At 44.5% G+C, this 56,395-nt stretch overlaps 1 protein-coding gene across 1 annotated transcript; it reads right to left on the reverse strand.

Annotated features, from left to right (window-relative positions):
* Positions 1–1,527: 1,527 nt before the first annotated feature.
* Positions 1,528–45,098, reverse strand: SVOPL (SVOP like; the record flags this gene model as incomplete). The annotated part of the gene is made up of 14 exons (XM_084230657.1): positions 44,981–45,098; positions 44,731–44,822; positions 43,377–43,475; positions 38,416–38,487; positions 34,277–34,401; positions 31,427–31,490; positions 30,758–30,883; positions 29,032–29,160; positions 22,154–22,227; positions 19,492–19,697; positions 18,276–18,387; positions 17,568–17,649; positions 15,696–15,785; positions 1,528–1,770 (listed from the first exon to the last, which is right to left on the reverse strand). The coding sequence occupies exons 1-14, from the start codon at positions 45,060–45,062 to the stop codon at positions 1,528–1,530; spliced, it is 1,596 nt and encodes a 531-aa protein (XP_084086783.1). The 5' UTR covers positions 45,063–45,098.
* Positions 45,099–56,395: the final 11,297 nt, after the last annotated feature.

Here is a 56,395-nt window from a genome sequence, read left to right on the forward strand (position 1 = left end):
AAGAAAGTCATCTCTGATAATACACTTTTTATAAAAAAGTCTTCAGCTGACTGGCTCTAGAAACTGGTAAAAGGTTTTTAATAAGCATTTACCTCTGTATATCTGAACACACAATGGTAACCTAATGTAATACATCATTCAGAAAAATTCTTATTATAAATAACACCTTTCAAGATCTTAAAAATTGTTTCTCTGGCTAGAGTTCATTTAAGTGATCCTGTAGTGGAGTTACTACTTTTTAAACTATTGAGCAGTCAGATAATCAGGATTCTGTCTTTGTTGTTGGAAGAAAATTAGTTTTGAGATATGTTCTTTTAAATAGTTCTCTAGAAGCTCTGTTGTGTTCATCACTAGGTCGTTTCTTATGGCAAGTTCCCAGCACTGCAAGGTAACACACACCCTTTAAGAGTTGCCCACAGAAATGCAGGAGCCCACTGAGGAGCCTGTCGTCAAAGGCTGTGTGCCCATGCAGCTGCACGCACGCGGAAGGAGACAGTGAAGAGCTTGTAAGCAGGATTCTCACCAGCAGAGGGAATGGTCCTTTACAAGAGGGTGTGACTTGAGTCAGAAACCCATCAGATGGTGACCCAGGCTTGCTTCTGTACGAATCATTACTATTCTGATTTTTTTTTAATTAGCGTAAGATTGTCATTTAATGTTGCAATCTGGATTAAATTCCAGATTCTAGTGTGTTCCTTTTTATAAGTTATCAGACTTCTTTGTCTTAGTTTCTTCATTTGTGTGAAGTGTGTAATGATAATCCTATCATTTGTGAATTAAAGGAATTAAGAATCATTTAGATTCTGGCTTTGAGCATTCAATAAATAGGACACCTTTCCAAGGAGAGAAACTAACAAAGCCCTAAGTTTAATCTTTGTATTACCTCAAGGATAAACAAGCTACGGTAGCAAAAATTGAGACTGGTGTAAGCATTTTGTGTTTTTCCTTTACCTAACAGTGCCTTCCTTACATCTGCTCCCAGAGACAACATACACCTGTGCAAATACTTAAATTCCTATGGGGCTCACGAGTCACAGTTAGAAGGACCCCAGCAGCTGCGCTCGCCATACCTAGCCCCACCTGTGCCCGCAGCGCCCACTCATTCCAGCCGGAAGCTTTGTTCCTGAGGCTGGAGAACATTAGCAGCGCTGCCTATCTACTGCATCCGACCACAGCTGTAAAGAGATAGGGATAAAGTGGTAGAACAAAGGGCCTCTTTTTTAATCTACTTTGTTCATATTATCAGGCAGCAACTGGTACAACACACAGCTTTTGACCCTGCTCCTATGAGCTAGTAGTGCTGGGGGAAGGGAAGCTGGGCCCATGTTGGAGCCCTGGGGTCCTAGGGACAACCGCAAGTGTCACCACCTCCAGCTCAGCAGCACTGAGTCTAGATAAGACGCCTCCACAGCCATCATTCACCTGCTCAGCCAACAACTCTCAGAGTAAGCAGATGTTTGGAGTAACTGGTTACTTACCTTCAGTGCTACTCAAGTGTCAGGCAGGAAAACTGGGTGTCCAGTTTTTTTACTGGCACCCACTAAATACTGGCAGCTCACACTTGGATTTCAACGTCTGTACCAGAAGGATTTCCATACAGCACTCTTGTTTCATGGGTACGTGTGAAGAGCATGTCAAGATTCCCTCATCACCTACCTGCAGAGCCCGTCCTTTGGTCTCAATGGGGAGAGTAAATGCAGAAATGGCGCAGACAACACAGACCGATGCGAAAAGACACAGGGCGCCCAGGAAGGATGTGCTCATCAGAACCTGTAGGGCACAGGGAGTGGCTCGTTTATTGCGCCCCAGTCATTTATTTTTTTAATTTTATAGAGGCATGTTTATTTATTTATTTATTTGTTTGTTTGTTTTGTTTTTACATGCACTGGGTACAGTCAGAAGCGCGGGAGGGCGAGAGAATTCACCAGAGCCAGAGCGGGGAGCAGAGCAGGCAGAAGGACCGAAGTGCACTGCTGAGGGGAGCAGCGGGCGGCAGGAGAGGTCTGCGCGCCATGTGGGACCCTCCTCCGGTGGCCGGGGAGCAGCCGGGGATCGAACCGGCGCTGCAGAGGCTGCGGGCAGCTTCGAAACCCAGCGCTCAACCGCTGCGCCACCATTTCTAACCTGACCTTTATGTCGAGCGGAAATAAGGGATTGCGTCTGACCAACAATACATGAAGGGCTTTGCAGTCGTTCTGTCAGGTGTGGATTCCCGACACCTTAGTGTTTGCTTGGGCCAAGCCATTGTAGGCATTTTTGTGGCTCCTCCAATGAAGAGGGACTGACCAGTAATTCACGGGGCAGCAAAGATTTCTCTGCACTCACCCATCAGAACTCTCCAGAGCAAACTAGACTTGGAGTGAGGTAACGTCTACCTTTTTCCCACCCCTCCCCCTCATTCAGCTTGCTTTGCTTCTAGCCCGCACATTTCCTGCAGTCTTCCCTCTGCCAAACTTTCGTTTTCCCTCTTCAGCTCTCACAGGAGGAACCAGGAAATCAATTTTTTGAAAGAGACGTAATCTTAGGGTCTCTGTTCATAATATTTCATGTGTGACAACCAAAACTGCCAGGCATCCGTTTTCCAACAGTAAGAATTTCCACATGTATGTACATATATGGAGAGCACGTGCTGGATCTGCCTGGGCCTTCTCATTCTGATACGCACTAGTTCAGACACTGCACCACCCAGGTCAGTCCCCCCAGGAAAATACCCCAGGTTTGCTAAACATCAAGCACTTGGTAGTTGTCAGCAACCTCCAAGGATGGTTTTACTAAAGTGATTTCATAACAGCAAGACAAGTCACAGAATATTGGCAATTTGAAGTCTGGTGAGCCCACCCTCCTCACTTTATAGAGGAGTTCAGTGCAAAGGCTGAGCAACTACTGTCCAAAGTCACTAATGGGTCCCTGATACAGCCTAGAGCTGTTCGCACCACTGAGGTTCACCTGCAAGATGCAGCCCAAGAACCATCCAGAGCCTTAACTAATTCCACTCATCACAGTACTAACCAAATTAATTGTTCTGACGTTATCTAGCAAGTAATGGGTTTTTTCCTGGTTTCATCTACAAAAATCAGAATTAGTTAAAATTCTACCCAAATAGGAGTGTATCACCATATGCAGAAGCCTGGGAAACCAAGTTCAGAGAAGGAAAAAGGAGCAAAACCCGAAAGAGACCTGGCAGGTGAACCATGTCAGTACACGCCCTACCCTGCCAGGTGTCTAGATGCAGTCACTTCTGTTACCGGCCCCCAGAATTTTTGCCACCACCTGAATGAATTTAAACCAGCCCTTATTCAGATCCTTTGCACCAGATTCAAAGTCCTGGGTGGTGCAGGACCCCAATGGGGCCGGTGTAGGTCACGTCCCTTTGCCACCAGCTAGGATCACAGAGCACCTGCTTCTCCCTGCTGACTTCTCCAAGGGACACTGGGCACTGCTGCTGAGCAGAGCTCTGACAACCCAGCAAATTCCTCCTGCAAAGTCAATTTCTGCTCTTTGCAAAAAAAGAACCTTGAGCAATAGTTAATTTTTATAATCATGGGGGGGGTTAATATGCAGATTTTCAGGCACCACTCCAGATTCACTCTGAAAAAATCATGTCATCAGCCCTACCTGGGACATTACATAATAAGGTACATATCAACAATAAGACAATTCTGAAAGTTTCCATGCCAGAAAAAGGAGCTTCAAGATATCTTCAGTAAAATTTGAAAGAAAGAAAAATACCAGATTGTCTTACTCATAGCAGAAATTTAGAAAACCTAAATAAGGGACCAGGGAAAAGACTAATTATAATAAAGTAAAAATCAAAATCAACAAGCAACTATAAACCAGAGACGCACTACTGGGGGCGAGGGGGAGGGAGTAGGACTGAAACAAGGGAGGTGGGAATTGAATGGGGGCTATAACCAAGATGAAAATGCACAAACTGGGCCTCCCCGGAGGCGCAGCGGTTGAGCGCTGGGCTGCGAAGCTGCCCGCAGCCTCTGCAGTGTCGGTTTGATTCCCTGGCTGCTCCCCGGCCACAGGAGGGTCCCACATGGTGCGCAGACCTCTCCTGCCGCCCGCTGCATCCCTCAGCAGTGTACCTCGGTCCTTCTGCCTGCTCTGCTCCCCACTCTGGTGAATTCTCTCACCCTCCTGCGCTTCTGACTGTACCCAGTGCTTGTATAAATAAATAAGCAAATCTTAAAAAAAAAAAAAAAAGGCACACGTGCAAAAAAGAAAAATGATGTAAAAAAAATATTTAAAAAATGGAAAAAATAATAAACCCTTACAAGTATTCATGTGAAAAAAAAAGTGAAAGGGAAGTCTGCTTATCTCTGGCACCTTGACTTGTACAGTATCTGGAACATAAAGAGCTAAGTGACTATTGGATTACAGACGCCGTCGCTGCTGTACATATATGTGTTCAGGTCCCCTTGTTTGTAAAAGCAGGAAAATTAGAAACATTAGTAAGACAGTTATATGGTATGGCACAGTCATACAACAGATCTATACACTGGGAAGTGAGGTGGAGCTATACTGACAGCACTAAGTCAATACATAGATACATACGGCGATGAAACAGCTGAAGACTTCAGTTTCCCTCACTCAACAATGGATAGAACCACACAGTCATCAGGGGTGTAGGGCACGCCCATCGACCAAAAGGATCTACTTGATACCACAGAAAGTTAAGTACACGTTCTTTTGCCCGTAGAACAGTCACCAAGATGGGCCATGTTCTGAGCCACAAAGTGAACCTCAAAAGATTGAATCAGAATGAGGTTTGTAACAAAAGTGGTATTAAGTTTGAAACTATAGATAACAGCAAAATCTCCACATATTACTAAATTTATAGGCTCAAAGAAGTCTCAAGAAAGCTAGGAATACATTGAGTAGAATGAAAATACCACATTAAATTGGGGGGGCACAGCAAATATAACCAAAAATAAAAGGAGTAAGCACAAGGAATATGTTAAGGCTTATGAACTACTAAGACATGAGAAATTAAGTAAATTCTTAGAAAAAGTATTACAAGAACATAGTTCTCACCAAAATAGCCTAAATTCTAACAGATTCTCAGTCAAAATCCCAGCAGGATTTTTAAAAATCAATTCAGGGGGTAAAACTGATTTTAAAGTTAAAGGAGTTAACGCAAGAAAAGTTAGGAAGCCTGAAAATGTGTGGCGCTCGGGCAGAAGGAGGCCCCTCACAGGATGACATTCTAGTCATTAGCACTGATGTTGGTGCCAGGATGGAGCTAAGCAAGACAGCCACAAAGTAGATGTGTGGAAATGTATTATACAGGAGCTGGTAAATCACTTGAGAGGAGCCACACAAATGGAAGTTTAATGGCCTGATAACAACCAGCGAGACATTGATTTGTTGCTTTTTAAAGCTGAATTCTTACCTCAGGCCTTAAGCATAAATAGTGAATAATCAAAGAATTTAATGTTTCAGATCAAACATGGAAAACCTTTTGAGTTTTCAGTGAGATTAAGGCCATTAAGCTTGACACAAAACACTAATTTCTTACGTGCAGATTATTGATAAATTGACCACATAGAAACTTAATATTTGATAGCTGAATTTTGACGGTAAAATCAAAAGACAAACCACCAAAAAAAAAAAAAAAACTACAGCACAGTAATAACCAATGGCCTGTAGAAAAATTGTGAGTCACATAATTAAGCAACTTACAAAAGAAATACAAATGAATAATGAGATGCTCAACCACACTAACAGTGAACAGAGCACAAAGATCGCTCACTGCCTACCACACCAAAGGAGGTTTTTAAAGTTACCGTCCCTTTGTGTTTCTTGTTTTGTTGATGAAACAAAAACGAGGATGCTCGTTTAATAATGGGTGAGTAATAACGCTGCAAGGGGAATGTAAGATCTTTTTTAAACTAGAGAGGATGACAAGATCCCCCAGAGTTAAGCATGTTCACCCTTTGACCTAGAAATTCCTCAATAGACTTTGAAATCCTGCTTTTCCTTCAGAGTCCATCCTCGCTCCCACATCTCTGCTCTGCCCGATTTTAGAGGCCCTTCCTAGCCACCCTCTGTAGCAGACCACCCCCTTCACTATCTCCTTTCCTGTTGTGTTTTCAGAGCATTGATCATGACATTAGCCCTGGGACTTGTACAGTAACGGTGACTGCTGAACTACTGACGGTGTCCGGTATACAAAGGTTTTCGGTGTGTGTGTTCACGTGCCCCTGCTTGTAAAAGCAGGAAAACCACATTCATCAACAGGAAGAAGGCTAGCTAGTGTGGCACGTCCATACAATGGAAATCTGAACTGAAAAGAAGGAGGTTGATCTGCACCCACTGACGTAGAAAGTACTAAGTAAAGGCAGCTGCGATATGGAGATACATGCAGAGGTGAATGGACAGCTGTACAGGCAGGGGTGCACGCTCCGATCATGCAGACTCTCACGCCATTTGATGACTGCTGACAGCCTTTAAGCTCATCTCCCCTTTCCTTCTTCCTTTGCCCCAGCTTCTGGACAAGCGGATAAGAAAGCCTGGGTAGCTCCTTCGGTTGGCAGAAACAGGAGGTTCACACCACACAAACCCCTGCCCTAGTGCAAGAACCCTTACCAACCACAGCAAAAACCCCAGTCATTCTTTGCTCTTTGAGGCCATTTTGGATCTGCTTGAGAGTCCTGTCCTGCTCTCTGCTCAACTATAATTAAGAATGAAACCTTTCCTATGCTCTTGGTGTGTGTGTGCATCATCAGTTGTGACATCCAGTCCAAATTTGGGGTGGGGGCAGGGTCCATATGTCTCTACAGGCAACTATAGCAGATACATCTGTGAGAAAGATGCAGATTTCATGGACGTTACATGTATATATATACATGCACCTATTTGTAATGCATGTAAGAATGTAACGTGCAGGCATATATACAGGCAGTGCTGGTATGCACACACAGATGCACCCCAAGAGACAAATACAGGCAGAGAAAAGCATCTGGAAAAATATAACCCAAACCATTGGAAGATAGATTGGTTATCTCTGGTAATAGGATTATTGGGGGGAGGGGTCCTTTTTTATAAAGTTTTATAGATAGCAATCATTTTAATATTCAGGGGAAAAATGTAAACAATCATAAACCTAGTTAATAAAAACTTTAAATACTGAACTATTGAGTTAAATTTCTTAAAGAGGTGGAAAAGTTTGAAAAGAAAGTAATGCCAAAGAACACAAAAAGCCTAAATGAATAAATTAAAAACAAGCAAGTGGGTTTGATAAATTCATCCAAGAACTCAGTTATTTTAGAAAAATGTAAAAGTTGTAAACCAGAGTGAAAATCAGACATGAAACTGAATATGAAGAGGAACAACTACTACAAAGGAAAAGAACCACAGAAAATATTCTTCACAGTTCTTTACTCATCTATTTGAATGATTAAATATTTTGTAATAATGCTTCCTCGCAGTTACTCACAAAGCGATGCAAAATTAAGAAAAACAAAGAAATACATACTTAAAAGTGCCAGGGTTCAATTTCATAGTTCTTTCAAATCTCCAAGGAAGATTCCAGGGGAAGAAAAGGTTCAGTGGATCAAGAGGATGTGGTATATACACACAATGGAATACTACTCAGCGATCAAAAAAGATAAACTCATGCCATTTACAGCAACAGGATGGAGCTGGCAGGCATGAAGCTAAGCAAAATAAGCCAGGGGGAGAAAGATAAATAGTGGTTGGTGTCACTTGGGTACAGAATATAGAAAAACCATACAAAGGATCAGACAAAAACACGTTAAAACCAACTCTTGAAAGCTAACCAGAGGTCCAAGATGTCAGAAGGGGTGAGAGTTTGGGGGTAGAAGGGAAATGGGGGGGCATATTGTCCTATGGCTGAGGATTGAGGGTGTCTTGATGGAGGGAGAGTTAGGGTGACTACACCTGAGGGGAGAAATCTTACACTGTCAGAAAATTAAGGACATAAAACAATTGTTCTTCACTAAAAGTCCAAACGGGGGGAAAAAAAAAAAAGAAGAAAAAGACTTGGGGAGCAGGGGGAGAGAGGGATTGCTCACTTATTTTTAATGAAATCAGGATGACAAGCTTCCTAAGAAAAACTTATAACATATGAAAGAAACCAACCACCTTCTCGTATATGACGATTGATTCAAACTTTATAAATTACTGGCAGATAAAACTCAGAGGTTCACTGAAAGGCTAAAAAGTGGCCAAGCAGGTCCTCAGAGCAGCACACACCAGCTGGAGGGCTAAAGGCTCCTTCCCCACTGCACGCCCCCCTCACTTATCCTGCCAGATGTTGGCCAATGAATCTCTTGGTGTATAATCCCATGTTTGCACCTGCTTTTCCAGAGACCCAAGCTGATTCATAGGACAGCTCAGCACAACAGTTGGATACGAAATTATAAAAATAAATTCACTTTCTGCACACCAAAAAATAGCCAGTTGGAAACATCATCTCCAAAATACTTAGTGCCCACTATTTGCCAGCCACTCTGGGGGGCGCTAAGAATATAGATATTAGCAAAATATGCACATATTCTTGTCCTCGCGGGGCTTAAGATCTGTTGAAAGCGATAGATTTTGAGTAGTTGCACCAACAAGCTATGGCGATCAGACAACTGATACAAGACTCTTACAAGGGTCTGTAAGCTCATAGCAGGAAGACCAGGCTTAGTTCAGCAGAGACTTCCTTACGCAGGGAATGAGTCAGAGCTGACTGGGAGTGGGGAGCAGGTGGGGTCAGGGTTTCCAGTCTGTGGGAATAGCCAGCAAGAAAACCCCGGGAAGGAGGAGCTAGTGATTTTAACAAACTACAGGACCCAGATTGTTTAGTATTATAAACAACGGATAAGAATACAGGATGAGGGGCCTCTCTGGTGGCTCAAGGGGTTAAGACTCAGCACTATGAAGCTATCCGCAGCCACTGCAGTACGAGTTCAATCCCTGCCCAGGGAGTTACCCACATGACTCACCGCAGACCTCTCCTGTCTCCCTGCTGCTCCCCTCAGCAGTGTATTTCAGTCAATCTGCCTGTTCTGTTCCCTACTCTGTCTCTGGTGAATCCTCTCACTCCCCCGCCCCCACACCTCTGGCCTGTACCCCAGTTCTTGTGTGAATAAACCCTAAAAAAAAAAAAATGCCCAACAGCAAAGTAGAGGAAGCTATAACCCAGAGAGAATAAGACAGAACAGCCAGAGGTGTCGGAGGAAGCCACAGAGTGTGAGGTGATGGCCAAGTGGGCGGGCGGGACACCCTGGGCAGGTCACCAGTCCTGAACTCAAGGGAGAGGTCCAGTGAGGTGGGGGTTGGCGATGTGGAAGGCACCAGAGACCATATCAAGGTTCACTCTAGTATGGAGTAAGGATTGCTGAAGCCAGGTCAGAGGGGCTGATGGTCTGGGGAGTGGCGGGCAGGCAGGGAAATGTGGACAGTGAGGAGAGAAGGCCCTTTGGGCTGGAACAGAGAAGAGAGCCAAGGGACTGAGTTTACAGCTACAAGCTATAGAATCTTCAGTGTGTTACAACGCTGACTGGAACTGACCGGAAGGGTTCAGCATGGAGGGGCAGACGGAAGTCACAGGACAGGTACATTTATAAACCTGGAAAACATCCAGCGACTCAAATGAAAGGCCACCTAGGATGAGATGGGTGAGCAAGCTGGCGGGAAATCAATGCCCAAAGAAGTCGACAGCCTTTCTAAATACCAGTAACTCATGAGAACGTGGGACCAGAAGTTACAGTGAAAGCAAATAAATCTATTCACAATAAGGAAAAGCCATAACATGCCCAGGAAGAAAGTGAGCAAGACATGCGGGATCTATACGAAGAAAACAAAATCCCGGCAAGGAGCGCAGCAGGGACACTGAGCAGAGGGAGCATGGACGTCATTTTTAGCTAGATGAGAACACAAAGGAAAAAAGTCATTATTTTCTTAAATTAACTGATCCTGTTAATTAAATTTTAATAGGATTTGAGCAGGAAAGGGAGGCACAAGGTAACTAATGACGGGAAAGCCCATCTGAGAAAGCCCTAATTGGGCAGGGCTTAGAAAGCCAGTTTTGAAAGTGAATCTCCTTAGACTAATGAAGAGAGTATAACAGTGACAAAACCAGAAACGCTGGATTCCACAGCTTTCTGTCACAAAGACAAAAATGATCAATGGACTAAATAAAATGGTGAGGCTAGAAATAGACCAAGTAATTTTTGAACTAAAAGCAAACAGACATTTCTAATCCATGAGCAAAAATTGGGTCATTCAATAAATTGTGCTGGGCCTGCCAGGCTGACATGTAGGTAATCATAGAGCCGGTTCCTCTGTTAGACTCCGTACTCCAGTACTCTGCGGGCTGGAAACAGGGGCATCGGGATTTCTGGGTCCCAAGTAGATGCATTTACTTGTGAAAACTGATTGGATTGTATACTTGTGATTTGGACACTTTCATATGTTTGTTATCTTTTTTTTAAGATTTTTATTTACGCATACAAGATCTGCGGTGCAGAGGTATGGGGAGGGTGAGAGGATTCACCAGAGACAGAGTGGGAAACAGAACAAGCAGATTGACCAATAGACACTGCTGAGGGGAGCAGCGGGAGAGACAGGAGAGGTCTGCTGCGCCATGCGGGTAGCTCCTGGCCGGGGATCGAACTCATGCCACAGTGACTGGCGATAGCTTGATAGTGCTGAGACTTTAACCCCTTCACCACCAGGGAGGTCTGTATTTTATACTTTAACAAAAAGTGTGCACAATTTCTTCCCCCCACCCCCGCCTCCAGCCCCTAACCAAAAAGAAAGTCCACAGAAGAACAAGAAAACAGAGAAAGGAGAAAACAAAGAATAAAGCTATAACCTGAAGGACTGACCAAGCTGAGGAAATAGCAAGGGAGAACCTGAATGGCCAGCAAAGAAACCAAATACCCAATTTAAATATCAAAAGACCATTTCACTTCAATCCTAGTCAAAGAAGTACTAATTACAATAAAGAAAAAGCACTATTACTCATTGCCAGATTGGCAAAGATGAAAAATATTAAACAGTTGGCAAATAGGTGAAGCAACAACTCACACACACCGGTACAATCATCCCAAAATTTTAGCACATTGTATCCAAATGAAAAATGAGCAGATTTTCACCTATCAATCCAATTTCTAGAAATTAAGCGTAAGGAAATAATCCCATAGAGGGATAAAAATGTATATGCAAGGATATGAATTACTGTTTGTAATAGGAAAACATTAGAATTAGTCTAGGGGCCTCCCTGGTGGTACAAGGGGTTAAGACGCCAAATAGAAATCATAGAGCAGATGAATATAATGAACTGGAAAATACAACAGAGGAATTTGAAAGCCGGTTAGATGAAATGAAAGAAAGTGTCAGTGAATGTGAACACGGGACAGTGGAACTCACCCAGTTAAAGCAGCAACAACAAAAGTGAAAATAGCTTCAGAGACTGAGGAGACAACATCAAGCAGATCAACCCTGGTGGGATAGGAATCCCAAAAGGAGAAAGTTTTTAACAAATAAAAAGAAAAAAACGTTGCTAACCTGGAGAAAATATACATTCAGAGCCAGTAGCCCAGAGAGGTAAATAAATGTAAAGAGGCCCACCCGAAGACAAACACTGCAATTAAATTGTCAAAAGTTAGGGCCTCCCTGGTGGCTAGTGGTTAAGTCTCAGCCTATCACTGCTATAGCCTGAGTTTGATCCCCAGCCAGGGAGCTGACCCACATGGCACAGCAGACCTCTCCTGTCTCACCTGCTGCTCCCCTCAGCAGTGTATTTCAGTGGATCTGCCTGTTCTGCTTCCCACTCTGTCTCTGGGGAATCCTCTCACCTAACCCCACCCCATCCCTGCACCTCTGGCCTACACCTCAGTTCTTCTATGCATAAGTGTTCAAAAGTTAAAGGAGAAAAACGTGTCCATAAAAGGGAATCCTACCCTCACCCAATCAGAAACTTTGTAGGTCAGAAGGTGCAATAAATTCAAAGTGCTGAAAGGAAAAACCACCCACAGAAAACACTATACCAAGCAAAGCCGTCCTTCAGAACTGAAGAATAGCGTTCTCCAGATAAATCAGTTATAGTTCATCACCACTAGACAGACAGGAACTAGTAAAGATGTCTTTAAGCAGAAACAAAGCGTGCTAATTAGTAACAGGAAAATAAATGAAAGTATAAATCTCACTAGTAAAGATAAACATAGTAAAATACAAACTAAGCTAATATAAAATGGGTTAATCATTTACAAGCTTATAAAGGTTACCAAACAAAAGTAAAAATAATTTTTCAATGAGTTCACAAGATTGAAAGATGTAAATTGTGACATCAAAAACAAAAAATGGGGAGGGAGAGTAAAAATGTAGAACTTTAGAATGCACTCACACTTAAGTCACTATCAACTAAACAGACTACTATAGCTAAGTTGTCCTTGGTAACCACGTAGCAAAAGCCTGTAGTAGATACACAAAAAGGAACAGAAAAGTCATCAAATCACAAAGGAAGCAAAAGTGGAAAGGACAATTAGAAATCAATGAACAACATGGTAACAAGCACACACCTGTCAATAATTAAATTTAGGGCCTCCCTGGTGGCGCAAGGGGTTAAGCACCCTGCACTATGAGGCAAAAACAGCCTCTGCAGCACAAGTCCAATCCCCGGCCAGCCAGAGAGAAACCCACATGGCGCAGCAGACCTCTCCTGTCTCACCCGCTGCTCCCCTCGGCAGTGTATTTCAGTACATCTGCCTGTTCTGTTCCCTACTCTGTCTCTAGTGAATCCTCTCATCCCCCGCACCTCTGGCCTGTACCCCAGCTCTTGTATGCATAAATAAATAAATCTTTAAAGAAATAAATTTGAAAAAATAATTAAATTTAAATTGACTAAATTCTCTAATCAAAAAACAAAGAGTGGGGCCTCCCTGGTGGCGCAGCGGTTGAGCGCTGGGTTGCGAAGCTGCCCACAGCCTCTGCAGCGCCAGTTCAATCCCCGGCTGCTCCCCGGCCGCTGGGCAAGGGTCCCACATGGCGCACAGACCTCTCCTGCCGCCCGCCGCTCCCCTCAGCAGTGTACTTCGGTCCTTCTGCCTGCTCTGCTCCCCGCTCTGGCTCTGGTGAATTCTCACCCTCCCGCGCCTCTGACTGTACCCAGTGCTTGTATAAATAAATAAATAAATAAATAAATAAATCTTTAAAAAAAAAAAAAAAACAACACACAGAGTGGCTAACTAGATACAAATAAGATCCATCTAAATACTGACTACAAGACACTGATGAGATGTAGGTACACACAGAGACTGAAAGTAAAAGGGGTAAGAAAAGAATCCATGAAAATGGAAACTAAAAGAATACCAGCATAGTTATATCAGACAAAATAGACTAATAAGAGACAGAGACGTTCATTACATAATGGTAAAAAGATCAATCCAGCAAGAGGATATAACATTAGTAAATATGCACCTGACATAGAAGCTCCTATTAGCAGACATAAAAGAGAACTAGCAAACATTAGCAGACATTAGCAGACATAAAAGAGAACTAGCAATATAATAACAGGATTTCCATGCCCTCTCATGAATGAATAGATCATCTATCGAGGAAACATTGGACTTAATGGACATCAGATCAGATGGACTTTTTTAAAGATTTTATTTACTTTTGCATAGACGAGCTAGGATGTAGGCCAGAAGTTGGGGGCAGGGTGAAGTGGAGATAGAGGGTTCACCAGAGACAGAGTGGGGAGCAGAACAGGTGGATCCACTGAAATACACTGCTGAGGGGAGCAGCGGGTGAGACGGGAAAGGTCTGCTGTGCCATGTGGGTAGCTCCCTGGCCGGGGACTGAATTCAGGCTAGTTGAGCTGAGACTCAATTCCTGGGCCACCAGGGAGGCCCACATCAGATGACTTAACAGGCACAAACAACATTCCATCCAAAGGCAATAGAATATACATTCTTCCCAAGCACACATGGAACATTCTCAAGGACAGATGTATGCTAGGTTACAAAACAAGTCTTAATGAATTTTGTAACACCGAAAACATTATCATGCATCTTTTCCAGTCACAATGATATGCAACTCAAAACAACTTCATCATCAGTGAAATTCAACCAATACTTAAATAATTGATGTCAATGCTTCTCAAACTCTTCCAAAACACAAAGGGTGTGGGAGGGTGCTTCTAAACTCATTTTGCAAGGCAGCATTACCTTGCTATCAAAAGCAAACAAAGACATAAGAAAATTATAGGCTGATATCTCCATGAGGATAGATTTCAAAATGCTCAAAAAAATTAACACACTAAAGTCAATAAATTAAAAGACTCACACACCATGATCAAGTGGGATTTAGTCCAGGGATGCAAGGACGGATTAACATCCAAAAACCACTGACACACCCCATTAACAAGATGAGGAACAAACATCACATCTCAATAGTTGAGGGGGGAAAGCATTTGACAAAATTCAACATTCATTTATGGTTAAAAAAAAAACTCTCGGGCCTCCCTGATGGCGCAGCAGTTGAGCGCTGGGCTGCGAAGCTGCCCACAGCCTCTGCAGCGCCGGTTCGATCCCAGGCCCCCAGCGAGGGTCCCACATGGAATGCAGACCTCTCCTGCCGTGCCCGCTGCTCCCCTCAGCAGTGTATTCGTCAGTCTGTCTGTTCTGTTCCCTGCTCTGGTGATCTTTCACCCTCCCGCACTTCTGACTGTATTCAGTGCTTGTATAAATAAATAAATAAATCTTTAAAAAAAAAAAAAAAAACAACTCTCAAAGTGGGGACAGAGGTAATACACTTCAACACAATAACAGTCATAAAGGCCCACAGCTAACATCATACTCAATGGTGAAAAGCCAAAAGATTTTCCTCTAAGATCATAAACAAGAAAAGGCTACTCATCCTTACCACACTGTTCAGCACAGTCTTGGAAGTTCCAGCCAGAGCAATTACATGAGAAAAGGAAATAAAAGCCATACCAATTGGAAAGGAAGTAGTAAAATTGTCACCACCTGCAGATGACAATATACACGGAAAACCTAAAGGCGCCACCAAAAAACTATGAGAATAAATGAATTCAATAAAGTGGCATGACCCAAATCACTTGGCAAAAATCACTTGTTCTATTTCTACATTCTAAGACATTAATGAGAATTGAAGACACACATGAAAAGGTATTTCATGTTCACCGATCGAAAGCATCGTGCTAAAATGTCCACACCACCCCAAACGATCTACAGCTTCAATGCAACCACTACCAAAATTCCAATGGCATTTTCATGGAACTAGAACAATCCTGAAATCTGTGTGGAATCACCAAACACCCAACGCAGTCCTGACAAATCAGGAAGATGCAAGTTAGTGAGGACGAGGAGATAAGGAACCCATCAGCCTTCTTGCCTCTTGAAATAAGGCTCCAACCACAGGCCAGGGCCAAGGTTAGAGCCCACTGTTGTCTGCCCCAGCTCCTGTTACTTCCTTTGCAACCTCCCACAGTGCCCAACAAAACCCCAGCCCTGCACGCGGTGCCAGGCATGCCGCGGACGATTGGAAACCTGGAAGCATCCCCACCCAGATCCATCCAACCACCCCCACCCAGATCCATCCAGCAGCTGGTAGAGAACAACTCGAAACGCACCAAGGAAACCGAACCTTACACAGAAGGGACCCAGGCCCCTCATTCCCCGCCTGCCCCTTAAATCATCTCTTGGTCTTACCTGGGCTATAAATGGTGCCACCATCGCCCCAATGCGACACAGGGAGCCGCTGGTCCCCATCCCCAAAGCGCGCATGGTCGTGGGGTAGACCTGGAGGGGTGCAGAGAGAGCAGCAGTGAGCGCAGGGTCTCCCTGCCTGCCTTGGTAGAGCCCTCCCAAACCTATGCCCTCTCTAGATGTCTGCGGTCGGGAATACAAGTGTGCGTTTCCTCAAGTCCAGAACTTGAATGAACAAAGGCAGGAAAGACAAACACTTAGAAATTATCTTTTGAGTGCATCTCAAATATGTGTTGAGTGACTCTTCCAGATGACTACGCCAGACAGAATTTTAGAAGAGTAAACTCTAGTCAGATTCCATGTTAGAGCTTGAAACAGCAGAACGTTCCTGCCGAGTGGAAAGAGCGCTCCCCAGCTAACAAGCCACCGCGACTTTTGACCCAGACACAGTGAGGACATTTGGGCCGAGTGCCGGGCGCCTTCACGATGATCTCTGCAGAATCTTACAGCCCTGTCCACTCTGGCTGCATTTTTTTTTTTTAAATTGTAGATGATAATCTCATTCATCTGTATGTCACTGACTCAGAATTCTTACAGGCATGGGTAGAAGGTAAGTAAGCCCGTATTGCTTAATAAAGATTATAGGGAGAACACTTGGTGGGAAAGAATTGCTTTTCAAAACTTCTGGAATTTTCCATGCTATACAGTACCCATGGGAGTTTTTCTCAGGTCACTACAGCAAAGCACGTGGTCCCTTAGCCACAGGGTGTCAAATGCAAAAGCAAGATGGGTTCCTGCCACAGAGGACGTGCTCCATCTTGGAGAGACTGGGGTGGGTGGGGACCCGCTCTCAGGAGCTTTTCTTTTTCTGCAAATGAGGCTGTTGGCTGCAACTGAAAACTGAGTTCATATACATGATTTTTTTCCTTGTAGAATATCAATAAATATTTTGTTCATATTCTGACAGTTCTGGGAGGCGGAATCATAGAGGATCAGCTCCAGGTACACATCTTTAACAATATTTTACACGATATTTTAAAAATAGCGAAATTGACCCTTTCCGTGAATGTTCCAAATAGAATCCTAGGATACCACATCACATTCTAAGTCAGTAAGTTCATGAAATAATTTTAGATTTTATTAATGGAGCTGGATGAAGTGTGATATATATTTCAACGATGCCACCATTTCCTATTTTTCTCTGTGGCTTTTGTGATCTGACACATCAGATCGGAACAGACTTCTGCATTTCCTGACATGAACTTTTTCCAGTCCCTAACGCGCCCTTTTCTGTAGCTCGGTGATTGACAAAACCGGTTAAAATACTGTAAGTTTCCTATTCACTGTTTATGTCAAGGAACACGCCCTCTCTGAAGTGGGGTCATGAGGAAATCCTCTGGCTCCCTCTGGGAGAGCCTGGCATGGGGTAGATGCGTTAATTCAAGAAATTTATTAAGTTTAAATCATTCAGCTTTAAGCTGCTTGTGGCAGCAAGCGGAGGGGAATGATCTTTTCAAAGAAGGGAAAAGATACATTCTAATTTCAAAACCAGCGGTGGCGTTTTTCATTTTCGCCGCCACATGCTGCTGCTGGCCTCTTTCTGGCAGCACACAAAGGGCAGCGATTTGGCCTTTACACGCGTGCTGTTTAGTGAGCAAAGACCGTGGCAGGAGGTCCGAGCTCTGCTCTTGACTGGCTTTCACTGGGCTCAGTGGGGTACAGGGGGAAACCCACGAACTCTCTGGAGTCCTTGTAGAATGGCATCCGGAAGCCCACAGGAGCCAGGGATGTGGTCTATGAACAGACACCCCAAAAAAGCTCGCCTTGCACCCCCAGGTACCCCCAGACAAAACCAACCCTTTCCCCAAAACCCACCTCAGCGGTGTAAATGTAGATGGTGATGAAGTTGGCTGCTACCAGGGCCCTCAGCATGAAGAGGAAGCCAGTGAGACCGGCACTGGGGAGCAGGGAGAAAGAAGTTACCAGGGCAGCGTGGAGGGCCTCCGCGGCCTCCGGGCCTTACACCCAGCTCCACCACGCCCGAGGGCAGCTGCTTTTCATCTGACCCAATTGTGCAGCCTAAAGAAAACACCTGATTCAAACCTTCAATCCTGTTCCCCTCCCTCTCCATTCCCAAGTGTGCCATCCAACCTGCACCCCCATTAGCACATCTGCCACCCCACCAACGGTGCAGTTGCAGAATAAATGATCTATAATCGTGGCCACGCTAGAAGCTAGTGTGAAATTAAATGTGAAATGAATTTCCACAGCACAGGTATGTGACCAGGATGTGACAAGGGCCCACATAATCAGGTGAACTGGGGTCCAGGTTCTCCAGGGAGCTTGATGGGTGATGTGAGTGCAGCTGGGATGGCACCCCCACCCCCCCCCACGCCAGGGTGGCTGCCAGGGGAGGCTCAGCAAGAGGCAGGTGGGCACAGCAGCACCAGGCAAGATCTTCTAGGCAGATGGGCAGTCTCCACTCTCCCATAAAAGGGACTTGACTGAACACAAAGGGTCAGGAGACCCCACTTTAAATCGCCACACAATACTAAATGGTTTCCAAGCAAACAGAGAAAATACCTTGAAGTGCAAATATTGAGGAGCAGGAAGAATAAAGCCGTGCATCCCATGGTAATAGAAAGACTCAGCCGTCGGCCCAGGAAGTTAATGCCCAGGATATTTAAAGGATTCACTGGAAAGCAAATGACAAAGGCAATTTCTGGAAGATTGAAAGCAGGTGGCACCTATCAACACTGGCCGAGTCCTCCGCGTCACTCCCTAAAGCAGCAACCTCACCCAGACCTCACGAGTGCTATAGCCCTGTCCTCCCGGACTGTGGGTGTGGATCCAGAGGGACAAGCACCGTGTGTGCAGGGTGGTTCATGCCCAGGAAGGTGGTTACACCCCGTGGGCCTATCGTCAAGGGCCAACTCGCTACACCTCCATTTAAAATGCTTTATATCAAGTTTGGGCCTCCCTGGTGGCGCAAAGGGTTAAGACGCAACCTATGAAGCTATCAGTAGCCACTGCAACATGAGTTCAATCCCCGGCCAGGGAGCTACCCACATGGCGCAGCAGACCTCTCCTGACTTGCCCACTACTCCCGTCAGCAGAGTTTTCAGTCAATCTGCCTGTTCTGTTCCCCACTCTGTTTCTGGTGAATCTACTCACCCCCACACTTCTGGCCTGTACCCCAGCTCTTGTATGCATAAATAAATCTTAAAACAAGTTTATCAAGTTCAAGGTGCCACAGATTTTCAAGTATGTTACACACACACACCCCCCACCCCCCTTATCTGCAGGGAATAGATCCCAAGACCCCCAGTGGGTGCTGGCAGCCGAGATGCCAAAGCCCATATGTGTTTTCCTACATGTGCAAACCCGTGATAACATTTAGAAAGTAGGCGCTGCAAGAGATTAACAAATACTGTGGAACAGTTAAAACAAATGACTAAAAGCCAGGGAATCGCCTCAGTATCTCGCTGCTTAGTACTGTCCCACTTCACTCAGGCCTGGGGTAGCCGCCAGAAGCTGTTCCTACAGCAGGAGCAGCCGCTGAACTCCACCGAGCTACACGGGCCCAGCTGCACACAAGCTACCTAAGTTCCAGAGCGGGTGAAATGCGGGGGGACAGGCATCTCAGAATTGATAGCGAACAGTCCTTCAAAGCTCTGCTCCCCCAGGCAGCTCCTCCCCGCCCCAGTGCCCGCGGGGGCCATGCACCCAGGTCCCACTTCTCTTGGGGGAGGCTCGGCGGGCAGGTCCCCCACCCCGAAGCCCACAGAGAGCCGCTTACGCGCAATCTCGCCGAGGGTGCTGATGATCATGGTCTGGTAGTCGGAGGGGGTGAACATGTGGCAGTGGCAGGGGCTCCCGCTGTCCCCCGAGGCCCCCGCGGCCACCACCTCCGCGGACTCGGGGCGCGACCCGCAGACCAGATCTCGCTCCAGCAGCTCGGCGCTGGCCAGGATGACCCCGTAGTAGGCGAAGGAGATGCCCAGCCTGGAGGCGAGAATCAGCGTCTCAGGACAGGCTGGAGCCTCCTTCACGGGAGGGGTGGAGGGGTGCGGGGTGAGGCTCCCGGTGCAAGGACAGTGCAGGGGGAGGGTCGGGAGGGGGGCTCGATGGGGCCCATGCTGGAGGACCCACAGCGGGGGAAGGAGTCTGCGGTTGGGGCTCATGCCCTGTTAAAGCAGCGCAGACTGAGGCTGAAAGGCCAGCATTGGTCTCGCAGTTCTGGGGGCAGGAGCTCTGGGGTCTGGCTGGGGAATGCTGAGCGCCCCCCAGGCAGGAATGAAAGGCGGACAGGCCGGGGCCTCTGGGGAGCGGGGAGAACCCCGGGAGAATTCTGCACAGGGCTGCAGAACTGCTCTCCATTCTCTGCTGGGGGGAAGCAGCTGGTCTCAGCTTCCGCGGGGTCCCTGCTCCTTGCTTTCCAGGCCAGCAACAGTGGGGAGACCCCCTCCTCGGGCTTCGCGTCCCTCTGATGGTCCTTGGCTGCTTCTCGGGCCTTTGCCTGCATCTGAGTCCGCTTGAGAACTCCCTCTACTTTTCAGAGCTCCGTGATTAGATGGGGGGCACCTGCCTCATGCAGGCTCCGCTGGCTATCTGTGCCGTGCAGCCTCGGCTCCATCCACGCAGGCCTTTCACATCAGCATCCACACCCGTGTTTGCTAATCCCCAGGAACTGGGCGCTAGGGTCCTCTCTGCAATTCTACCACAGAGGGTGCTTAGCAAGCCAGGAGGAGCCGCAGGACTGACTTTACATTTTCTTCTGGTCTTTTCTCCCCACTACCTACCTTTGATTAGGTATTTGTGTTGAGGAATAAAAATAGCCTACAGAGGGCCTCCCCTGGTGGTGCAGCGGTTGAGCGCTGGGCTGCAAAGCTGCCCGCAGCCTCTGCAGTGCCAGTTCGATCCCTGGCCACCAGCGAGGGGCCCACAAAAAAAAAAAAAAGCCTACAGAAAGGTTTGCAAAGTTGAGGCAGAATATCTGAGCATCCCAGAAGTGCTCACCCCCACCTCGGGCCCCTCTCAGTTTCACAGAAATGATTGTAAAAACCAGCTGGAGGCACATGGGCCAATCAGGGGCCTCCGCTGTCCTGGGCATGGATGATACCACAGTGAGGACCGTTAACTTTGCAGTGATTACAGACTTGGAGTCAAATAAGAAAATGTTCTGGAGTAGAGACTCTTCATGAAGTATTTGAGGTGAAATGTCATGAACCCTGGGACTTGCTTGAAAATACTTTTCCAGTTCTGGAAAAGCATGGCTGAAGCAAATATGGGCAAACATTCATAATTATGAGGTCTGGGTGATGAGTAAGTCAGAATTCCTCATGATATACACTCAGTTGCACGTATAATTTGGAAATAGCCATAATGAAATATTTTAAAAGAAAATAATCAAAATGCCTCCCCTTGTTATTAAAGTAATTATAATTTTTTACTTAATATTCAGATAAAAACATTTTTTTAAAAGAGGAGACATACAAACCTATTAATAATAGTGATTATATCTGGGAAAGGCAGAAAGACAAGCACTTCCTTGAATTCCTATACCATAGTTTTATCTGTTTTCTATCTTTATATAAATCAAATCATATATGTATTCTGTGTGTCTGGTTCCCTTGTTCCTTACTACATTTGCAAGATTAAGCCATGTTGAGTACAGGACACTGGTTTACTCATTTTCATTGGTGCATAGCATTCCACTTTAGGAATATAACACAACGCAAGACTGGGTTGTTTGGAGTTTGAAACTGTGACAAATACAATAACACTATGAACATTCAGGCAAATGTCTTTTGGTAAATATATGTATGCATTTCTGCTGGATTTAAACCTAGGAGTGGAATTGCTGAGCCAAATTATAGGTAATTTTCTTCATCAAGAAAAAATACATAACCCAGTGGAGAAATAAGCAAGAGACATGAATAGGAACTTGACCGAAAATGTGTATAAAAGCAGCATGCAAAAACACGCTCAATCTTAAAATCACAGGGGAAATACATGTGAAAACCTAAAAAGATGCATTATAGGCCCACCTGAGGACTAAAATTAAAAAGACTGACTATAGCAAGTGTTGAGAAGGAGGTGAAGTGGCTAGAAGATTGGTACATTGCTGACTGGAGTGCAAATTAGCATAATCACTATGGAAAACTGCTCGGACTTATCTATTACAGTAGAAAACATGCTTCCCCTATGTCAAGAAAAAGACCAGACTCAAACAAGTTCTAAAGTGACCTCACAGGGTGAAAAAAGCCGGGTTGCAGACCATTTCTGTCCCCTTTAAAGCAAACGTATCTGTTTATTTGGTTGGGTGGCTGGCGGGGAGAGCAGAAAGCTCAGACGCTGCTGGGATCTACCTCAGTGGCTCTCAGAGCAGATTCCCTGCAGGGCACTTTCTCCAAATGCTCGTTTACTTAAGACTAGTTTTAAAATAATTGCAATCTTACCATATGACCCAGATCTGTAAGGTGGTCCGTAAATACTTCGCATCCAACAAATCTTTAAATCTTCCTCTTTTATCCTGGGGTTATGAACAGGGAGACACAGAGCACATTCGGCGGGTTAAGGACGGACAAAGGTGTTTCTAATATTCCAGATGAGTGAAAACAAACAGTGGGGCGGGGGCGGGGCTGACCCTGTGGTCCCGGAGGACTATTCGCCCAGACCCACAGGTCATTGTTGCTTAACACGCTGCTCTCTTAACACCTGTGTCTCGGCAGGTGCTTCATTGCCACTGGCAGGCTCCGGAACGCACTGAACTTAAGATTCTGACTCATGCTTCCTCGTCCTTCTGCTCTGGGGAACGGTGCAGAGGAGGAAAAAATAGGATACGTGCGAAGTGACCATGAAACTGCTAGAAGATTCCTTTCCCATCACCGTTCCGAGGGGAAATCTTGCGTGAAAAAAGAGCATGAGGCTTGTGTGAGAAAACAAAGAATGTGACAAAAGGAACAGAAACCCAGTTTCCACCGCGGCTTCAGGGCAGGCAGCGAAAGTTCTCGCCCACAGCCAATGCCCGTGAAATACTGGGTGAAAACACACCCAGACAGGCTCTCCGGGCCGAGGGCGTTGGGTACCTCGAGGAGGGGACGGTGCTCACTTGAAAATCACCCGCTCTTTTCACACAGAAGGACCTGGGGTGCCGGCCCCTCTACCGAGACCAAGAGCGCGGCCCTGGCTGTCCTGGATTTTGGAGTCACGGGGAGTTAGAGCTGGGGGCGCTCCAGGCCTTGCTGTAGTGACTTCCAGGCTCTGCTCCTGAAGGTCACCTCGGGTGCAGGGGAGCAAGCGACACCCCCTGTCATCTGCTTCACGTCCTGGGGCTGAGAAAGCCCTGGCCTCGTCCCATCCTCCCATTTTCCAACGCAGAGTGTGCGGCCCAGGCGGGTCAGTGACGCGCCCAAGGTCACACAGCTGTTTGGAGACAGTCAGGCTGGAGTCCAGGTCTCTGGGGCATCAGCCCTGAGTCTTGCCCACCCGCCTCTCTGCCCCGTCCCCTCGGGTGCAGACGTGACTGTGGCTCCCTCACTCCCCAGTGGAGACCTAGAAGGCTGACTCTGCAGTGAATCACAATGAGCCATAAAATTTGTCCTAATAAGCCAGTGTCTGAAACCTCGGCTGCCATCCGAGTGGGCAGACTCGTCTGCCTCGGGGGGTGCGAGCTGCTGGCCTCAGAGTCGTCGGTGAAGCAGCAGAGACCCCACCGCCCTCCACAGCTGTCCAGGCCCCTCCACAGACCCCCTCACGGCAGACCCACTGTCGGTCTCCACTCACCCCACCCCCCTGCCTGCGGGACCTCTTTCCTCCAGAGACCGCCCCTCCTTCCAGGGTTCAATTCCCGCCCACTTCTCTCCTGCAGGAGCCACAGCCCACAGCGTCCTCTCCCTCTCATCCCGCACACCTGCCGCCCGCCCCATGTACCTGCCGCCGGCCCCACAACGGACGCTACACACCTGGGCTCTGGTAGCTACTTGTTTGCTTTTTTAAAGATTTATTTACAAGAACTGGGGTGTAGACCAGAGGTGCGAGGGGTGAGAGGATCCACCAGCGACAGAGTGGGGAGCAGAACAGGCAGAATGACTGAAATACACTGCTGAGGGGAGCAGCGGGCGAGTCAGGAGAGGTCTGCTGCGCCATGTGGGTAGCTCCTGGAGGGGGATTGAACTCGTGCTGCAGAGGCTGGCAACAGCTTGATTGTGCTGTCTAATCCCTGCACCACCAGGGAGGGCCTCTAGTATCAACTTGATTCTCTCCTGCGTGGGTCTCATCACTAACCTGGTTGCAGGACACGGGAAGGAAGTACCTGCTCTTGTATCTCTGCACCCCCAGGACCTTGCACAGCTGGTGATCATGGGGGACAAGGTCACTTAGCAGGTGACAGAAGAGGCTGCGAGGTAAGGCAGAAGGCGGCAAGAAGGGGAAGGGAGAGAAGAGGGAGAGAAAAGTGGCGAGGGGATTGGAATATAGAGGGAAGGAGGAGAGGTGGTAGCAAGACAGGACAGGCTCCCGGACAAGAACAGGACAGGCTCCCGGACAAGAACAGGACAGGCTTCAGGACAAGGTCAGGACAGGCTCCAGGACAGGACAGGCTCCAGGATAAGGTCAGGACAGGCTCCAGGACAGGACAGGACAGGCTCCAGGACAAGGTCAGGACAGGCTCAAGGACAGGACAGGCTGCAGGACAAGGACAGGACAGGCTCCAGGACAAGGTCAGGGCAGGCTCAAGGACAGGACAGGCTCCAGGACCAGACAGGCTGCAGGACAAGGACAGGACAGGCTCCAGGACGGAAAATTTGCTGTTTCCAGGGGCTGGTAAACAAGTTAAGAAGCTGGTTAATAAGAGGATTAAAAGAAATCCTGATGACTTTGGGCCCAGACACCTGCTGCCGTTCCCTTGGTCCGTTGCTTCTTATGCCTCGTTTTCCCCAGCCTGAGCGCTCCTGAGCTCGCTCCACAGCTTATCAAGTCGGCTGCGCTGAGGAAAAGGAGCTACAGAGCGAGAAGGGATGAGGCCCAGGCCTGGAGACCAGACCCACTCAAACTGCAGCTGTGGGCACACGGCCTCCCTGACATGCCCACCTTGGAGAGGCCACAGCCTGCCTGACCCCTGAGCTGCAGCTGACGGAGCTCACAATTAGCACCAGCAAACACGTTAGCCAAGCCCACTGTCCTTTCTCAGTCAACAAAGTTTAATTCCTTTGCAATGAGTCAGATTGGAAGAGAAAAAGACAAGATACTGCATGATGTCGCTGTATGTGGAATCTAACAAAATGGAACTTGTGGAAACAGAGCAGAGGGTGGCTGCAGGGGCCGGGGGAGGGGAGCAGAGGGGAGAGATGTCAGTCAGAGGCTACACACTCAAATTAGAAAATGACTTACAGGCATCCCTGGTGGCACAAAGGGTTGAACACAGCACTGTGAGGCTGTCTGCAGCCTCTACGGCATGAGTTTGATCACCAGCAGTCCAGGGGGCTACCCACATGGCACAGCAGACTTAGCAGACCTCTCCTATCTCTCCCGCTGCTCCCCTCAGCAGTGTATTTCAGTCAGTCTGCCTATTCTGCTCCCCACTCTGTCTCTGGTGAATCCTCTCACCCCTTGCATCTCTGGCCTATACCCCAGTTCTTGTGTGCATAAATAAATAAATCTTGAAAAGAAAAGAAAATGACTTAACACTGGAGGCCTAGTGTCCAGCATGGTGCCTGCAGTTAGTGCCAAGCACCGTGCACTTGAAAGCTGCTAAGCGAGTAGATCTTAAATGTTCTCAGCGCACCACACACACGGTGGTGACTGCGCGGGGGAGGTACTCACTGGTGCTATGGTGGTGATCATTATTTGCAAACTTTAAGTCTCGCATCAACCCATTGCACACCTTACAGTTACACAGTGTTATATGTCAATGATTTCAATAAAGCTGGGACACCAAAAAAAAAAAAAACTCTGGGCCTGGGAGGGCTGGGAAGAGCCAGCTTCTCTCCGCACCATGGCATCTGGCTCCACGTCACTCCACCTCCGAGGTGATGCCCCCTGGCTGTCCAGATGTCTGGCCTCCCGACATTCTGTTCCTCCTTCCCCTATCAAAATCTGTGTCTGGCCCTACAGCTAAGGGTCTGTGGCTGATGGATAAAGAACATGGGTGACCTAGAATGACAGGTTGGGGGTTCTGGGCTTCAACCAGTAGCTGCTGGTTATAAAAAGGCTTGAACAAATAGTGAAATATACTGCATCCGAACAGATTACCCTATTTTATAAAGACATCCATCCTCTCTATGGTGACCTATAACCTCACATGATCCCAATAAAACTTTTCATAGGTTTTTAGGGGGGAAATTGAAAGAAGATCCTGATAAAGGGACTTCAGAGTTGTTCTAGAAAAACAGTACTGAGAAAACAGCTTGGAAAATTCTGAAAAAGAGATTTGACAAAGGGAACTTAGGGACTTACCCTACTAGATATAAAAAAATGTATTACAAAATATTGTAATTAAAACAATGTCATAATGGATGGAGCCAATTTGGTTGTTTTCTTCTCCCAATAATATTAAGTCCTCACATATATTTGAATCTATACATTAGAACAGAATATCCCAAAAGAGAAACAAATATATGAGATGGATTATTCAACAAAAATATGAGTGCATCTGCTTAGCCACTGGACATGGCAGTGCTGTATCTGTGCCATATTTCTCATAGTCAATTAAACCCAGATAGACCCAGCATTTAGATATTAAGCATGGAACCAAATTAACCCAATAGAAAGGAATGGGGGGGCAGTTCCAACCCAATTTTTAAAAAGACACAAGTAAAAAAATGAATAAATATAGACACTGGCTTTAAAATGATGCCTAATTTAGGGAAACTTATGAGTCAACTGAAACTAAAATACCAGACAAAAATGACTCAGAAGATGAGACAAGGGCGGATCAGAATTAATGTTTAAGGTCCTTGTATTGTTCAGAAGGCAGATAGAGACAGCAAATAACATGAGATATTGTAGGCACACATTTTAAATCAAGGGCTACCTCTATAATAAAAGAAACAAACTGTGTCATTCAGTAGAGGGAAATAGCAGAAGAAAAACAGCAAATTGACTCAATCTCATAGAAGGTAAGAAAGATATGGTTAAGGAACCAGTAAAAAATGACCCAAAGTAAGGTCAAATATAGATCACCAGTTACAATAAATGTAAGTGGATAAACTCTTTATTAAAAGACATAGAATATCAGACTGAGTGAAAAAATAATAAACATCAGTTATATATTTACAAGAAAAACATGTAAAGCAAATTAACACTGAAAGGTCAAACATAAGGGACTACAGAAAGACCTGCCAGGAAAATACTAAGCAGAGCTAGTTTCCAGCTACTAATATAAAAAGAAATAGACTATTTCCCAATTAGCTTAAGCGGCCCAAAGCAAAAGAGGGATAAAGAAATGCTTCAAATAATGAGATTATTCTTCCCACAGAATGAATCAATCACATGAAACAAGACGTCCTCGAAATCTATGGCGTTAACTGTCGTGCCTACGGGAAAGTCAACAAAACCATCTTCTTATTAAAAAACAATTAGCTTAAGCAGGCAAACTCCAGGGCAAGTTTTAGATAATTATGTGGCACAATGAAATATATATATGTATCTATATGTGTATGTGCTCACTGAGAACACACATTCTTTTAATCACGTGTAGAACATGAACAAAAAGTCACTATGTAGAGAACAAGAGAAAAATCTCAAAAAATACAAATAATTGATGACATACGCTGACCAAAATGAAATTAAACTAGAAGCAAAGAATAAAAGAGATCAGTCATAGATAACTCACTCGGTTAAAGAGAAACTCCTAACAGTTACAAAATCTAAATAAAAATAAGATGACTCTGCAACAAAACTTGCTGGATGTAGCTAAATGGTTTATTAAAAATCAAAAAGACAAAATAAATGAGCTAAGTATTGAACTCAAAAAGCTACGCACTAGAAGAACATAAAAAGCCAAGGAAGAAAATAAGATAATAAGCACAAATTAATGAGGCCACCAAAAATCAGGAAAATAACAAAAATCCTGTTCTTTGAGGTTTAATAAAACAGACAAACTTCCAATAAAATGGATTAAGAAAAGAGAGAAGGCACAAATACACAACATTAAAAATGAAAAAGAAACATACACAGATTTTTGAAACTCAACTGGGACCAATTTTAATCAACACATTTGAAGACCAACATGAATTGGGCAATTTTCTAAAAGATAGACATTATCAAAATGGACTCTAGCATTAAAACATAAGTAGATTCCAAACGTCACATAAACTGAATCATAGTTTTAAAAATCCTTCTAACATCCCCTAACACCTCCCCCCCGACTCAAAACAAATATTAGGCATAAACTGCTTTACAGGCAAGTTTTACCTTCTAGAAACTGCTATTAAGATGACAGGACAGGTGAAAAGGGTAACCCGTTCCGGTAACCTCTTCCTGGAAGCTGTGCTGACTCATCTGTAGGTGGGTGAAATGGGTGATCTGACCTTGTATGAGAAATGATTGCTGGTTGACCTCAAGAGTCCTGGAACTGGGCCTCCCTGGTGGTGCAAGGAGTTATGCAGAGCACTGTGAAGCAATCCACAGCTCCTGCAGCACGAGTTCAATCATGGGCCAGCCAGGGAGCTACCCACATGGCGCAGCAGACCTCTCCTGACTGGCCCACTGCTCCCCTCAGCAGTGTATCTCAGTAGATCTGCCTGTTCTGTTCCCCACTCTGTCTCTGGTGAATCCTCTCACCCCCCACACCTCTGTCCTTGTATGCATAAATAAATCTTTTTTTTTTTCAATGAGAAATAAATCTTTCTTTTATAAATCACTGAGATATAGCAATTATTTGTTACAGCAACATAACCTAGTAAAAGGTGAGTGTTAGCGCAGGCAAATACAAGTTCAAGGCATCCTCGAACCACTAGCATTTAAACACCAAATTTTGTTTTTAAAATCACTTTAAGGAGGTTTATAACTTGGACACCCAAATAAAATGAGGCTAGTGCAAGAAAAGCAAAGTATGAAACAATCCCTTGCCCATAAACGGTGAGGCCAAGCCGCGTGACTTGCTCTGCGGGCAGGTGTCCTATCCCCATTTCATTGATGAGGAAAGTGAAGGCAAGTGACTTGCCAGGGCCACCTGCTCACTTTGGAGTTAATTTAGTCCCATCTACTCTGCTCTTTTCTCTTGTCCCTCCAAGGGCAGGACTAGAGAGTCACGGTCTCCTTTCCTGCTAGCTACACAGGTAAGGAGTTTGGGGGAGCCGCCGGAAGAGGGAGGGGACTCCCCTCGGGACCTCACCAGAATGGGCTCCACCAGCTTCCCCTGCGGCATGGACGAGCGGTTCATCTTGGCGATGCTCTCCAGCGTGGCCAGGGCAGCCTGGGTGTTCCCAGTGGAGACATTGAACCGGGCAGATTCGGGAATAAACTGGACACAGATGACAAAGAACCTCAGTGTTGTACCCTCCATGGACCCCAGGGGTTCAGTTATCATCGCTTCATATACCATCCCATCCCATGGTCCCCAAGAAGGGCAAAGGACATAGAAATGTTGAAGGCACCCAGCACAGCAGGCATTCTCTGGTTCTCTTGCGTTCAAACTCGATTTGGAACAAAAGGTCATGTCCTTTGGCTTAGTCCCTTCTTGAAAGACAGCCTGCTGCTACTGAGCTCTGCACAAGTCTACTTCCCACGACTTGTTAAGACAATGAAATTCTTACATCTCTAGGAAGTCCCCAGTTAATGTCATTGATAGGGCCTTAACAACTGCAACTTTAAGCTAAATGACAAATACAGGAACCTCTAGGCTAACTGATGCAAGCAAGATTAAGTTCCTACAGCTTCTTTCTCATCACACAAACATCACCAACCTTCTGAAGTCTCCAAACACTTCTAATATTAAACAATAATTGGCAGTCATTCATTGAGTCAGTCATTCATTTTCCAACCAATTTATACCAGTTCTGGATGGCTGTTGACTGGAGGTTAACCCAGCAGTTCAGCGTGCAAGGCAGGACCCAAACCTGGACACACAAACACACACACACACACACACACACACACACACACAGGAACACGCATGCCAACTAGGACAATAGAGAAACACCAGTGAACTTCGTGTGCACACCTTTGGACCCTGGGAAGGAACTGGAGCACCCAGAGAAAGCCCGTGCTGATGTGGGGAGAACGTGCCAACCCCACAGACAGTGGCCCCGACCAGAATCTGTTTGTTTTTTTCATCAACATTATAGAAAACAGCATTGGAGGGGATGACAGTATTGGAGGTGCTGCTGTAACTGGTGAACGCTGCTGTCCCGGGGCCCCCTGGAGCCTCTCCACGGCTCCACCACCCCAACCTCTCCCCAGACACCCTAGGATCACCCCACAGCACAGCAACCTAAAGGGTCCCCCAGCATTCCCCAATCAGTCCTGATGACAAGTCACTCAAGCCATGATTGTTGAATACTTTGACCACACTCAGAATACAGCTGAGGCCTCTGCTGAAGCCAGGCCCTGGAGCATCAGCTTGCACGCTCCCTACTCCTAAGGCCACACGCCCATCCAGGGCCAGTTGGTTCTTCCTCAGAAGCGTCTCCCGAGAAGCACCTTGCTTCCCATTCTCACAACTAATGGGCGAGTCAGGTCTTCCTCATCTTCCACCAGGATGCCCACACTTCCCAGTGCTGCTCTGGCCTCTGCTGCCCTCCCTCCTGCCCCAGCTGCACACAGCCCCATGGTCCTTCCTGGCATACACCCTCTTCTGGCACCCCTAGCATGCAGGCCTATCTTCCCAGCCTGTACCCCAGTAGCAACCCTCTCTCCAGCCACTCCAGCTACCTGCTCTCCCCAAATTCATTCTGCACTATCACACCATGCACATCAGCTCTGCTCAAATGCCCTATCCACATGAGCTGATTGAGACAGATAACTTGAGTCAAGAGGTGGACATGTGAAAGAGATCTGTGGGGCAAAGGCCACCAGTCAGCTGGGCGGGAGGGCAGGAAGGGCCCCACGAAAGTCCTTACCTTGAAGGCCATGATGAGGATGATGCCAGGAATGGAGGCAATGCGGATAAGCCAACGCCACCCAATGGTGGGGATGACCACGGAGCCCAGGCCGATGATGAGCAGGGAGCCAGCAAGCCAGAAAACCTGGGGGTGGGGGAGGGGGGAAGGAGAAGATTAGAATTCCTCCTATCAAATGTGCTTATTGTGGCCTCTCTCGAGAGCTCCCGGCCAGCAGTTTACCGGCAGGGCTATGTGTGGAATTAGAGATTTCCGAGGAAGATCAAGAGACAAATCCTACACAGGTTGTATTTGAGGAGCCTGTGAGATGTTCAAGTCACTATCAGGATATTGGCCGTCTGGGTCTGAAGTTCAAGCAGGTCCTCTTAATTGTAGATAAAGATTTGGGGGGTCATAAGCCTCTAGATAGCTATATCCACTGGAGTAAATGAAAGACCCAGGGAGTCTTTAGTGCTCTGGGCTGCTGTGCTCCAGCTGTCACTGTGGAATGCTAGAAGTCCTGGGCTCAGAAAGCCAGGAATTGGACCTCCGCCATGGAGCAAGAGATAACAGACTTGACACAAGTACAAACAGTGTGTTAATCCAGCACAATCAACCCGCCAGAAGAAACTCCGCATGCATAACATGCTAGAGCGTCAGAAGACGAGTAGAATCGCTGTTGTTCCTCACCTGAGACAAGGGCAGCATATAGCCTCGGTATCTGGTAGGCAAAAATTCAGTCTTTATGATTAACCTAGATAGGAACAGGGGATACACAACAACTTTGTTTTTTATAAAACCAAACCAAATACATTTTTTAAACAGGCATCATTCTTCTTGTCACAAGGATAAAGAGTGCAAAAACACAGACAGTCAATACAATGAAATAATAAGAAATGTGTAATTTGGTCTCTGTGCCAGATTAAAGACAGTTGGTCTTAAATAGCTGTTCCTAGCACCGAGGTCCCAAAACTCTAGGAATGTTCTGGGTGATAGGGTCATCTTTTATATTTCTTCCTCTATAACATTTTTCAATTGAGGTAAAACTCTCTGGAGAGTAGATAAGTCCAGTCCTTTTGGAAAACATTGTGGTTTTGATTTGCGTTTTCCTGATGCTGAACTTTTTTTCGCGTGCCTGTTGGCCATCTGTACGTCTACTTTGGAGAAATGTCTATTGAGCTCTTTGCCCACTTTTTGCTTGGGATTTTTGTTACCTTTCTGTCGAGTTGTAAGAATTGTTTGTTGCTCTTGGATCTATGGATATTGTCATATAAGTGTGGGATTATTTCTAGGCTCTTGATTCTTTTCCATTGTTCTGTGTCTGTTTTTATTACAATACCACACTGCTTTGATTCTACGGCCTTATAGTAACGTTTGAAGCCTGGGAAAGTCAGACCTCTATTCTGTTTTTGTCAAGATTGTTCTGGTCATTTGGGGTCTTTTGTGGTCCCCAAATTTCAGTAATATTTGCTTTATTTCTTTGAAGAATATCATTGAAATTCTGATAGGAATTGCATTGAATCTATATTTTAAGAAGCTTGGAACTTTTAGTCCTAACCCTCATCCTCCAAAGAAGGGATAGGGGTTAAAAATGAGTTGATAATCAATCATGTCTTTGTGATGAAGCCTCCGTGGAAATCTCTGAAGTACAGGGTCTGGACAGCTTCCAGGTTGGTGAACACATCTTTATGCTGGGAGGGTGGCACACCCCAGCTCCACTGGGACAGACCCTTCTATGCTGGGATCCTTCTGGGCCTTGGCCTACTTTCTCTTCTTCCAGCTGTTCTTTTGTATGCTTTCAAATATTGTTTGCAGTAAATAAGTCCTTGTAATAACAATAGTAAGTAAACTGTTTTCCTGGTTTTCTGTCAGTCACGCTAGCAAATAATCAACCCCAAGGAGGGCTTTATGGGAACTTCCAGTATGTAGTCAAATCAGACAGGAGATGTGCTAAGTTGAGATCTACAGTGATTAGCATCTGAAACAGGAGGTCTGGCCCCTTAACCTATGGGGTCTGCACTAACTCTGGTCATTGTCAGAAACGAATCGAATTCTAGGCCATGCAGCTAGTGTCCAAGAATTCGTTGGTGTCAGAAAAAAATCCACACATCTGTGTCAAAAGCATTGTCAGAAGTAGTGACTCTGAGCATGTGAAGGAAAGAGGAGAGAGTTTTCCCTAGAAATCACACTTCAAAATATAACTGTGATAGTTAATATCCACAGAGAACAATAAGAAGTAAAATCACAACTATGTTTCTGTTTGCATTTTTATTCCCAAAGTCACTGAAATATCAGTTATTTCTTCTCGAAGCTATCTCTTACCATTTATGAGATATTAGTCTTACCTCTTTCGCCAAGAGGAACAATAGCAAAGTATCTGGCCAAGCCTTATTCCCTTTCCTAAAATGTACTTGGGATACAAGTGACAAATCGCTATGATGTACATCTGAAATTGCATCTTACGTCAATTATACATCAATCAAAATAAATAGATAAAAGTAGCCTACTTGGATAAAAATAAATTAAATACATTTGGGAAAATAAAACATGGTCAGGAGAAGAGAAATAGTTCCCCCAACTAATGATGACAAAGCACAGGTTTCTAATTAACTACACATTAATTTTGTAAATAGAAGAAAGGAGGGACTCATATTCCACCAATTTCCTAATTGTTCTTCTCTGTTGCAGTTATTATTTGGGGTTTGGTGTTTTAGACATATTTTGGGGCTGCTTCCTGAGGGATGATTTCAAATTCTTCCTAACTTCTATTCCCTTGGGGCTCTGTAGCGCAGAGTGATGCTTAACTTATGCCCCGGGGAAAAATGAGTCTTTCCCTAACACATTAAGGTTATAATTATGTGCCTCAACATCTCTGAACATATTCTAAGGGTAAATAACTCCAAGACCATCTAGGAGAGAACATAGGGGGAGTCCTCTTTGTTTAAGGGAGGACCCCAAGTCCCTGCACATTCAGCATCACATATTTCATGCACACACACACACACACACACACACAGATAGTGCACACTTAACCAAGGGCAGTAGAGAGACAAGAGGCAGCGCATTTATTTCAACATATCTCACCCTGCTTTGCAAATTCCCTTTGAAGTTACAGGGCAATAGTACTTTAAAATGGTTATTCCCAAATGTCGCAGGTGATTATGGGCAAACTAAACTCTTGCAGCAAATTCTGAAGAAATGAATAGATTGCAATGGGTTGACATTTTTGCTCCCTATCTCATGTAACACTATTTGTTAGCATCTAGTCTACTGAAATATTATTCATCTAAAAAGTAGTGATCAGCTTTAGGAACCAGCCTAGCACTCTGCTAGCCTCACCACCAAACATCATTTTAATGAGCAAATAGCTCCTTATGGAATATGCAGCCATGATTGGAAAAAAAAAATTCAAAAATAATTAGCACAAGTGAAATCTATTAATTTGCACCATGTGATGCTGTTAGTCCATTAACCAGTGTGTGTGTTAGTGTCTGGGATGTTCACACATTTCTCTCCAAGGCTCTCCAGGCGGAGTCTTACCCTTGTGAATGGCCAGACACGCCACAGCCCACCATCGTCCTCAGGAAGACAAACCAGATGTATGAGGGAGAAAAAGAGGTCAGCAAGGAGAAGTAGGCTCCCCACAGGAAGGAGATGAACAAAATCTGAAGCAACAAAAGGAGACTTATTATTAGGATCTGCCTCCATGGAAGGTAGGGCGGAAAACCTAACTCCTGAAGGTGGTTTTTAATTTCCATCCAGAGGTCTGCGTCTCTGAAGGTCTAGTCTACAGCAAGACGACTGAGGCCTGACAATCACCAACCAGGAAAATCATGCAATGGTGTGAAATCTGCAAGCCCAGACGCTTCAAGTTCAGATCACCCTTCAAAACTGCCCTATGGCATCCACACTCGTAGGTAGCAGGAACCTGGGCTTGTAAATGAGGTTGCAAAAGCTCACCCGCCCACCCAGCTCCTGCCCACAGGGATGTCATGAGCCACAAAAACACATTGTGGGGGGTGTCTTCCTGGTGGCGCAGCAGTTAAAGCCTCAGCGCTATCAACCTGTCACCAGCCACTGACGCCTGAGTTCACTCCCTGGCCAGGGAGCTACCCACGCAGCGCAGCAGACCTCTCCTGTCTCACCTGCTGTTCCCCTCAGCAGTGTATTTCAGTAGACCCACCTGTTCTGCTCCCCACTCTGTCTCTGATGAATCTCTCACCCTCACCCCGCAACTCTGGCCTACACCCCAGTTATTTTTGCATAAATCAATAAAAATAAATCTTTTTAAAAACACACTGTGTGGGAATGAGTGTAAGCAGAAAATGTAAGGTCCTTGCTTCTTCTCTGACCATAAGAATAACACAGTCCACAGTGAAAATATAGAAAGAAAAAGAAATAAAAATATTTGCACATCTAATAATCTCTACTGCTTGCCCTAAAACTTAGCAACTGAGATATTGTCTACTCCAATCATTAACCTGTTTTTCTTTGTTTCCATAGAAATGTCTCTTATTTTACACCTGATTGCTTGCAAAAGAAAAATATATATTTGAATCACTCTTGAATCTCCAACCCAGAGAAAATAATGTTAATATGATTTTATCTAATTTTCCCTGTTTGTAAGGGAAAACATGTTTTAATTTTTAATATAAACTTTCAAATTTATGCATTCAAAAGTTATCCATTTGTATGGTTATTGGTAGTTTCTGACATCCACACAGCTTAACTTGTAAAACTTAACTCTTGGGTTCTTGTTTTAAATTGTATTTTTTCTTTTTAAGATTTATTTTATTTATTTTATATAAGAATCAGGGTACAGGCCAGATGCACAGGAGGGTGAGAGGACCCACCAGAGACAGAGCAGGGAACAGAACAGGCAGACTGACAAAATGCACTGCTGAGGGGAGCAGCGGGCGTGACAGGAGAGGTCTGCCGCACCATGTGGGACCCTCGCCGGCCAGCCAGGATAGAACCGGCGCTGCAGAGGCTGCGGACAGCTTTGCAGCGCAGCGCTCAACCGCCTGCGCCACCAGGGGAGGCCCAATTGTATTTTTTTCAATTGAGGTGACATTGGTTTACAACACTGATATGATTCGGAGGTAAAGGGCCCTACCTCTTCAGATGTATGTCACCACCCCACACCTACCACCCAAGCTCCCACAGTCTCCACCACAGCCCATTATGCTCCTTGCCCCCCAACCCCCCTCCACCTCTGGAAGCCTCCATTTTAGAGTCAGATTTCTTTTTTAAAAAAAGATTTATTTATTTATGCATACAAGAGCTGGGGTACAGCTCAGAGGTGTGGGGGGTGAGAGGATTCACCAGAGACAGAGTGGGGAGCAGAGTAGGCAGATCAACTTGAAATACACTGCTGAAGGGAGCAGCGGGCAGGGCAGGAGAGGTCTGCTGTGCCATGTGGGTCAGCTCCCTGCCTGGAGATCGAACTCAGGCTGCAGTGGCTGGTGATAACTTCACAGTGCTGAGACTTAACCCTTTGCACCACCAAGGAAGTCCCCTACAGTGAGATTTCTAAGATTTGTTTTGGTTTAGTTTTGTCTGTTCCTTGGCAAAACATCGTAAAATGTTCCATGGGAAAGATGTATAATACATGTGATATAATGTATAAGCCTTTCCTCTACTGCTGAATGCTGGCTTCACAATTTCTGACTATTAAAATAACCTGTGAGCATGTCTGAGCATAAATCTCTGTGGTTCTCTAGTGATCCAAATAGGCTAGATTTCTGGAAGCGTATCATGTGATTAGGGGGATGGATATCCTCAAGTTTCTTGATTCATATTGCCCTGTGGACAATCAGAAAAATTATACCAACAGTATGTGAGGAAGTCTATATACTTATAGGGTTCTTTAAAAAAAAATATGGATTTGATAAGGTATCACATACCTTGGTATGTGATTTTGCATTTGACAACTCTTGTCAATGAAATTTTTCAGGGTTTCTTGACCATTTATATTTCTTTTATAAAGTGCCATTTGGTAGCCTACACTTTGTTGAGATGCCTGTCTTTTCCTATTTACTAATAAGGCTATGATATAACATACAGCCAATTCTCAATTGTCGATAAAATTACAAAGAATAAAATTTTACCAAGTGCTCTTTCTGACTATAATGTCATAAAGCTAGAAAGCTTTTTCAAAAGTTGAAACAAACTAAATACATGGAGACTGAACAACATGTCACTTAATTAATGCTGGATTAAAGAAAGAAATTAAGGCAAAAATAAACAATACCTTGAAACTAATGAAAAAGAAAATACAAACTATTCAGAACTAAGCAAAAGCTGTCTTAAGAGGGAAGATAATTGCAAGAAGAAGTGAGAAAAAGCCAAATAAACAATATCACACCTAAAGCACCTTGGAAAACAGAAACAAACAGACCCAAAATTAGGAGAGAAACAATAAGAACAGAAGTAAATTAACTAGAAATGAAAAAGACCATACAAAAAAGCAATGAAACTAAGAGCTGGTTCTTTGAGAAGATCAACAAAATTGATGAACTATAGCTCAGCTATCAAAGAAAAGAAGGAAGAAGACATTAAGAGAATTAGAAATGAAAGAGGAAAAATTAGCACAGATAGCCCAGAAATACAAGGATTATCAGAGAGTATTATGAACAACTATACACCAATAAATTTGATAAGTTTGAAGAAATGGACAAATTTCTAGAACAATATAGTTTACTAAGACTAACTCAGGAAGAAACAGAAAAGCTGAATAAACCAATCACTATCATGGAAATTGAAACAATCAAAAATCCCCCCAAAAACAAACACCCAGACCAGATGTTTTACAAGCAAATTTTGTCAAACCTTTGAGAACTTACACCCATCTTGCTCAAATTATTTCTAAAAAATCCAAAAAGAGGGAATGCCCCTAAAATATATAGCCAATTCTATTAATGTTTTCTTTTGGGGTTCCCTCCATGTTTATGCTTGGAAAGGAGACAAGAAAGAAAAGAAGAGAGGGGCCTCCCTGATGGCGCAAGGGGTTAAGACACAACCTATGAAGCTGTCTGCAGCCTCTGCAGCACCAGTTCAATCCCTGGACAGGGAGCTACCCACATGGCGCAGCAGCCCTCTCCTGACTCGCCCGCTGCTCCCCTCAGCAGTGTATTTCAGTCAATCTGACTGTTCTGTTCCCCACTTTGTCTTGGTGAATCCTCTCACTGCCCACACCTCTGGCCTGTACCCCAGCTCTTGTATGCATAAATAAATCAATCTTAAAAAAAGAAAAGAAGAGAGACATGGGTTAATAGTCAGAAGACACAAATTCATGACTTGATGTTTACCCTCAGTAGATGTGTGATTGATGTGTGACCTTGAGCAAGTGGCTTCATTCCAAAGATACCCCAAAGTGAGCTAATGTGAAGCTGCTTATATCTATACCTGCAAATTCCCACATTCTAGTATGTTTTAACTATGCGTGGCCATCAACTCCATACCTGGGCCACTGGGAACAGTCGTGAGAACAGGTACCTCGGAAAAGACAAGAAAGCAAGAGGACAAGCCTGCCACCCAGGCATGTGCTAGCCCAGGAGGCTACTTCTGCACTCTCTAGTCTGGATCTACACAGGGAACGGTGTGACATCACCATGAAAGACACGGTGCTGACATCACCGTGAAAGAAAATTCCAAATTATCCTTTGAGGCCAACCTACCTTCCAGCGGCCATATCTGTCAGCCAGGACACCGAAGAGGATGCTGAACACCATGTAGCCAAAAAACACCATCTGGAGGTGGGATGAGGGGATATAATAGAAGACTGATAATCTGCTAATTTACTGCATTAAGTGTTCCTCCAATTCAAGTTTAAGTGCACTGGAAATGGACTGGGGTGAAGGTGAAGAAGAGGGTTTTGCAACTGGCTGATCCCACACCTGCCCCACGTGGAAACAGGTCCAAGAGCAGGTACCTGCTTCCCCTCTGATCTGAGATGAGATCATTGTCCCCACTTACTCATAGACATAATTGTGAATTTCTGTTTTAATTAAAAAAAAAAAGTCCCTGTTCATTCATGTTCTGCATTATTGCACACACAGATGGAAACTTCTAGAAGGAGCCTTCCTTCAGATTACTCCAGAGGAACATAAACTTTAAACAAACACCAAAACCAATCATTCATTCAGAAACACTGTTCAAAACCAAGTCTCTTCGTTGCTTATTCTCGCACTGGCTTGTCTGACCTAGATAAAATTCAAGAATTTGGAAAGACACCAGCATTTTAACTGCAGCCTGAGTTGTAATCTGATGTCCTTGCTTCAGACTACTTATTTTTCTGCCTTCAAGTAGTTCTAAGTTTCATTTGCTTTCCTTTCTAGAAAGATCTCCCTATCTGATTGCTTCCAGGGTCATCAAAGGAAAAGTGTCAGCTTGCACTCCTGATGTAATTGCCAGTGGAAAAACTGTTTGTCTCAGCTGCCTGCTTTACAGTCTCTTTCTCCCTTCTCATAAGGAAGATTCCAATGCATTTCTTCTGCAGGGGACTAGAGAAAAAATAAAAGCATCGTATCTATTCTTGAATGATGAATTTCCCTCTGTGCACACTGTACTTTCTAGGACAGAACTGGAGGGGGAGGGGAGAAGCCAGTGCTTCCTCAAAGCCAGCCTGGCATAGCTGAGGCTCCATTATGGTGATTTCTCACCTGTCTTGAGCAAAACAGTAAAAAAATAAAGACCCTGGGCCTCCCTGGTGGAGCAGCGGTTGAGCACTGGGTTGCGAAGCTGCCCTCAGCCTCTATAGCACCAGTTCTATCCCTGGCCACGGGCAAGTGTCCCACATGGCGCGAAGACCTCTCCTGCCGCCCGCTGCTCCCCTCAGCAGTGTACTTCGATCCTTCTGCCTGCTCTGCTCCCCGCTCTAGCTCTGGTGAATTCTCTCACCCTCCCGCGCTTCTGACTGTACCCAGTGCTTGTATAAATAAATAAATAAATCTTAAAAAAAAAAGAGTTCTTAAAAAAATAAAGACCCCCCCCCAAAAAAAAGACCACAGAATATTTTTTGCCTTAATCTAAATTTATTAAATATGAAGAGCTCTCTTTATTCCGGAATAATTTCCCTTCTGATTACTGTTATGAACACACCCTTCTTTTTTAAAAGATGAAACTAATTGAGGAGGTTTTCATCCTCTTTTTTTCCAATGGGCTTATAAGTCAACTACATACACGTACTCTAATGTCAATCCTGTCAGCCTCTCAATTTTTTAAAAATTATATCAGTTGGTAATCTCAAAATTTGAGTGCTCCTGAAATGAAGCAGTTTCTAGGATGGAATCAGAAATGATCAAGCTCCTTCTAGAAAGGAAAGGTCAGCTAATATTTTTCCTTTCTAATCAGACTGGAAAAACTGGAACTACCCATCTGCCCAGGGCAGGTAGAAACTAGTTCTTTGGACTTGAAATATTTTTGTTTTGAAGGGGAACAGAGCCGATCACCCCAAAATGTTCCACCCTGGAATCTGGATTGGTTGGCACTGAAGGTCCTGGAGATGCAGCAGATTCCAGAAAAATTTTACCTCGCCCTCAATCAACTACCTGAGAGAATTCAGCCTTCTTATCTAACAGCCTGTCTGTGATTATCTCCCTGTGAGTTCTTCTCCCTGGGGAGACGGGGCACCCCACACACACACACACACACACACACACACACACACACACAATACTTAGCCTGGATGGCGTATAAGAATCAATTCCCCAAGACACCTGTATTTTATGGGGACAACACCTGAGAGGAGAAATCAAACACTGTACAAAAATGAACAATTATGTAAAAATATATAAGTAAATCAGTAAACAAAACAAACAAACAAAAGAATCAATTTCCCAATTGCCCTGAGCTCTCATGTCTTTGGAACCCTCATGGAAACAAAATCAAATTTACGTCTTTCCTGGTCATCTGTCCTATGCCAATGCAACAGTCAGGTCAGCCAAAGAAGCCAAAAGGGAAAATCTTCTCACCCCTACCATATTTATTAAGATGTTCTCTTATGTTAATAGACTAAACCACAACTGGATTACACTAAATTAGCTGATTAATAAAGATGAAGGAAATAGTGAAATAAGATTAACTTTCAATTTTACACTCCCAGAAGTGGCAGAGTTTTTTCTTTCTTGTTTTCTTTGCAGTCAGTGTCATGAACTGCCTTCCCTAAGTTCCCCTGCTGACCATTAAGCTCCGAAACCCTGACTCCAAGCCCATGTGAACCCCACAGGCTATCATCCTGCTTGGGGGACCTATAATCGCGACCTATAATCCTGCATGAGGGATCTCAGAGACAGAAAACTCATTCACTCCCTGGCCCTCTCCCTCCCTCCCCTTGGGAGGTCTGCTCTTTTCTGCTGCTATTTATGTTTTGTGTAAATGACACTTCTGTTTCCGATTTATGCACCGCAGGCAGTCTTGTTTCCTCAGCACTCACTCTCCTGCTCACAGGCTGTGAGGGTCACAAATCACCCTCAGGCTTTGAAGTGGCTCCATCAACAACTGTTCAGGCCAGTTACCCCGAAGTCAGAGTTGCAGTTGGGGAATGAGAAGCCTGGAAGATGTGAGCTCTGCCTCTCGCTGACTCTGCCCGGGCCCCTCCTGGTGGCAGGCTGTGGGCAGTGAGGCCAGGGACAGTGGCCAGGTCCTCAGGGACTCACAGCAGGGACACAGGTGACAGCGACTCACAGACGGGGGAGATGAGGGACTCAGAGCAAGAAACAGCTTTATCTTGGGGGAGCTGAATTATCTACACAGTCTTTTGGGCTGTGCATAAAAGCAGATTTGCAGATTTCCTGCCTGTTTGGGTATAAAACTGGATGCCAGATTTCCTGGCCTCCCTGACACAGCAGGAAACACAACTGGGCTGCTCGCATCACCTGAGAAGAGATCTGAGGTCAGCGCCGCCGGTGAGGGGACATTTTTCCTGGGACCCAACACAGATGAGAATTCCCAGGTAAACTGGGTGAAGGTATGAGCGAGGGCTGCTGTCTGTCCAGAACCCCAAGAGACTAAGGCCAAGGACAGCTTCTGGCATCTCCACTGCCAGTTTCAGACCCTAATTCTCAGGCTTTAACAAAATCTCACCCTCCTTTGTGGTCTCCGCCACCTGACTCTATCTCTGCCACCCAGCACGGTTACCACCTCCCACACACCCCCCTTTCAGTGAGGACTTGGCACCTGGCTCCGTGCCTCCCGGGCTCTATTGGTCGCGTCTTCCTGAAAACCGACTTCAATATCCGAGTAATGGGCTTCCCTGGTGCGCAAGGGGTTGAGTACAGCCCTGTGAAGCTATCCACGGCCTCTGTAGCCCAAGTTCAATCCCCGGTCAGGGAGCTCATGGCGCAGCAGACCTCTCCTGTCTCTCCTGCTGCTCCCCTCAGCAGTGTGTTTCAATCTGCCTGTTCTGCTCCCCGCTCTGTCTCTGGTGAATCCTCTCATCCATCCTGCACCTCTGGCCTGTGCTTGAATGCATAAATAAATAAATCTTAAAAAAAAAAAAAAAAACCCAAGTAAATCGATTCTCCACTCCTCACTGGGTTTTCCTTGACCTCCTCGGTTGAGGGGTCACCTCAGGATGCTCCGTCACTAGTGCTGCCCTCTCACCACCCACACTGCCGCCTCAGCCCCTCCTACTTCCTCCACCCTCCACCCGTATCTCCTGGGGGTCTTGGAAACTGGCTACATCCCTCCCCAGAGCCCTTTGACGACTCCCCTCCTCCGCAGTGTGGCCGCCAACATTTTTATGCATGACGAGCCTACTTTAGGATTAAAAAAGGTTTAGCAGAGCTCTGCGTGCGCAGGTGTACCTCACTATCACTTAATGAGAAAGACACAGACGATGACATCATCATGCATTTACATAAAATTGGCTTTTGTTATACAAAATGGCTATTTGAAAAACTCTCCTGCCTACGTGGGTCAACTAGTGCTTTGTGCGGAGGACTTGAGCGCCTGGGCCCGCGCTGGGCGGCGGTGGCCCACAGAGGGTGTCCGGGCACAGACTCGGGGTGCTTCGGCCCCCACCTGTCTCTGCAACCTTGCTTCCCCTTGCTCCCTTGTCCTCACTTCTTGCTCCAGCAACACGAACTGTTGTACTTTCCACAATACACAGGCCTGGGCATGTGGGCACGAGCACGCGCACACACACACATGTGCTGTCTACTGGCAGTTCATTGATACTTAAAAAATGCCTGTCGAAAGAATAATGGATAATACCTTATTGCACGCTGTGCAAAGCCTGGTGTGTAGGTCACAGGCTATTTATAACGGTCTGGGGGAAAGCTGTCTGCGTCACACAGTGCAATTCATTGAGGGTGATTTGGTGATTGGTTCAATTGCAGTGGTCCAACTAAGCAGCCTTTTCAGGATATGAACTAATAACCATAACTAACTGATGGCTTCAGAGTTAGGTTCACAGATTTGCCTTTTTCTCTTCCAGGTTTTGCCAGGAGCCAGAAAATAAATGATTGAAGGTTATACGCTGTAGAGGGAAAGAAAAGGGGAGAAAGACCTCCTGTCTTGGAAGCCAAGACACCAAAGGGTGAGGCCTCCTTGGGTTCTCAGTCCCAGGGGATGGGGGGCGGGGAGGGGCAGCCCTGGGTCCTCAGTCGGCTCGTCAGCACAGGAAGCAGACACTCACCGTGGTCACGAATGCCACCTGCCAGTTCTCCAGCTGCCATTCGCAGCGGATCACGGGAGACACAACCGCTATTAACATGATCTCCATGGCCTCTGCAACCTTAAGGCAGAAAGGGAAACAACATGGCTAAATGCCAACTTATCATCACTCTTCCCATCTCTGTTTGTCCTCCTGAAGGCCCTAACCTCCTGCTTCGCCTCCCTCCTTTAGAGAGCACCAGGTGGGTACCTTCTGCACTGCTGCTGGAGTAAAGGCGGCTAGAGAATGTGAACTTTCATGGGTGTGACATTGACATGAAATGTCACACCCATGTGACATTTCATGGGTTTGGACAACTTGAGATGGTCCCAGATTCATGACCCATACTCAGGTGCGATGCCTTGTCTCTCAGCTGGTCCAGCCTCCTCAACCACCTCACTTTGTTGTTTTACACTTGTCATCAAGAAGATCTCAGGGGTTACCCTTGCAAATAATTTTTTACATATTTCCTGATCACAAACCTTGGGGAAGCAAGAATTGTGAAAACTAGAGCATAGCAGCAAGCACAAGCAACACGAGTTCACCATCAGGAAAGAATGTCTACCCAGTAAACCTCTTGCCTTTCTTTCTGACCCCCTGGGAGAGCAAGGCTTTGGAGAGAGATCATCAGAACTCCAGCTCATATGACCCTTCAGCTGACACCATTTAGCTGAACAGTGAGTGTCGGGGCTCTGGAGAGGTGTCTTTCTCTTCACTATCTTTGCCCTCCCACCTAAAACCACTCTTGTGCTGACCGCTTGTCTTCAACTTTCCAGTCCCATTGTCACGCTCATTAGACATCTCAACATGGGGTTTGTACATATTCTCATGGACCCACAAAAGAGGAAGAAGCTGTAGTTTTGTAGCACATCCCCACATTTTGTGAAAGTCCTGGGGCTGAGCTGTCACTCTCTTTTCCTCAAAATAGCAGATGATACATAACAAGCCTTCATCAGCACCACTTACCGGGTCTGGAAATCTGTAATTACAACAGGTGTCCTGGGTGGTTCTGACTCACAAAATGTTTGAAAACCACGTTTCTGATTTTACTTAGAATCATATCCTAGCTTTCTCCTCTCTTCCCACTATCTCAATCCACGGCATTTTTAAAAGGGGCATTGAAATCTCAGAACATAAAGACACAGACATGCATTCGTTCATAAGGAGCGCCTGCCAAAGGTAAATGCACATGATTTTTGGACTGTCGACACCACAGGGACACCTGTTCCTTTCACATTCTTCCAGAATCGACAGTCCTTGTGTTAAGGTCGCTGGGAGCCTCTAGTAGATAGCAAGTGAGCTTTGGGGCCCCCAATGAAGATTAGGGGGCGCTTACCCCAGTGCTGCCCATGATCAGAAACAGCGCAATGTGGAAGCGTCCAAAGCCAATGGTCTCCACCGCATCTTCCACCGTGAACGTCTTCGTTTCTATCAAGGAAAGGCAAAGTGAACTGAACAGCCTATGTGGGATGGGGATGTGTGTGGCTTACTCTTCCCCCATTGGATGTCGGGAAACCAATTCATATTCCAAACACTAGTAAATAGAGCAGTAGTTTGAAAATCGGAGACTTCTATGACCATCTCACCTTTGGGCTGTGGCTCTGGGGTCGCCAAGCTCAGCTTCCGAAGGCTGATGATGGTGACTGGCTCGCCCTGCTTGGCTGCCATCTTCCCAATGATGCAAATTCCTCACACAGCTTCCCTGATAGACGCAGGGAGGGGAGAAGGAGGGATGTGTAATTGAATGCATCGTCTCCTTTTATCTTTTATCTTTATGGAAAATCTATATATAAATTATATATAGAAAATCTATATATAAATTATCAGTATGATAATTTATCACCGTTTTGCTCGAGAGGAATCTGAGACATGATGAGGGGGAATGGCCAAGTGAGATCATTGGGCCCCAGCAGCTAGTGATCAACCGTGAGTCACGATCAGGTGAAATATTGATAATTTGACCAATAGTGTCTTGTTTCAGGAGTGAAAGAGGCTTTGCAGAGAGAAGTAGTCACAGTGTCCAGCATGTTATGCGTGCCTCCCCACCCTGCCATTGTTAGTTGAGCACTTCTTTTTGTCTCTTCTTTTTTTTGCATTTAACCCATAAAAGGATTCTTAATTCTAAGAATCAAAAGAAAAATAAAGCTGAGTATTTAGTGATACTTAAAAAAAATTTTTTTTTTTCAAATCGCTTCAAGACAGTAACTTAACTCCATGCCCTCTGGTGGGAGAAGCAGAAATTCTAATCTGTTCTAGGTAATTATGTGGTTAGTAATAATACTTGTTGGTTATTTGGATACTAGTAGATGCCATAGATAAATCAAGTAAGCAATTGTTATTTTAGAAAGCAAGATCTTCAGTGTAAGAGAAAAAATACAAAAATCAAAGAAGTTACATAAAAACTTTACAATCCTAACTTTGAATTAGAAATATCAATATGAATTTTCTATGTAATTTATGTTATCTAACACTAGGTCCTGAAAGAGCCTAGAAAAATGACCAACGAGCTTGCCAAGAGCCCAGATTGTTTTCTTTCTTGTTTTCCACTAAAAGAAACCCTGACACCTTAGGTAAATGGCTAATCCTGGATTTGGGACAGAAAATATATAGACAGAGCCTGGAGCATCTTGTTGTACCAGTTAGCAAGGAAAACATCAAAAATTGCTGGGGTTGTGACAAAGGACTACAGTAATTCAACTTGAAAAGACTCCTCTATGTCAAAGAAGGAACAATTTGAGCATTAAGAAGAAGAATGACTACAAAGAATTGAAACACATCAAAGATATCATTTTTAGAATATGTGCTGTTGGAACAAACACAACATCAAAAATATCAAAATCCATTGATGGGAGTAACACTCAAATGAAAATCTCAAAACACTCACATTTAGGGAATACTAAGAAACCAATTCATAATTCTGCAAACTAACAAATATCTTGTCTCTCTTGTACAAATTGCCTCTTCTTTAGGGTAGCCAAACAGCTGGTGAAAGAAAATTATTCCGTCATTTTAGCTCATGTATGTAGAATGAAGGATGGGATTGAATTTTCACAATTTTGCAACTCTAAACAAAATAACGGATATGGGCAATAAATAAATAAATGATTGTCAATGACTGATAGGCTATTGGGTGAAAGGCTGATAGAGAACTTCACTAAGAGATGGTGAGATGGGTAACCAGTGAATTCACTGAACAATCTCAGTGCCGCTGAAAGAAGTCAAGCAAATATTATATAGTTCCTGTAAGATGCAACAGAAAAAAAGTCTACAACATCACGTCTGAGGTAGTATCATTAAAAGAAATTGAACCTGAAACTAATCAAGCCTCTAGCTCTTCCAGATTTTATATTGAATGAAGAAATAGATTCAATCATACCAATGTGGATGTAGTAACAAAAATCCAGAATGTGGGCAGTCCTTTGAGAAAATGACTGAAATTCAACAAATAAGTGTCAAGAAAAAAGGAGGATCTATAGACTAAAAGAAAAAAAAATCAATCAAAGAAGTGAGTTGATCTCATTTGGGTTCAAATATAACAACAAAGAATGAAATGAAAAAGAGAAAATCAGGGACATGCAAGCAAGTATGGAAGTTTGATGATATGAAGGAATGACTGATGAATCATCAGATGTGAAAATGATATTATGGACATGATAGAAAAACCCTAATATTTTAGAGACACATGCTGAAATATTTGCAGATAAAATTATATGATATTTGGGTTCTGTTTTAAAATAATTCAATGATGGGATGGGGGTGGGGTGCATAAGGACATAGTTGTGTAGATGAAAAAAGAATGGGCAAATGTGGAAAATTATTGAGGAGAATGGCAAGTCCATTAGGATTCTTTTACTAGCCTCTGCTTTTGAAGATGTGTAACATTTTTCAAAAACAAATTGTTCAGAACATGAGCTTCTGGGATTCTTAGACAACACACGTGATATCAGATCACGAGTAACAGAAGAGTCAGAACTCCAACAGGGAGTGCCTTTTCCCCTGACAGAGGGTCACTGAGCAGTGCCCAGCAGCTCATCAAGGTCACTAGCCTTGCTAACTGTATCTAGTGTTGTGTGGGCTCCTGTGGAGACTTCAAAGGACAGTCTGACTGACATGTTCCCTGCCTGAGGAGTTTTTAATCTAGTTGGGGACACAAAAGACACACATAAAAACAACTATCCTGTAATGTAGCTATTATTTGTTTTCTTAAAACACTGACACGGAGACACAAATATTCCCAGATGGGAGATAGATCAATAACACTCAGAAATAAGTCCATAAAATCCTCTTTCCCAAGGGAGTCCAGGAAGAGTACAAAAAGTTGTTATTTTCACAGAGTGGAAAAAGTTCAAATAATTGGTCTCTCAGCCCATCTGAGACCCAGAAAGTCATAAAGACAAGCAGTTGTAGAACTTCTACTGCCTCCTTTTGAGAATTTGTCCAAACTCCCTTTCAAGGGCTGTCCTTTATCTGATAACTTTGAAATAAAGTAGCAGAAAAATCATCTTCTTTTGATTCTAAAAAAAAATCAGTATACATTTAAAAAGACTGAATATTATGTTATAGACAGTAAAATGAAAATTAACAAAACTTTAATCAAGATATGAAAATACCATTCAGTAAGAGTAAGTTGTACAAACTTATGACTAAAAATCTCCAAATTATACACTTTAAAATGGTGGCTTTTAAACCCAAAATTTGAGGGGCCTCCCCTGGTGGTGCAGCGGTTAAGCACTGGGCTGCGAAGCTGCCCACAGCCTCTGCAGCACCGGTTCGATCCCCAGCTGTGGGCGAGGATCCCACATGGTGCGCAGACCTCTCCTGCTGCGTCCGCTGCTCCCTTCACCAGTGTATTTCCTCGGTCTGCCTGTTCTGTTCCCCACTCTAGCTCTGGTGAATTCTCTCACCCTCCCGCGCTTCTGACTGTACCCAGTGCTTATATAAATAAATAAATAAATCTTAAAAAAAAAAAAGAATAAACCCAAAATTTGAAAACTGACAGTGCAGCTGAGGCATCCAGAGGGGTAGGGGAGAGGCAAGAAGAACCTCCTTTCTCTTATCTAAGAGTGGGGAGTGACTATGACAGACAAAGGGGTGGACTGTTGGTGCTTTGGCGGTGAGAGCGCTATGGTAACAACACCCGAAGGGAGATCCTATACTTCCAAAATCAAACAATGTTGTAAACCAACATTACCACAATAATTTTTTAATTAAAAATAATAATACATTAAATGGTTTTTATTGTTTGTAAATTGTAGCCCCTTTAAAAAAAAAACAAATGCAAGTCTTCCCAGCATAGATGATTAAAATGATTCTGAGCATTTGTAGAGAACAAAACCACTTAGTTTGATGAGAAAAAATTTTTTAAAAAACCCCAGTAAGTTCATCTTAAGTTCAGTTACAACTAAAAGGCTTAACAATGAGTTCAATCTTCAATCAACATATAATCTCTTTCCCTAGTGAAGTCTATGACTTCTCATAACAATTCAATCATGTTTTCTAATTTTAACAATCATAAAGGCTTATGTTTTAGAAGGGTAATAAAACAATCTCCAGTACGTCTTTCTGTGTTGAACGGCAATGAAAAAAAAGTAGGAAATCTGCCACTTACAATTGGGCCAGATGAGTCTTAATTTGACATTAACTATTTGCACTGTAACGGGATTGGGTAGCTCTGTGTGTCATAAATATCCCAACCAACCTCCTTTCTCTTATCATCTAAGAGAAGTGGTTGATCACAGACCTGGCTGGCAGTACTAGGCACAAGATAATAGCTTCAGAGTTTCTCTTGAATTATGGCTGATCCTTCACAGGGAGAGTCACTTTTATGATTTCATGTTTTTCTAGAGAAAAAATCTTCTATTACTTCATTTCCATTGTATGGAGAAAACTTAAACATGGCATGTTTTTTGGCAACTGGTGAGATAAAGAAAACAGAATTCCTTTTGGCCGTGACATTCGGTTGGCCCATGACATTGGACCTCCAGAGAAACAAATGTAACCCTTACCTACTACCTTGAGCCATAAAATGAGCAATGCTTACATGATCATAATAAAAAGCTGTTTATTCATTTGTAGCTTTAGGGTCAGTATTTGAATAAAACACACAGACTTGATGGTGGCTTTAGAACTGAATGAAAATAGCAATACTCTTGGCAATGAGACTGTAAAATCAAACAAGACAAAGGCGAGAGGTAGAAATGAATGAGGAAAGATGGAGAGCTATGTAGGCATCCCATATCTCTCTGCGCTTTAAGTGTGCTGTCCATAATTACCAAAATAATTGAGAGAATAGCAAAAAAGAAGAGAACAACAATTACATCATAACATTTATGTAAAATAAAAATGCAAGCCCCCCAACTGCTCATTTTCTATTTTACACAAATACTTGAAAATTCAATTACAGTGCCTACCTATGGAGCAAATGCATGATAACTCAGAATATAGGTGCAAGGGAACGAGTTAATACACAATGAAAAAATATAGCCCAGGGCCTCCCTGGTGGCACAAGGGGCTAAGTCTCAGCACTATGAAACTATTCGTGGCCACTGCAGCTTAACTTTGATCCCCAGGCAGGAAGCTGACCCATATGGCACAGCAGACTCTCCTGCCTTGTTTGCTGCTCCCCTCAGCAGTGTATTTCAGTCAACCTGTTCTGCTCCCCACTCTGTCTCCAGGGAGTCCTTTCACACACACACCACCTCCCTACACACACACACACACACACACACACACACCCCCCTCTGGCCTACACCCCAGCTCTTGTATGCATAAATAAATAACTCTTTAAAAAAAAAAAAAAACAAACCTAGCCCCAAGGGACATGACGGTGTGTCCGCAGTATGCTGAGCCAGCTCCCTCCAGCATTTTAGAGCTAATTGTGCACATCTCTTGCCAACTTAGCATTCAATAGCATCACCCTGGTCATTTTAAATCAGCATTGTGGGAATATTGACACCACAGAAACAGGCAAACACTGTAAATCAAGGCACCTTTCCCCTAACTTGTTATTAAGCTTTTACAAGAACATCACTGCCCCAAACTTCATATTCCTCCTTTCTTAGCAGATTCTCAACCTCAAGAGGGATGAACTGTGAAGGAGAGCTGGAACCTGAAAACGTTGAACAGGTTATTCTGATACAAGTCTCCCGAGCTAGCACCCCCTGGGAAGCCCCCACAAAAGAATTGGGTACAACCTAAATAAGCACCAGTAGAAAAATGGCCCAGAAGATTAAGATATAGGTTCCCCCACTATCCGAAAGGAGAGTGTTCCTATGAAACCTTTCCTAAGTCAAAAAGTCAGAAAGACATAAAGTGAAGACACAATTGCTGTTAATTTATGTGGAAAATTTTTTTCCACTCACAGATGTCAAGAGCAACATAATGAATCATCTAAAGAGCACATAAAACATAAAATAACACTATCATACAGTAAAAGAAGGGATAATATAACAAATACATAGGCTGTATAAAGCATTTCCTAGGGAAGAGCATGATGGGGTGACTGCTGGGGTACAGCAGTCTCTCTAATGGCTGCTCTAATACTGACTCTCTAATGGCTGCAAGAAAAAAAATGCAAAACCTTTCACCTTTTGTCCTGAAAGCAGAAATCCTCTTTGGGTTTATTTTGGCTAGTGAACACAGGTGCAAATGTAGGTATTTCATAAAAGCCAAGTGATAGAATGTGAACTTTCAGAAAATGGGGGATACTTGTATTCCTGTACCAGAATAAAGGCTCTTAAGTGACAGACTGCTTGGTGTTGAAAAGCATTTTCCAAAAGGTATATATGTAATGTATATAATGACCCCAATTTGTAAAATTTTATTTAAGCAAATACCTACACAGAGGTTTCGGGTTGTCTGAAATAGCGTTTTCTCTTTATACGAGTCAGTATAATATATACGAGTCAGTAAAATCTACAAGGGCTTCTGTCTCCAGAGAACTTGCAGCTAATGGGGGTAAAGACAAGTATTCAGGGATGAACAAGGACCAAGCGGAGGTTGCTCTGGTAATAAAAGGGCAACCTCACCTCTGCATCCTGACACCTGGCAGGTTTCCGCAGACAAGTGTAAACTAAGCAGACGTGAAGGATGAGTAGGAGTTGGTCAAGAGAAAAAGAGGATGGAATTACTGGTGGCAGACAGAATTTCAGCTTTTTCCTTTCTTTCTTTCTTTATCTAGTTTCCTGGTTGTTTGAATTTTTAGAAAGTCTACTTCTTTTACCATAAAAAATTTTTTGGAAGCCATGTGCCGTTGACATGTGCTCAGGCTGCTGGCAGGTCACTGTCCCAGGTCACGCGCCCTCTCCTGCCCCATGTCACAGGCCATGGCTACTGGGTCAGCCTGGACACTGTCCAGAAGTCCACGAGGTGGTCCAGGATGGACGAGCCCCGAGCGCAATGGTGGTGCCTCAACACAGAGCAGCTATGAGGAACAGCTGACCACTGAATGACTCACTTGAAGATTGTAGTGTTGGAAGGCAATGTCACCGCAAAAAAAAAAAAAAATGATACCATTGGAAAAAGAGATATAGAGGACTATCTGGTGGTGGAGGGGTTAAGCCTCAGCACTCTCAAGCTGTCACCAGCCACTGTAGCATGTGTTCGATCCCCGGCCAGGGAGCTACCCACATGGCGCAGCAGACCTCTCCTGTCTCACCTGCTGCTCCCCTCAGCAGTGTATTTCAGTAGATCCGCCTGTTCTGTTCCCCACTCTGTCTCTGGTGAATCCTCTCAACCCCCGCATCTCTGGCCTATACCCCAGCTCTTGTATGCATAAATAAATAAAAGAAATCTAAAAGAAATAGATATAGGATACCTATTTTTAAAAAAATAAAAGGAAGTGACTATAAGTGAATTCAGTTCCAGTACTTGTCCCGGCTGGTTTCAGATGAGCTTGTGTTCAGTGCTAACCTTTCTCCAATTCAGTAATAAGCTGGTATATGAAAGTTAAAAGTTTGCAGGAAAATGCTCCTCACTCTTTTAAAAAAAAAAAAAAGTGTAAGAAAAACATGAGAAGAGTTCAACCTAGCTTGAAAACAAAAATTAAAAAAAGGTATGGAATAAAAATTTTAAAAAAATGCTACAATAGTGAATTTTGTCATGTGTATTTGATCACAATTTCCAAAATTAAAAAATAAGAAAAAGCACACATATATCTAGTAAATGTTTATAACAGCTATAAACCACAAATTAAAAGAAAAAAATAAGATCCTCATAGGCTAATGGAAAGATTATATTAACAGGTAATTCACACATATAAATTGTAACAGAACAGGAAAATTGTCCACTTCCATAATAACTGATAAAGTTGCAGAAATGAACCATTTCCGGTATCACTGTATACCTGCTCAGGAGCAAACATAAAGAGGAAGGCGAGCAGGTGAGAGGAAGCGGGGAGAGAGTGGGCGAAAAGGAAGTCAGTAGTGAAAGTGAGACTAAGATTAAACTTTTTTCTTCTCAGTTTCCTTATCTGAAAATTAAAATAAAGCCCACCACCTGTGAGAGAAGTAGCTGGATGCCTTCGAAGTAACAAGCCCTGCCTTGTACCTTGCTGAGGTCGGTGGCCACCGGAATGCAGGTGGAGGTTGTTGGGGGAGCTTCTGGGAAAGCCCTTCTCGGCCTCCCACCCCCCCAATCCCCCTTGCCATGGAGAACTCAGTGGCTGATTCTTCTGCAGGCATCTTGTGTAGCGATATAAACGTGGAAAGATAGAAACATTGGGCTAAATCAGCAGCACAAGCTACAGAGTCTGATGACATGGCGCTTTCCTGGCCTTGGCTTGCTTGCTTACCACCAACTTACACGGGAAAGAAAACAAAGCTCTCTCTTGTTTAAAACAATGTTGTTTCTGGTCTCTGTTACTTGTATTTTTTTTTTTTTTTAAAGCCAGTTAAGTGAAGTGATGGGAGGTGAAATGGAACAAAGTAGCTCCTGACTGGCTGTGGTCCACTGTAAACAATCCAGACATTTCAACCAAACAGTAAGTGCGACTGTCAACCGATAAATTATAAATTTCAAGTGTGTTAAAAAGGTTGAGTGAAACAATATTTGTATAATTGGCACAGTACCCACTGCAAAGCAAGCACACAGGCAGTCTGCTGTCAGAAGTTGCTTTGGGGTGGAAGAAACACATGGACAAGGGTCCCTACAACAGAAAGTTCTCGTTCCTGCCCTGACAGGTCATGCAGGGTCTTGAACAACAGAATCGCCATGGTGGGCATGTTGCACGGGGGCTGAGAGGTGTTGCTGGAGATTATCAGGTCTGGCATTTCTATCTGTAAAGGGGTTCACAAGTCAAGTCACTAAGAGAACATTCAAACACTAACTCAGAGTTAACAGATATGGAAACTATTCCCTTAGTATTTGTAGTTTCAGGCAAAAAAATTCATGAAAATTTTCGCGAGGGACAAAATGTTTCAGAGATGGAAATAAGGAATATTTCTGATAGTTTGTAATCCCAACTGTAAGATGGGAAGAAGCTGAGTTGCACATCTGTTCTTTTGTTCCCAAATCCTTCTAAACCCTTCTATTGTAAGAAGTGGACAGGTGCATGGATGGATGGTGGATGAGTAGACAGATGGACAATCAGACAGACTTAAAAAAAAAAAAAGTAGAAAATAACATGGTGAAGAATCTTCACATCCTTCACCATCAATTCCTTAAAAACAACAATTGGAAAGTAACCCATGACCGACCTTCAAAAAACCTGGTAAGAACTGAACTGGGACTTTACTAGCACACTCAAAGGCTCAAATGGAGTCTGAGCATCATTCAAACAAATTCTTTTTTTTTTTTTTTTTTTTTTTTTTTTTTTTTTAAGATTTATTGATTGATTGATACATACATACAAGCACTGGGTACAGTCAGAAGTGCGGGAGGGTGAGAGAACTCACCAGAGCCAGAGAGGGGAGCAGAGCAGGCAGAAGGACCGAAGTACACTGCTGAGGGGAGCAGCGGGCGGCAGGAGAGGTCTGTGCACCATGTGGGATCCTCCTCCGATGGCCGGGGAGCAGCCAGGGATCGAACCAGCGCCTCAGAGGCAGCGGGCAGCTTCGCAACCCAGCGCTCAACCGCTGCGCCACCAGGGAGGCCCCATTCAAACAAATTCTAAGGGATGGCTGGACCTTTTACTCTGCTGCATTTTGCTGCACTGAATTTTTTAGCCAAAATAACTGAGCCACTGGAGCACTTTTAACTGAATTTTGTGTTGTATGATGTGATTTGTTTTGAAATACCAATAAAAAGAGTGACTCTTTCATACGGTATTTGCTTCCGACCAAGCATGAATGGTCAGATTCTCAACCCCCCTCACACCCCCAGCAGGGAAAAAAAATTCATATCCACATGTCCCCAGGAGTGTCTTACCTCTGTCTGTTTCTTGGAAAGCTCCCCAGGTGCCGACTCTCCTGCTCCCCCTTGTCACAGCCAAGCCTCACACAGAGATTGGATTTTCTGGCACTTCTGAACTTTCCTTCCCAAGAAGCCTGGTGTCAGATCTTCTTGGCTTGCAGCTCAGTTCTGAGAACAGGATTCCTTAAGAAAACACCTTGCATCCCCGGCAAGTGAGTGACACTCGGGTCACACCTCCTTCTCAGCAGCCTTTCACTCGATCCCTTTTTAAAGGGGAATTCCCATCTCTCCTTGGGACAAAAAGAGGTTGCCAAACCTTGGAGGAAATTGATGTTGTTCTCAGGAAGGTTCGGGGACTTCTGCAAGAGTAAGTTCCCAGCACCAGTAAAGGGAAGTGTTGCCCTTTGAAACATTTTATCATAACTGTCACTTTAGAACAACAGAACAGCAGTCCAGCACCCACTGAAACACTAAATTTAGAGAGTTGCGGAGAAGGACAGTAGCACCTGAGAGCCTGGAAACTGTGCAGGGGCCTGGGGCACTTGGGATTTATGGTGGGCACAGACGCAGCACTCACACCACACCTTGGTCTGCTCATGAGAATTTTTATAAATTCATGAGAAAGTGTCTAATCCTATAAAGTCAGCTCACCTGGTTCCGGGCACTGAGGCCCTCATCCTTGCCAGGGGCTTTAGAATCCCCTTTCTCACAATCCAGAGGGGTGATCACTCTTACCACTTTGGCAACAAGGGGACCAACCCCATTTCGTGGCCGAGAACACACCTGCCCAAGTGTGGGTTTAAACTCAAGGGCAGAGAGCTTCTGACTCCAACAATCACCTCAGGCTCCACCTGTTTTAATCACTAAATGAGTGCTGAGCATTTAACCGTGTCTTATACTGCAGGACAAAGTGTGACAATGATATGGGAGGAGACCTGGAAGCTTCCTCCATCAGGTGAAGGCTCAAAAAAAGACACATGTCCAGAAAGTGACTTTGAACTTGGTCAGCTCTTCTGGAATGTTATTTAGCCCCAGATTCTATGTGAGAGTGCTTCCTAAGCTGTTAAACCATACACCTACGTAGAATATGAATTCTACCAGGATAGTTGCCATGGAAATTATAATTATAATTAACCTAGATAAAGGTCATTCAGACAAAATAGATGATGGAACAAATAATACTCTGTACCTGGCTTTTAGCAGTTTGTCAATCCAGGTGCCTTAAGAAATGACTTTGGGGCCAAATAACCCAGAGAATACAAGGGTAGACAGACTGGTGGGCGCTTCACAAAGGCCCAATTTTGGGGCCATTTTCCCAGAAGCCGCTCAAGTCTACACAGCCTGTTCCAGTCACTGCAGCATAAAGCACCTTGAGAGTAAACAAAGTCGTGGTGATGTCATGTTGCCACACTTCATTCCAGAGGACTTACCTCAGGGCATCCCACTGGGCCTGGCCCCCCACCACGACCCATTATCCACTCTTCCTCATCTGGAGTAAAAATTCATGAGAAAGTTCCTAATCCTATAAGATTTAGCCCCAGACCAGAAAAAAAGGTGTTTGAGGAAGGAGGAAATGAAGAAATAGAATAACCATAATCTTCTCCGAGATTAGTTTATGTGACTCTATTGTTTAGCTTTGCCCTCTAGCTATC

This window comes from Talpa europaea (genome assembly GCF_964194135.1).
Source record: "Talpa europaea genome assembly, chromosome: 3".
Lineage (NCBI taxonomy): Eukaryota > Metazoa > Chordata > Mammalia > Eulipotyphla > Talpidae > Talpa > Talpa europaea.